This window comes from Elephantulus edwardii, unplaced genomic scaffold (assembly GCF_000299155.1).
Source record: "Elephantulus edwardii isolate Elephantulus edwardi_28Jun2011 unplaced genomic scaffold, EleEdw1.0 scaffold00041, whole genome shotgun sequence".
In the NCBI taxonomy this organism is placed as follows: Eukaryota; Metazoa; Chordata; class Mammalia; order Macroscelidea; family Macroscelididae; genus Elephantulus; species Elephantulus edwardii.
The window spans coordinates 9,049,377-9,119,622 of NW_006399791.1; the positions used below are offsets into that span (position 1 = coordinate 9,049,377).

The 70,246-nt window shown below is 49.5% G+C and overlaps 3 protein-coding genes across 3 annotated transcripts in view; 2 read left to right on the top strand and 1 right to left on the bottom strand.

Annotated features, from left to right (window-relative positions):
• Positions 1 to 4,440: 4,440 nt before the first annotated feature.
• Positions 4,441 to 36,263, top strand: MFGE8 (milk fat globule-EGF factor 8 protein). Its single transcript, XM_006885175.1, has 9 exons — positions 4,441 to 4,522; positions 12,073 to 12,198; positions 21,418 to 21,543; positions 23,706 to 23,887; positions 24,359 to 24,514; positions 25,116 to 25,260; positions 32,321 to 32,505; positions 35,865 to 36,020; positions 36,126 to 36,263. The coding sequence occupies exons 1-9, from the start codon at positions 4,441 to 4,443 to the stop codon at positions 36,261 to 36,263; spliced, it is 1,296 nt and encodes a 431-aa protein (XP_006885237.1).
• Positions 36,264 to 50,671: 14,408 nt separating this feature from the next.
• On the top strand, positions 50,672 to 58,781 carry HAPLN3 (hyaluronan and proteoglycan link protein 3). The gene is made up of 4 exons (XM_006885229.1): positions 50,672 to 50,795; positions 55,393 to 55,761; positions 57,108 to 57,410; positions 58,495 to 58,781. The coding sequence occupies exons 1-4, from the start codon at positions 50,672 to 50,674 to the stop codon at positions 58,779 to 58,781; spliced, it is 1,083 nt and encodes a 360-aa protein (XP_006885291.1).
• Positions 58,782 to 68,688: 9,907 nt separating this feature from the next.
• ACAN (aggrecan) overlaps positions 68,689 to 70,246 on the bottom strand; it is a 43,044-nt gene continuing 41,486 nt past the window's right edge. Inside the window, 2 exon segments of the mRNA XM_006885230.1 lie at positions 68,689 to 68,756; positions 69,236 to 69,418. Coding sequence (XP_006885292.1) covers positions 68,689 to 68,756; positions 69,236 to 69,418 — 251 coding nt within the window.

Below are 70,246 nucleotides of genomic sequence, written 5' to 3' on the forward strand. Positions count from 1 at the left end.
CAGTGTTGACCCCACCCTTAGCCCAGTGCCTTGACCCACTTACTTCCCAGCTCCACCCTTCACCAGGATAACCCTTCACATCTGCCAAGTCCCTTTTGAAGGGACCACACTTATCGATTAGTTAATTGACCGACTTCAGGTTTGGGTACCCCCATGCAATATATGGTTCCACTAGCCTCAGCATGTTAACTGAAGCTTTGTTGAGTTTAACAAAGGTGCCATTGAAGATCTGGCAAAGGCAAAGGAGCTATAACACCTTACAAACCTTTGTGCTCACACTCTTGATACCTCTGATCCTGATGACAAATGCCAGCTTGGGTTCTGTGGGTACATAGAAGTTACCAGCTTTCCTTGCCATCTGAGCCATCTGAATCTCAGTTCTGTACATCTGCCTATATTCTTTGGGGAAGTGCTTAGCCTTTTCATAGATAAACTTCCTTCTTGCCTTTGGCAAACTTCTTTCTCAGGTGCTTGACCCTTAATTCTGTGAAATTCTTTCACTTTTTCTAAAGGGTTTCTGGCACTGCAGGAACCTTCTTTTTCTTTTCCATGGCAGCCTCCGTGATTCCAGGCAGAAAATTTAAAAACAGGTGATTATATATTAATTTAATTACACTAATTCTGCTTCATGGACTGCTAGGAAAACAAACAGATTCATCCTGGAAAGGGTCAAACCGGGCTGCTCCTTGGAGGCAAGGATTCTGAGGCTCCGTCTAACATACTTTGGACATGTTGCAAGGAGGGACAGGTCCTTGGAGAGGGACATCATGCTTGGGAGGGTGGAGGGACAGCGCAGGAGGGGAAGGCCCTCTATGAGGTGGATTGATTCAGTGACTGGGGTAATCGGGATGGGTGTGTCAGAGACAGTGCAATTGGCACAAGACAGAGCAGAGTTTAGGGCTGTTGTACTTAGGGTTGCTATGAGTCGCAAGCGACTTGACAGCACATAACAACAACAATTCTGCTTCAGGGAGCTTTGGTGGCCTAGTGGTAAGAAGCTGCACTGCAATTCCGAAGGTGGTTTAAATCCAAGAGATGTTCTGCGGGAGAAGGATGAGCAATCTCTTTCCTGTGCAATTAACTGGCTCTGAAAACCTACTCTATGGGTCATTTCTACCTTGATGGTGGTACACAACACAACAAAAACAATTCTGCTTCAGTCTGGGTGGCTTAGTTGAAAGAAAATACACTCACTGCAGTCTCAAAGGAATGCAGTTTGAAACCAGCCCTTGCTCTGCTTGAGAAGGATGAAAAATCTCGCGTCCCATGCGTGCTATTCACTGCCTCAGAAACCAACTGGAATAGTGAGACATGGGTTGGTTCTGACTCGAGGGTGCACAGCAACAATCCTGCTTCAATCTGGTGGCTTCATGTGAAAGGAGTTGTGTTGTCAACCCAAAGCAAGCTACTCCTTGGGAGAAATACAAACATTCTCCTCCAGTACAGCCTGCAGCCTCTAAAAACCCCACTGAGGGGTCAACTATGAGTCAGTTCTAACTCAGTGGCACAACAACAGCAATCCAGCTTCATCATCATAGAGATTAGGTTATCAATGTCACACATGGAATCTTTACATTATGATGAATATTATGGCCAAGCTAACTCTTAGTACTCACCATCACACATACCGCCATAATTTCCTTATAGCTAATTGACTGGTCACATTGTGGAACATGGTTACATCACTGCCAACCACTACTGATAACCATACCCCAACCAAGTTGATGAGTATTGGGGGGAGGGGAAGGATGGCCCATGATTCAATCCATGGCATTACCCTTTATTATTATCAGGTACCAATGAGTTAACTCCTATGTTCATAGGAACTCTATGTCCAACAGATCTAAGCCCTGCTCAATCCTATACTATCCTGACAGTCTTTGATCTGTCTAAGTTCATCACTGCAGTTACTGTGTCAATCCATTCTTTTTAGGGTCTTCCTCTCCTTCCCTGACCATTGACCTTTCCACACATGACATGACTTTTCACAGGACTGGCTCCTCCTGACAACATGGTCTTGTGTAACTCAATATTGCAAAGGTTTACATGTCTATTTATACTGTAAGTTGTCTAGATTCAGGTCTTCTCCATTTTTACTTAATCTTTGTGTGTATGTTGTGAAAACCTCATTGCTGAAACTTCTTTCCCAGATAAATGGACGTGGCTACTTCTTTGGTCATAGATGAGGCAGAACAGAGCAAGGAAACACTGCATGGTTCAAAATCAGGAAAAGTGTATGCCAGGGATGCATGCTATTGTCACATCTTTTCAGTCTATATGCAGAACAGATCATCAGGGAGGCTGGTCTTTATGAGAGGAATGTGACATCAGGATTGAAAGAAGATTAATCAACAACCTGCATTGTGCAGATAATACACCTTGCTTGTTGAAACTGAGGACCTGAAGCGCTTGCTGCAGAAGGTCAAGTACTGCAGCCTTCAATATGGATGGAAAATTAACATAAAGAAAACAAAGATTCTCACCATCGGGCCAATTGACATCATCATGATAGACAGTGAAGAGATTATTAACTGCTTCAGCTTGCTTGACTCCACAATCAACACTCTTGGTACCAGCAGCCAGGAAATCAAGTTGAAATTGAGTTGTGGTGCTTGAGAAGAGTGTTGAATATACTGTGGACTGCTAGGAAAACATACAGGTTCATCATGGAGAGGGTGAAATCAGGCTGCTCCTTGGAGGCAAGGATTTTGAAGCTCCATCTGACATAATTTGGGCATGTTGCAAGGAGGTACCAGTGCTTGGAGAAGGACATCATGCTTGGGAGGGCAGAGGAAGAGAGGACAGAGCAGGGGAGAGTAAGACTCTAGATGAGATGGATTGACTCAGTGACTGAGGTTATGAGGGCCAGTGTGTCAGAGACAATGAGACTGGCTCAAGATAGGGCAGGGTTCACAGGGTCGCTGTGAGTCACAAGAGACCTGACAGCATATAACAACAACAACATATGACTTTACTTCTGGGTTCTTTTATGTCTGTCTTGATTTTATTACATTGATCTATATATGTCTATCCTATGCCAGTACCACAACCATCTCCATCAGAGAAACTGTGGTAAGTCTGAATTTTTTTAATGTTTCCCGATTTCCCTTTTTTTGGATAATCACTATGCTAATTCCCCCCCCCCCCCCAGCTATCACTGCTTTCTAGTGACAAGACAGAAGTGAATGAGCATTGAGCATTTAAGCACTGAACCACTGAGGCTCTGGATAGCCAGGAAAGCCTCACATTTCCTTCTCTTTGACAACTTACTGACTTTTTATTTAGTCTTGTATGATTTTAAACAATGCTGTGATATCCATTTGTAAGTGTCATTTTGCACATGTGAGTTTCTGTAGAATGAATTCCTATAAGTGGAATTGTTGGCTTTTAGGGTCTCAACATTTGCATTTTATAGTTATTACAGAGGAGGAGCCCGGGGTGGCATAGTCTGGAGGAAGTCACACTGCTAACCCAAGGGCCTAATCTCTTTGATGGTTCAAATCCACCAGAGGCTCCTCAAGAGAAAGACTGGCAGTCTCCTCCTTTGCGATTTACAGCCTGGGACAATCCAGAATCAGTTGGTTCAGACTCAAGACACTGAGAGCAAGGTATTAAACAGTAGCCCTCAGAGCCATCAATTCAGTAGAGCCAAAGAGAGCTAATTGGAGTTGGTCACTTTTCATTGCTGTGGAGTCGGAACCCACTCATAGCTGACCAGAGACTGGGTTTTCAGAGGCCTTAAGTAGCATGGGAGAGCAGAGTCTGGCTTGCAGGAGAGGGTCATGAGCTTCTGAATCCGTGGGAGTCTGGACTGCCCTAGAATCCCCAGCTCCAGGCGCAGAGCAGTTGGTGGATTCGAACCTCATCCTTTGGGTTGGTAGTGCAACTTCTTAACGCAATATAACCCTGTTACACTAATGCATATGCCCTCTAGCACAGCAAGTTTGGGTGGATTCCCGCACAGCCTCGCATTCACTGTGTGTTCGAATCTTGATGTTACCACTCTGATAATCTTTGATCAAGGAAACCTGGTGCTCCAGGCAGTCTTAATTTGAATTCCTATTACAAAGTTTAATATCTGGTAGGTCTAAAATCCTTTCCCTCTTTTTTTTTTTTTTTTTTAAACAACTTTTAAAACAGCTTCCGGCCTTCCAGTGCACTCTTCCCTGCGCGGTCCGCTCAGGATCCTCGGACGCGGGACCCAAGGTCTGTCTTCCAGTGCGCCACGCGATGCCCGGTGCGTCCCTGCGAATGCCGGGTGCTGGCGTTCTCCCACGACGCACCCCCTTCCCTTGGCGGAGCCCCGTCTAGAGCCCGCCTCCCGCCGGCCTGGGCGGAGCGGGTGGGCGGGACCGCGCCGCCCCATTTATTCCAGTTCGGAGGAGCCGGAGTCAGCGCCTGCCCACCGGATCCCGAGCCGCGCGCCCCTCTTGCTGCAGCATGCTGGGCCCCAGCCTGTTGGTCGCTCTCTGCGGCGCGCTCATCTGCGTCCCGGGCCTCTCCGCCGAGGAGGCCGCCTCCGGTGAGTGCATCGCTGCCCACTTGCCCGCCTGCGCCCCTGCACTCCATGCCGCTGGGAAGTTCGCCCTCCGCTTCCCAAATCAAAACCCGTAGCCGTGGATGTCTCGATAGGGCAGAGGCTAAACTGCCCTCAGTGCTTCTAAGGCTGTGATCTTTACAGAAGCGGACTGCCTAGTTCGAACCGCTGACCTTTCTCCCGTAACTGCCTAGCATTGGCCACTGTGCCACCAGCGGTCCTCCACCTTCTGTGTTTACACACTTCTGTGAAGTGCTGGGGGCTGCGCGGGCGGTACTGGAAGTATGAGCTTGGGCGGGGAAGCGGGACTCGGGGTGACAGCCTGCCGTCCCGTGCACGCAACAAAGGAATCCTCTGTGTCGGGCCTCTCTTTTCCTATCTGTAAAGTGAGGCCATTATTCTGTGTCTTGACTCTAGAAGCTTCTTCCCTCTGAGATTTCAGGAATCTCCAAGTCTTCTCCAGGCAACTCACCCGTCACGTCCCTTCCTGCCCCTTCGCAGCTGCAGGGCTTACACTCTGTTTTGTTTTGCAAGCCCAATTGTAGGTGTCTGGTCAGATAAAGGAGGGCTAGGGCGTCGGTGGAATGGGGTGGAGTGGTGAGGCCCCGGACCTGCTAAGAGCTTGGAGGCCCTGGAGAAAGGACCCTGTGTGCGGGGGAGTCCCACTCCCTCCCTCGGCCTTGGCCAGAGCTTTATCTCCTCTGCTGTCCTCCCTTCCTTCATCCCTCCCTTCCTGCCCAGCCTCCTGCAGGTGCCTGACTTGGAGGGAGGGCCTCCTGCTGCCCCATCCCTTCACTGAGATCCTCGTCCTGCTGGGCTGAGAAAGGGGTAAGGGCAAGAATTCTTCAGCATCCATTGCATCGTCTTTTCATAGACTGAAGTTGAGGGGGCCTCAGAGCTGGGTACTAGGACTGCCTCCTGTGACCAGGGTGACCCCTGGCGCCTGGAGCTGGGGATTCTAGGGCAGTCCAGACTCCCACGGATTCAGAAGCTCCTGACCCTCTCCTGCAAGCCAGACTCAGCCCTCAGACTCTCCTTCCACTCCCCTGCTCAGGTTCCCCAACCTAACCTAGGTGCAGCAAAATGCCCTTGGGGACTTCTTTCCAAAGAGCTCCACCCTGCAATGTTGGTGGAGGACAAGTTGCCTTTGCCGGTTCAGGGGAAATCATCTATCTCCACTGGTGGCCTTACCCTTGGCCAGGTAGGGGATACCTTTCACTTTCCCTTTGTTCTGCTTTGCCTGGGATGGGGAGGACAAGAAGTTGGACTATGTCGGTACAGGACTCTGTGGCCATTCCCAAGCCTCAGTCAGGCGGTGTCCCGCCTCCCAGGTCAGGGGAGGGATTTAACCTGCTATTTAAAGCCAGTGACTAATGGCTCATTGGGAGGGGCCTTAAGCTCCTGAGGCCTGGACTGAGGTGCCTCTCTGAGGCTCTGGAGCCTCATTAAAGGTGTTCCCTTCCCCAGAGCCATGGCCTGAGCTCTTTGGGGCTTCAGGATTTCAGGGGTGCGATTTACAGGCGCCAAAAACTTGCTGGAAGGTCAGCTCTGAGGTTGGTTACAACTCAAAAACAACAAACTGCAACTTGGAAGGAGCCCTAGCGCCGTGGTGACTAAGGAGTTTGACTGCTAGTGAAGGCTTGGCGATTGCCCACTAGCCCACTAGTTGTGTCACCGCTGACTGAGGCAGTAGGCTTGACCATAGGGACCTCACATTTGAGGAGTGAAACCCTGTGTGCCCCTGCACTAGCCTCCCAACCTCTGCTGGAAGGATTTCACCCTCTCTTCTGTCCGGGTGCTGAGCCAGACTGGCAGTGGGTCTCAGAATAGGGTGACTCTGGGGGTAAGGAGAAAAAAAAAAGTGATTCATGCTTTGCCCCAAATGACTGAGGGCACGAGACCTACGACAGCTTTTCCAACAGTGCTAACATCAGCTAGTGGAACCTTCTGGGCCTGGCCTAGCCAGTGGCCTCCAGTTCACTGTTTGGGGCCAGAGTTAAGGTTCTGGGAAACAGGCTAGGACCAAGTGAGCTTCAATCTCAGTCATTATGGGACCTTTTACAAACCCTAAAATGGTTAAATTGAAAGTTTACAGAGCGCATTTGTTTTCCATTCAACATTTTATACACGTGTCATTTCATAACTTTAAAAATTCTTCCCACTTGCTCCCTGGATTCCCTTCATCTCATCTCCACTTAGCCTTTTTTCCTGCCTGTTCTTCTGAGTTTTGTGTTGGAGCAAATATTGGCCTTTTGGTTTTAGAGTTCAGTGTTTCTCACAGCACTCTGGGCTGTGCCTTTTGCTTCACGCCCCCAACTCCAGGTGTCCAGGCCTCTGACTCCTGGGCCGTTCCTATAGTGGGCCCTGATCCTCAGCGCCCTCTCCTGTCATCTGCCAGCATGACCGTGGATACATCCAGGACTCCTGAGAGGGTGGGAGCTTCCCTTGTTTGCATTGATTCACCTGGACTTGACCATTCTTTGCTCGAACTCCCTTTAGGAGATTGGAGTGGAGGGAAGGAGAGGTGGACAGTGGGCTAAGTTTGCTAGGTGGGTCCTTGTGGACCGAGCACATGCACTATCTCTCCATTTCTGTGCCCAGCACCTGCCTGACCACCTTTTTTCTGCCTCATTAGATCTCTTGTGTCCCAAATCCCTGACACCAAAGTGCTGAATGCTTAGTCCCCCCACCAGGAATGTCTTTGCCAGGTACTTCTGCAAGTGTCCCCGGGGCTTCACAAGTGTCCACTGTGAGGCCAAGTGATACAGGGAGGTCTGCTTTTGAGGTGGACCCTAAACCCTTGCCCTGACTTCCTCTCTTACTAATGCCTGTGCCAGTTTCTCTGATGTTTACAGAACTCCCTTCTCACCCCCTCAGATCATATGTCCCCAGCAGTCACAGGCAATCATCCCCAGCCCAGGGGAGCCACAACATTGTTACAGACAGACTTTCCCCCCAATTTCTCCTTTCCAACTTTGGAAGGGGCTTCTTGGCTACTCTCACATCACATTTGAAATCTCTGAGTTTTTTTCCCCTCGGTGGACAGTGGGAGTGAGGATATAGGAAGGTTAGGAACTGCTGGCCTATAGGATGAGAAGTCTAAATTTGTTGTTCTTAATGTCCCTCCTCATCCATCTCCAGCCTTTACCTTTATAGTTGTATCTGTCCGTCCGACACAGCAAGGTCTCTCATGCCCCTTCTAATCTTCTAAATGCTCTCTCCTCAGTCCCGAGCCTGCCCCACCTCACTGGGATTTTGGCTCCCACCTCAGCTGTCCCCTCCTCAGCCAGAACTCCCATCTCCTGGCAGCGGTCACGCCCTGCACAGCTCCACGTACAGGCATCTCCTGCCCCTCTTCACGATGTGCTCACCTGCCCACTTCCCTTGAGGCCTGGACTACAGAGACCCCTTTCTGCCTCAGGGCCCAGCTTGTCCATAGTAACTGACCCCCCACGTGTTTACTGAGTGGACCACTTGCTTTTCCTGAGTGATGGCTGCCATTGCAGGAGATTCCTATGACCCCAACCCATGTCTAAATGGAGAGACCTGTGTGATGGGCCAGGACAGTGCCTCCTTCTGCTGCCTCTGTGCCGAAGGCCACAGGCTTCACATGAGATGTGGCTGTGTCTTCTGTTCCACCCCTCACCAGCTCCAAGTGTCGGCGGCCTCTGACTGCTGGCTCTACTTACCATGGGCCGTGGTCCCCAGCACCCTCTCCTGTTTACATCTAATATGATGCTGGAAAATTCCATGGTTCTTGAGAGGGTAGGGGCTTCCCATGCTTGGGCTGATTCACTTGCACGTGGTCAGTGTGTGCTCCCATCCTGTTAGGAAGGTAAGTGTGGATGGAAAGAGTGGTTGATAGTGGACTGAGTTCACATGGAGGGTATCTTTAAGACTGGGCACAGCTTCTGTCTTCATCTCTGTCCCAGCACCTGCCTGACTACCTCTGTCCTCTTTACCTGCCTTGCTACATCCCTGTGTCCCTAATACCTGCCACCAAAACATTGAATGTGTAGTAGTCCCACCATGAGAGGACATCTTCACCAAGTAGTTTTGCAAGTGCCTTCCCCACCCACCCCCCACCAGGTATCAGAGGTGTTAGCTGTGAGGCCAATGAATACAGGGGTGTCTACTTGTAGGTCAGAGCCTCAGCTTGAACCTCAGCCTTGAAGAGAACCATAAAAAAAGAGTATGATTTAGTTGACAGTTTACAGAGCATATTAGTTTTCCCTTGTGGCCTAGTGGTAAGAAACTGTGCTGCAATTCTAAGGGTATACTGATCAAAACCACCAGCTGCTCCACAGAAGTATGGGCAGTGTCTGGGTGATTAACTGATTTTGAAAACTCACTGGACAATCAACTATGGGTCAGTCCTGACTTGACAGCACATAGCAATGACCAGCAACAGCAAAAACAACATTCAATTTATACCCATTTCGTTTGGTTATGCTAGTTACAATTCCCGCAATGTAAGAGCACTCTTTCCCTTTCTTCCTTGATTCTCCCATCTCCACTCGTCCTTCTTTCCTGCCTCTGCCTATCTTCTGCTCCTTGTTTTGGAGCAAATCCTGCCCTTTGTTCTCATGGTCAACTGCTGTGAGTAGTATATCTCTCAGGCGTGATGCTGTGGTTCACCTTATAGGCCTGTCTGTAGTTTGCAGGTTTTATCTCAGCGTGGGTTCAGCTTCTGGTTTGAGGAGGATAGAAGGACCACAGTGTTGGTGGAAGGGGCTCATTTTTCAGTCTGGGGTTGAGGACTTCACATCTGACCTCCTCATGCCCCGGCTTCTCCTGTGTTCTTCACTGAGGCTCATAGGGCTCATCTGTCACTCAGACCGCAGCCTGAAGCCTCTGTGCCATCCAGACCTCATTTCCTGCCTCAGTCTTTGCTGCGTGCATCTCAAAGTCCAGCCTTCTCCCCATCCCTTTCCTTGACTTCCTCTTTCACCAGATTCTTGTGACAGCTTCCATGTTAATTCCTAGGCCTCCCACCTCATGCCCTCTGATCAGATTCCCACCCAGCAGCCAGAGGGATATTGATGCATCCGCAAGATGCTTCCCAAGCCCAGGGGAGTCAGAGCATCATCCTGCAGAGGGGCTTTATCTGTTTTCTCTTAATACCCCTCCTAGTCTGTCTCCAGCCCACCTTGACAGTGTGTCTTCCTATTCCTCAGTACACACTGTCTCCTGTATAATGTTCTCATTCCCCACCCTGCCCCACCTGGCTTGGATTTTGGCTCCCACCTAAGACGTCCGCTCCTCTGTGGGAACTTCCATCTCCCTGGCAGAAGTCACACCCTGGGCACCTCCGCGTGCAGGCTGCCTCTGCACCTCTTCATGATGTGCTTACCTGCCAATCCCTTTTGAAGTCTGCAGGATAGATACCCGGAGGGTCCCAGTGTGTCCTCAGTCACTGAACCCACGTGTTTATTGAATAAATGACTTGCTGTCCTGAGTGAAGGCTGCCCTTGCAGGGAATACCTGTGACTCCTACTCATGCCTGAATGGAGGGACCTGCATGGTGGGCCAGGCGAGTGCTGATTTCTACTGCCTCTGTCCTGAGGGCTTCATGGGCACCATATGCAATGTGACTGATGAAGGTACCTGCCCAGGGTTATGCCTTCTTCTCCAATCCCCAGCTCCGAGTGCCCCTGGCCTCTGACTGCTGGCTGTCCCTCCCTATAGTGGGGCTGTGGTCCTCAGCCCCCTTTTATGTGGTTGGCTAACATGACTCTAGAAACATCTAGGATGCCTGGGGTGGTGGAGGGGGGACTTCCCTTGTTTAGACTGATTCACCTGCCCATGTTCAATCTTTGCTCCCATCCCATTAGGGAGATTGGAGTGTAGGGGGAGAGGTGGACAGTGGACTGAGTTTGGTTAGATGGTAGTTCAGAACTGATCGCATCTGCTGTCCCCATCTCTGTCCCAGTGCCTGCCTAACCACCTGTTCTCTTTACCTGCCTCACTAGGTCCCTGTGTCCCAAATCCCTGCCAGCACAATGCTGAATGCGTGGTCACCCCACCACTAGGGGACACCTTTGCCACGTTCTTCTGCAAGTGCCCTCCCGGCTTCACAGGCGTCTACTGTGAGGCCAGTGAATACAGGGGGGTTCTGCTTATGGAGTGGACTCTTGAGTTTCAAGCCCAGCCTTTCCAGGGATCCTATTAAAAAAAAATTATGATTTAGCAGAAAGTTTACAGAACACATTGGTTTTTCATTCAGCAGTTCATACACTGTGGTTTGGTTTTTTTTTTTTTTAAATTTTATTGTTATTTTATGTGTGTACCGTCAAATCAGATCCGACTGGTACAGGAAGAGATTGCCCCTCATTCTCCAGCAAAGCATCTGGTGGATTCAAACTGTGTACCTCTGAGATTGTAGTACAGCTTCTTGCCACTAGGCCACCAGGGCTCCCTTATACTGTGGTTTTATAATGTTTGTTGTAGTTCCATCAATGTGACAGCACTCACTCTCCCCAATCCCTCTCTGATTCTCCCGTCTCCTGCCCCTTCCTGGCTTCTGAGCTTTGTTTTGGGTCTTACAGAGAATTGCTCTGAGTAGCATGTTCCTCACAAGACTTGCTATCGTGTATCTTATAGACCTGTATCTGATGGGCCCATCTGTAGTTTGACTGACAGGGACTCCCAGGGATGGGTTCCACTCTGGGTATGAAGGGTGCGGAAGGGCCACAGTCTTGGTTGAAGAGACTGATCCTGAGTGAGAGGAAGGGACTCCCTTGTTCACCTCTGTTTCTTCACTGGGGTTCATCCATCACCCAGACCCCAGTCTGAAGCTTTGTCCTCCAGCCCACCTCTTCCTGCTTCTGCCTTTCCCACAGGAGACTGTCATTTCCAGCCTTCTGTCACATCCCTTTGCCCTGATTCCCAAATCCTGTGACAGCTTCCTTGCTATTTGTTGGGCCTCCTGCTTCACCCTTTCTGAATGGATTCCCATCCAGCAGCCTGAGCGATCTCAGTGCAGCCGCGAGACCCTTCCCCAGCCCAGGGGATCCGCACATCCCTGCTCACAGGCTCTTAGCTGCTTTTCCCTTCCTACTCTCACTTCCCACTTAGTCTCAGTGATTTTTCCCCCCTGTTTTTCTCAGTAGATAGTGGTGGTACCACTGGTGTACAGGATAACAAATCTCAGTTTATCAATTGTTCCCCCTAAATCTGTCATCTGCGTGCCTTTACTGTTAGGTCTTCTGATTTACCAACACACCATGGTCTCCCATAAAATGCTCTCTCCTCGTTCCCCAGCCTGCTCCACCTCACTGGGATTTTTGCCCCACCTCTGCTGTCCCTTCCTTGGCCAGAACTCCTGTCTCCCTGGCAGCGACCACACCCTACACAGCTCCACGTACAGGCTGCTCCTGGCCCCTCTTCACAATGTGCTCACCTGCCCGCTTCCCTTGAGGCCTGGACTATAAAGACCCCTTTCTGCCTCAGGGCCTAGCTTGTGCGAAGTAACTGACCCCCACGTGTTTATTGAATGGACCACTTGCTCTCCTGAGTGAAGGCTGCCCTTGCAGGTAACTTCTGTGACCCCAGCTTGTGCCTGAATGGAGGGACCTGCATGGTGGGCCAGTTCAGTGTCCCCTTCTACTGCCTCTGTCCTGAGGGCTTCACGGGTGCCATATGCAATGTGACTGATGAAGGTACCTGCCCTGGGCTGCGCCTTCTGGTCCACATTCCCAGCTTCAAGTGTCCCCGGCCTCTGACTGCTGGGCTGTCCCTATAGTCGGCCATGGTCCTCAGTCCCCTCTCGTGTGGTCAGCTAGCATTATGCTGGGAATATGCAGGCTGCCTGAGAGGGTGGGGGCTTTCCTCATTAGGACTGATTCACCTGTACTTGCTCATCCTTTGCTTGCACCCTGTTAGGGACCTGAGTGTGGAGATTAGAGTAGAGGGAGAGGTGGACAGTGGACTGAGTTTGGTTAGAGGGTAGTTCAGAACTGATCGCATCTGCTGTCCCGATCTCTGTCCCAGCACCTGCCTGACCACCTGTTCTCTTTACGTGCCTCACTAGGTCTCTGTGTCCCAAATCCCTGCCAGCACAATGCTAAATGCATGGTCATCCCTCCACGAGGGGACACCTTTGCCAAGTACCTCTGTGAGTGCCCTCAGGGCTTCACAGGCATCAACTGTGAGGCCAGTGAGTACAGGGCAGGGGGGTCCTGTTTGTGGGGTGCACCCTGAGCTTCAAGCCCATCCCTTAAGGGGACCCCTTTAAAAAAGAAATAAGATTTAATTGAAAGATTATGGAGCCTATTAGTTCAAAATTCATTCAAAAATTTAGACATGTTTGGTTTCCTAATGTGAGTTGCAGTTCCCTCTCCCCACTCCTCCCTGGTCTTCCCAGCTCCACTTGTCCTTTCCCGCCCTCCACTGGCTGCTGAATTTTGTTTTGGAGCCAGTGCCGCCTTTTGGTCTCACGGTGAATGGCTCTGAGTAGTCTGCCCCTCAAGAGTGTTGCTCTTGTGTTGCTCCATTGACAGGCCTGTACTCTGTATACAGGTGACCCCAGGGGTGGTTTGAAGATTGTCTACAGGCCAACATCTTGGTGGAGGGGATACATTTATGATGTAGATGAGCTTGAGGACTCCCTTGACCATCCTACGTAGTCATTCACATCAGACTCCTCGTCCCCCTGCTTGTCCTGTGCTCTTGACGGAGATATACAGCTCACTGGGCACATCTGTCCCCCAGACCCTGGCCTTGAAGCCTCTGTATCCCCCCGCCCTTTTCTTCCTGCTTCAGTCTTTGCCCCACCAGATGCCTGTGACAGCTTCCTTGATGTTTCCTGGGTCTCCATCTTCACACTTTCTGATCAGCTTCCCATCCAGCAGCCAGAGGGGTCTCGGTGAAGCTACGAGACGCTTGCCCTGCCCAGGGGTGCTGCAGAGTGACTGCCCATTTCCCCTTTCTGGTGGTGGAAGTGGTGTCTTTGCTATTCTCACCTCACACTGGAGTGTCTCCCTGATTGTTTGTCTCTAGTTTCCTCTGGGGACAGTGGGTTTGAGCCTTAACGAAGGTTGGGAACCACAGGCTTGAAGGATGGGAAGTTTCCATTTGTCATTCTTAATGCTTCCCCTAATCTGTCACCTTCCTACCATTACTGCTGTGTCTCTCCCCAACACACCATGGTCTCCTGTAAAATGCTCTCTCCTCGTTCTCCAGCCTGCCCCATCTCACTCGGATTTTGGCTCCCACCTCAACTGTCCCCTCCTCGGCCAGAACTCCCGTCTCCCTTGGAGCAGTCACACCGTGGGCAGCTACACGTTCAGGAAACTCCTGCCCCTCTTCATGATGTGCTCACCTACCCGCTTCTCTTGAGGCCTAGACTATAGAGACCCCTTTCTGCCTCAGGGCCTAGCTTGTGCATAGTAACTGACCCCCACATGTTCATTGACTGGACCACTTGCTGTCCCTGAGTGAAAGCTGCCCCTGCAGGGGACTACTGTGACCCCAACCAGTGCCTGAATGGAGGGGCCTGCGTGATGGGCCAGTTCAGTGTCCCCTTCTACTGCCTCTGTCCTGAAGGCTTCACGGGCACCACATGCAATGTGTCTCTTCAAGGTACCTTCTCTGGGTTGTGCCTTCTCCTCTTACCCCCACCTCCAAGTGTCCCTATTGTGGGCTGTGGTCCCCAGCGCCCTTGCCTGTTGTCATCCAGCAGGACCCTGGAAACATCCAGGATGTATGAGGGGGTGGGGGCTTCTGTTGTTTGGAGTGAATCATCTGCAGGTGATCGTCCTTTGCTGGCACCCAGTTGGGGAGATTGGAGGGCAGGGAGAGGTGGACAGTAAACTGAGTTCACTTGGAGATTCTTTCAGGACAGGACACATCTCCTGTCCACATCTCTTGTCCCTAGCACGTGCCTGACCACCTGTTCTCTTTACCTGCCTTACTAGGTCCTTGTGTCCCAAATCCCTGCCAGCACAACGCTGAATGCATGGCCGTCCCACCACAAGGGGACGCCTTCGCCAATTACCTCTGCCAGTGCCCCCTGGGCTTCACAGGCTTCCACTGTGAGGCCAGTGAGTATGGGGGTGGTGGTCTGCTCATGGGGTGGACTCTGATCTTCTAAGCTCAATCTTTAAGGAACCCATCTTCAAAATTATTACTGTAGAGTTGAAAGTTTGTATAACACATTGATTTTCCATTCAGCAGCTTATACACATTTCATTTTATAATGTTAGTTTTAATAATGTTAGTTATAATTCCCTTAATCCAGCAACCCTCTACCCACTTCCCCCATGATCTTCCCAACTCCACTAGCCACTCTTTCCTGCTAGTTCCTGTTTTCGGAGCTTGGTTCCCTAGCAAATACTGCCCCTGTGGTCTCCGAGTGTATCCCTCTGAGTCGTATGCCCCTCGAGAGTGTTCCTGTTGTTCATCTTATAGGCCTGGCTAACAGATGACCGCTGGAGTGTGTTCAGCTCTAGGATTAAAGGGTGTCTAAGGGCCACAGTCTTGGTGGAAGGGACATAGTTTTGAGTTGTGAGGATAAGGACTCCCTTGAGCATCCAATGTCATCATTCACATCTGACCTCCAGAATGCCCATGGTTTTCCTGTGTTCTTCCAGGGCTCTAGGGCGCATCTGTCCCCCAGGTCCCAGCCTGGAGCCTCTGTATCCTCCAGCCCCCCTTTTACAGCTCTAGAGTTTGTTGTACACATGTGTCAAATCCAGCCTCCCTACCCTTCCCCTTTCCTGACTTCCACCATCACCAGAGACCTGTTAGAGCTTCGTCAATATTTCCTCTTCTTCCCACCTCACTCACTCTCCTCAGATTTCCACCCAGCATCTGGAGGGTTCTTGTGCAGCTTGGAGATGCTTCCCCAGCCCAGGGGAGCCACAGCATCAATGCATAGGGGCTTCTATCCATTTTCTCCTTTCCAGTGTTAGAAATGGCTTCTTGACTACTCTAACCTCTCTCTTGAGAATCTCACTGATTGTTTTTCCCTCTTTTCTTGGTGGACAGTGATGGTGAGGCTGCAGGAGGCTTAGGAGCCGCCAGTCTGCACGATGAGAATCTATTTTTGTCATTCTAAATGCCCCCCTCCTAGTCTGTCTACAGCCTTACCCATACAGCATGTCTCCCTGTTCTCCAACACAGATGATCTCCTGTCCTCCTTCTAGTCTCCAGCCTGCCCCACCTCACTGGGATTTTTGCCCCACCTCTGCTGTCCCTTCCTCGGCTGGAACTCCCATCTCCCTGGCCAGAGTCACACCCTGCACAGCTCCATGTACAGGCTGCTCCTGGCCCCTCTTCATGATGTGCTCACCTGCCTGCTTCCCTTGAGGCCTGGACTATAGAGACCCCTTTCTGCCTCAGGGCCCAGTTTGTGCATAGTAACTGACCCCCACGTGTTTACTGAATGGACCACTTGCTCTACTGAGTGAAGGCTGCCATTGTAGGAATCTACTGTGACCCCAGGCATTGCTGGGATGGAGGGACCTGCATGGTGGGCCAGGACAGTGCCTCCTATTGCCTCTGTCCTGAAGGCTTCACGGGCACCATGTGCAATGTGACTGAGGAAGGTACCTGCCCAGGGCTGTGCCTTCTGCTCCTTGCCACCAGCTCCAAGTGTCCTGGGCTCAGCGCCCTCTCCCGTTTACAACTACCATGCCCCTGAAAATAGCCAGGATGCATGAGAGGGTGTGATTGGGCTGTGTCACCTGCAGGTGGTCATCCTTTATTGCACCCACTTAGGGAGATTGGAGTGGAGGGAGAGGTGGACCAAGGACTGAATTCATTTGGAAGATCCTTCTGCTGGATCTGCTGTCCCCATTTCTGTGCCAGTGCCTGCCTAACCACCTGTTCTCTTTGCCTGCCTCACTAGGTCCCTGTGTCCCAAATCCCTGCCAGCACAATGCTGAGTGCGTGGTCGTCTCACCACGAGGGGACACCTTTGCTAAGTACTTCTGCAGGTGCCCTCCCGGCTTCACAGGCTTCCACTGTGAGGCCAGTGAGTACTGGGGGGGTCTGCTTATGGAGGGGGGATGCTGAGCTTCAAGGTCAATGTTTAAGGAACATATTTTCAAAAATATGACTGTATAGTCCATAGAGCACATTTATTTTCCTTTCAGCAATGTATGCACATTCCCCTTTACAATGTTACAGTTCCTTTAATGGCCCTGCACTCTTCCACCTCCTTCCTGATCCTTCTACCTCCACTCGTCCTTTCCTGCCTCTTCCTGTCTTCTGACCTTTGTTCTGTAACAAATGAGGGAAGCCCTGTCAATTTCACAGCTCACTGTTCTGAGCACTGTGCCCCTTGGGAGGGTTGCTGTTGTTCATCTTATGCGTCTGCCCATGTTTGGCTGACAGGTGATCCCCAGAGGAGGGTTCAGCTCTGGGTTTCAAGGGTGTCTAAGAGCCACCATCTTGGTAGAGGGGATGCATTTTGGGTGTGAGCTTGGCACTCTACCAACCTATATTCACATCTGATCCCTCGTACCCCTGTTTCTCCTGTGTTCTTCCCCAAGAGGTATACCCCACAGAACACATCTGTTCCCCAGACCCTAGCCTGAAACCTCTGTTCTCCAGCCTCCCGCTTCAGTCCTCACAGGCCTCTCAAATCCAGCATCTTTCTCACATTCTCTTCTGACTCCATTACCAGTTGCTTGTCACAGTTTTCTTGGTGTTTCCTGGGCCTCCCACCTCAGCTCCTCTGATTAGATCTCCACTCAGCAGCCAGAGAGGTCTTGGTGCTGCCCAGGGGAGCCAACGCCTCATTGCAGATAAACTTTTCCCTTCTTTTACGGCCCCTTCTAGTCTGTCTCCAGCCTGTCTTAAACCTGTGCCCCAAACACACCATGGTCTCCTGTAAAATGTTCTTCCCTCTTTCTCCAGCTTCCTCCACCTCACATGGATTTCGGCCCCCATCTCAGAAGGCCCCTCCTCTGCCAGAACTCTCGTCTTCCAGTGAGAAATCATTCCCTCAGCAGCTCCAAGTGCAGCCTGATTCTGCACCTCTTCGTACTGTGCTCACCAGACCGCCTCCTCTCGTGACCTTGATTATAGGTACCCTTTCCATCTCAGGGCCCAGCTTGTCCATAGCAAGTGACCCCCATATGTTTATTGAATGGACGACTTGCTGTCCCTGAGTAAAGGCTGCCGTTGCAGAAAACATCTGTGACTCCAACCCATGTCTAAATGAAGGGACCTGCGTGGTGGGCAAGGACGGTGCCTTCTTCTACTGCCTCTGTCCTAAAGGCTTCATGGGCGCCGTATGCAATATCACTGATGAAGGTACCTGCCCTGGGCTGTGCCTTCAGCTCCACCCTTTTCCCCCAGCTCCAAGTGTCTGGGCCTCTGACTGCTGGCTGTCCACAGTGGGCTGTGGTCCTCAGCACCCACGCCTGTTGTTGGACAGCATGACCCTAGAAACACCCAGGATGCCTGAGAGAGTGGGTGTTTCCCTCATTTCAGCTGGTTCACCTGCTCCTGATTATTTTTTCCTCACACCTCATTAGGGAGATTGGCGTGGAGGGAGAGGGAGATGGACAGGGGACTGAGTTCAAGAGGCGCACCTTTCATGACTGGGCACATCTGCTCTTCTGATATGTGTCCTCGGCACCTGCTTGACCACCTGTTCTCTTTACCTGCTTCGCTAGATCCCTGTCTCTCAAATCCTTGTCTACAAAATGCTGAATGTGTGGTACTCCTACCAGAAGGGAACTCCTCCTCCAAGTACTATTGCAAGTGCCCTCGGGGCTTTAGAGGTGTTCACTGTGAGACCAGTGAGTACAAGGGGGTCTGCTCGTGGGGTGGACCCTGACCTTCAAGCCCAATGTTTAAGGAACACATTTAAAAGATAATTACAATGAGGTTGCACATTTACAGAGCATGTTAGGTTACAGTTCAGCAATTTAGACACATTTCGTTTTGTAATGTCAGTTATAATTCCCTTAATGCATCCACACTCTTCCCACTTCCTCGCTGATTCTCCCATTTTTACTCATCTTTCTTTCCTGTCTCTTCCTGTTTTCTGAACATTGTTTGGAGCAAATACTTCAGTTTTAGCCTCAAGGTCAATTTCTGAGTAATAATGTCTCTCAGGAGGGTTGTTATTATTTATCTTAGGCCTGTACTTAGGCTAACAGGGGATTCCCATCTTTGAGATCATTAGCTATTAAATTTTCATTGCTCTCAAGTTAGACTTCACCATCCACTGATGTTTGAGGCTGTAAACTGCATGTAGGGAGATTGCCTTTCTTTGTCCCATGGAATTGCTGGTGGACCCAATCTGCTGGAAGGGCCTGGCTTTGGGTATGGCTTCCTGTGGACCATGCCTCCTTCATTATCTATTCTGAAATTCTCATTGCCGTTGAGTTAAAATTGACTCATAACTTACCTTCTAGTGAGTTTTCAGAGGTTGTGAGTCGTATGGGAGGAGATTGCCTGTTTTTCTCCAGTGGAGCAGCTGGTGAATTTGAATCTACCATTCAAATGGAGTGGGTTCAGCTCTGTGTTTGAAGGGTCTTTAAGGACCACAGTCTCAGTCAAAGGGGACCCAGTTTTGAATGTGGAGTTGGGGGCTTCCTTGACCATCCTACGTAGTCATTCACATCTGACCCGCTCAAGCCCCTGCTGCTTTTGTGTTTTTCCAAGACTGATAGGTCACATCTGTCCCCCAGACCCTAGCTTGAAACCCCCGGGGGCCTCCCTTTCTCCTCTTGCCTTAGCCCCCTGAGACTCAGATCCAGGCTTCCTCCTCACCCCCGCCTGTCCACCCCTTGCCCTGACTCCCTCTCCCTGTGACAGCTTCTTTGATGTTTCCTGGGCCTCCCACCTCAAATCCCCATCCAGCAGCCAGAGAGATCTTAATTCAGATACAAGACACTTCCTCAGCCTAGTGGAGCCACAGCATCCCTGCAGATGAGCTTTTTTTTATCCTTTCCCCCCCCTTACCACTGCATGGTTCAAAATTGGGAAGGGTGTACGCCAGGGATGTGTCCTATCTCCATACCTTTTCAACCTGTACGCAGAGCAGATTCTCCGGGAGGCTGGGCTCTATGAGGAGAAGCATGGCGTTAGGGTTGGTGGACGATCTATCAACAATCTGCGTTATGCAGATGACACAACCCTGCTTGCTGAAACTGAGGAGGGCCTCATGCACTTACTGCAGAGGGTCAAGGACTGCAGCCCTCAATATGAACTGAGGCTCAATGTCAAGAAGACAAAAATTCTCACCACTGGACCAATCGGTAGCATCAGGATGGATGGCGAAGAGATTGAGATTGTTCATAGCTTCAGTTTGCTTGGCTCCACAGTCAACACTCTTGGCACTAGTAGCCAGGAAATCAAAAAACGTACTGCGATGGGAAAGTTTGCTGTTAGGGACCTCTCTAAAGTACTCAAGAGCAACAGTGTCTCTTTGGAGACGAAGGTGCGCCTGATACAGGCTATGGTTTTTGCAATCACTTGTTATGCATCAGAGAGTTGGACAATGACTAGGGAGGATAGAAGGAGAATTGATGCCTTTGAGCTGTGGTGCTGGAGAAGAGTATTGAATGCACCATGGACTGCCAAGAAAACAAACAGATCCATCCTAGAGAGGGTTAAACCAGGCTACTCCTTGGAGGCAAGGATTCTGGGGCTTCGTCTGACATACTTTGGACATGTTGTAAGGAGAGATCTTTAGAGAGGGACATCATTCTGGGTAGATTAGAGGGACAGCGCAGGAGGGGAAGACCCTCTATGAGGTGGATTGATTCAGTGACTGGGGTAATCGGGATGGGTGTGTCAGAGGCAATGAGATTGGCACAGGACAGAGCACGGTTTAGGGCTGTTGTACATAGGGTCGCTATGAGTCGCGATCGACTCGATGGCACATAACAACAACAAAAACCATTTGTAGCATTGAAAGTGGCTTCTTTGCTATTCTCATCTCATACTGGAGAATCTCATGGAATTCCCCCACTCCCTGCTGTTTTACTTGATGGACAGTGATTATGAGGCAGCTCGAAGCTTAGGAATCCCCGGTTTGCAGGATGTGAGGTCTAAATTTGTTGTCAATAATGCCCTCTTATCTTCATCCAACCTCTACAGCGTGTCTCCTGTTCTCCAACACAGATTGTTTCTCATGCTCCTGCTAGACCTCCACATGTTCTCTCCTCGGTCCCCAGCCTACCCCGCCTCACCTGAGTTCTGGCTCCCACCTCAGCTGTCCCCTGCTTGGCCAGAACTCCCATTTCCTGGCAGCGGTCATGCCCTGCACAGCTCCACGTACAGGCATCTCCTGCCCCTCTTCACGATGTGCTCACCTGCTCGCTTCCCTTGAGGCCTGGACTATAGAGACCCCTTTCTGCCTCAGGGCCTAGCTTGTGCATAGTAACTGACCTCCACATGTTTATTGAATGGACGACTTGCTGTCCCTAAGTGAAGGCTGCCCTTGCAGGGGACTACTGTGACCCCAACCAGTGCCTGAATGGAGGGACCTGCATGATGGGCCCGGACAGTGTCTCCTTCTACTGCCTCTGTCCTGAAGGCTTCGTAGGCACCACATGCAATGCGACTCTTAAAGGTACCTGCCCTGGGCTGTTCCTACTTCTCCACACCCCAGCTTTCAAGCTGCTCAGGCCTCTGGCTGCTGGCTGTCCCTATCGTGGGCCTCGGCCCTCAGCATCCTCTCCTGTTTGTGGCCAGCATGACCCTGGAAACATCATGGATGCCTGAGAGGGTGGGGAGCTTCCCTTGTTTGGACGGGTTCACCTGGACGTGATCTTCCTTTGCTCCCACCTTGTTTAGGAAAGTTATGGTGGAGAGGTGACCGAGTTCACTTGGTGGGCCCTTTAGGACCGGTGCATCTGCTGTCCTGATGTCTGTCCCCAGCACTTGCCTGACCCCTTAACCTGCCTCCCTAGGTCCCTGTATGCCAAATCCGTGCCACCATAATGCTGAATGCATCGTAGTCCCACAACGAGGGGACGTCTTCACTGAGTTCTTCTGCAAGTGTCCACGAGGCTTCGCAGGCATCCACTGTGAGGCCAGTGAGTACGGGGGTCCTGCTTGGTGCGGGGTGGGGGGTGTGGGTGGACTCTGAGGTGTAGGCCTGGTGCCTCAGGCTATGACTGGCCTTACTTCCTGGATAGAGGCCTCCTCTGGGGAGGCCGAGGCAGAGCCTCCCTGAGGCCCTGAGGAGTGGCGAGGGGTAGGGGTGGGGGTGTCAGGATCCTGTTGACCCTCCCCAGGCTTTCCTCTTCTCCCTCTTTCCTGGAATTTTGAAGTAGCCCCGAAGTGCCTCCAGATCATGGTAACTGACCCTAGAGGTCATGGGAGCAAGCCTGAGGTTTACTACCAGGAGGGGAAGATAAACACATTGCGATCGGTGAAGGTCTGGAAGGGCAGTAAATCAGGCTTGGGTCTTTGAATTGTGCACTCCTGGCCCAGATCTGACCTCCGACCTTCCGGGACTTGGGAAGGGCCTTGGGGACGGCTGTGTGCTCACAGGTGGCCTGTCAGAGGCCCAGTGAGTAAAGGAGTTGACTCTGCCTGCTTGCATTACCACTCAGCCATGTAATGGCTTGACTCGGTGCCCAGTGACAAGACCGGTTATCCGTCAGCAGTGGCTCTCCATGCTAGCCTCTCTGGGTCCCTTTCATTCTCTGGCTCCTCCAGACAGGGTTGTGCCTACTGTGAGCTGGGCCAGTCTCTCGCTGGGTACAGGGACGGGTGGAATGGGGAGGTGGGATTCCAAGTTCCCAGAGTCCAGCAGGGCCGACTTTAGCATCTCAGGCAGTGGACCAGGCAGCTGTATGAGGAGGGACCCTATGGTTTGCTGAGATCCAAGGGGAAGAGAGAAGACTAGGCTACCTGGTAGGAAGTGGGACCCTTGGGCAGAGAAGGTACGGAGCAGGGAGGCCCTTTCCCTCAGAAGAGCTGCCACCGAAGGCCCATTCCTTGGTCTCTCAGCTGAGGCTGTTTGAGATCTTGGGTGAAGGATGTGTGTGGGAGCAGTGCGAGTCCTGCCGTGACAGGCCAGGACCAGGGTGGGGCCAGGGGTTGGTCTAATTACTGTGCTGGAAGCCAGGTAACTGTGGATACGACGGAGCTGGAATTATCCACCAAGCCTTCTTCAGGCTCCTTGGCTCCAGGTCTGTCCAGACTGGGTTTGGTGGCACCTGCTCAGAAAGGCAGGGAACAGCCACACAGGTAGGGGATCCCCCAAAAGGACCTTTGATTGTTGCTTGGAGTGCTTCCTGGAACCCACAAGGACACACACACATACAAATACATGTTTGGACCCTTCTGTGGACCCAGGAAAGAAGTCTGCAAATGTAGTGTATTACGTGTTGTTTTGCTAACCAAAAGGTTAGTGGTCTGAATCCACCTCTGAGGGAAGGAACTGGGCAGCCACCTCCTGTAAAGACGTACAGCCTTGGAAGCCCAGGCAGGGGCGTCAGGAGTTGGAATCCGCTGTCAGACCCCGGGGTGTGTGATTACTCTCTGCTCAGCCCTGTGTGCTCTGATGCCGACTTGACCTCGGAGCCTGGGCTGAGGGATGGGTGCTCTGTCTGGAAGGGAGTTTCTGGGGGCTGAGCCTGCAGCTCCCCCCCCCCCGTGGGAGAGGTGAGGGTGACAGTCAGAGACAAAGGTAGGTGATGGGGCAGGAGGTATAGGGATGTCAGAGGGGTGTTCATGCCACATCTTAAAACCCCTGCCAGGGGGATTCTAGCAGAGTTTGGGCAGATTTTTCTTGTTGGTTTGTGTGCCATGCATATACTGCCCTGCCCACTGTCCCTTCTGAAACCCCTCTTCCTGGGAAGCCAGGGGCCGGGTGTAGTAGGGAAGGGCAAGAAGGGAGCTCCCATGGGCATTTTCTTTTCCGTCCTGTACCTCCCACGCCATAATAATGCTGCCCTGAATGAGGGAGACTGTGCTGACCGGTCATGTGATCCTGGGGAATTTTTGCTTGACCTCTGCCACTTTCTCACCCTCACATCCCCACCCAAGGCTGGCTGTGCCCCTCTCACTGGGCACGCCCCCCTTTTGTGCCTAAATCCCTTTAGTCCCTGCTCTGAATGGAGGCTCTGAGGTTCTCTCTGGCTCTGGATACAGGGAGAGGTCACACCACCTTCCTTTCTTGCCTTCTGGGTCCCCACTAGCCCCGGCCCCTCCTGGGGGCCGCCTGATGACCATCTCCCTCTTCCAGACTGCCTCACACCACTGGGCATGGAAGGGGGCGCCATTGCCAACTCTCAGATCTCGGCCTCCTCTGTCCACATGGGCTTCATGGGTATGCAGCGCTGGGCCCCCGAGTTGGCCCGCCTGCACCAAAGCGGCATCGTCAACGCCTGGGCAGCCAGCAACTACGACAAGCACCCCTGGATCCAGGTGTGGACAACTGACCTCCAACTCTTCAAGGGTTGGCTCTGGGCTGGGCAGTGGCGGGCATGGCCACAGCAGGGGAGAAGGTGGGATGAATAGTTCTGTATTTGAGCCACCAGGAAAGGAGGAATAACTGGGGCCAGGTAGCAAAGTAGCAGGTGCCCACAGGTGAGGGAGAAGGCTGTGCATGTCCATAATGACAGCCACTTTGGTGGCCCAGATGCACGGAGAGCAGACTCTAGGCTGTGGTGGGGCTGCGCTTAGGGGACTACTTTGACCCTCTTTGTGTGCCTCCGTGAGCACGGTGCCCTATGCTCTTCGTCAATCAATATGTCACTTGTTAGGTCCTGCCCCTCTCCAGGCATATACACAGCCACCTTGCTGTTTTCCTACTTGCCTTGGAGTGATGGTTGGGTTTCTGGATCCTGGACAAAAACCTGGGAAATGAAGGCCCCAGTCTTTCTGCTACCTGCCCAGGTTAACCTGCTTCGGAGGATGTGGGTGACAGGAGTGGTGACACAAGGTGCCAGCCGTGTGGCCAGTGCTGAATACGTGAAGCGCTTCAAGGTTGCTCACAGCCTTGATGGGCACACATTCCAGTTCATCCAGGATCCAGAGAGCCTTGGAGATAAGGTGAGTCTTGTTGGGCCCCTACAGAAGGGCATCCTTGGGCTATCTTGAGGGCCCCAGTGAAGGGAGGGTGCCCTGAGGTCCCCTCAACTGTGTCTTGGTTCCTGGAAACCGAGATTGTACCCGTATGCTCTGGTTTCAAGTAACAGCTCTGCTTTTTAGATAAAAATAAGGAGACTCAAAAAGTGACATGGTTCATCAAGGGTGGTAGTAGAGTTGAGATGTAGTCTGAGCCCCCAGGACCACCATGTACAGTTGTGTAGGGTGTATACTAGTCAAGGATTTCATTATCAACTGGGCACTATTCAAAGGCAGACCTCATGTGTTTACAAATTTAAATCTGTCAGAAAATTGTCATCATACTGGATGTTGAATGAAGTACCTTTTTCTGATATACATAGAGGCATTCTGTAGGTAGCTCTGTGTAAAAGATAGGATCCCATGATGACCGAAGAGGGTAAATGAATGGGAATCTATGTTTAGGGGCATGGGGAGGTCAAAGGAAGGGTAAAGGATCCCCAAGTTCAAAGAGGAAGATGAGATGACTCCAGAAAGCAGGACCGCCCTCAATAACTGATTCTTATGAAATGCCCTTCCCTTTCAGCTGTTTGAGGGCAACAAGGATAAAAACAGCATAAAGATGAACCTGTTTGACCTCCCCGTGGAGACGCAGTATCTGAGACTGGTCCCTGTGACCTGCCACCAGCGCTGTACCCTCCGCTTTGAGCTGCTTGGCTGTGAGCTGTCTGGTGAGTGTCCATTTCTAGGAGATGACCCTTCTCTCCTCTTTGGCTTCTCAGCCAGGTAGAACTGTGTGGACAGTGACCAGGCCCAGAACCTCGGGCTAAGCCACAGGCTGGAGACGCACACTCCAGGGCTCACCTGACCATTGGCACTCAGCCGTTGTGCTAGGCATTGTATTTCTTAGAGGAACAAAACCATGATGGATTATGCCCTAGATTATTAACAGCTTCCTTTCCCAAGGCCCTCCTTTCCTTTCAATTTATGCACAAGTTGAAACAGTAAGCTACCATTCGTATCTAAATGACTAGCCAAATGGCTTACCTTAATATGTGGTGTAACTTTCTAGGCATAAAAAATATTAAAGAGACACATCTATATGCAGCACAACATCTTTCACATACAGTATTGATAATGTTTTCATGCCCGTCACAAAGTAGTGCCTGTTTGTTGCAATAAAGCTGTTGTTTGTGCCTCAGATTTTCTTGGAGGCTTTACCAGACTTGGTTTGTAATCTGAGTTGTATGGAACTGTTAATAACCCAGGGCCTGCCTGCCCCTCAGTGGGATGGCCTGCAGTTTCCAAAGTATTTTCCACCTATTTTAGGTCATTCTTTGTGCACCTAGAGGATGTAGCATGAGTTCTGTTCAGCACACATCAGCTCTGTGAAGGGAAGGAGCCTGGCTTATAGGAATTTGCTGCATTTCCTGTGTGTCCTGTTCCTAGATCAGTGTCTGTGTGCACTCTTGTTGCGGTCACTTGATATCAGGGCAAGTTTTGGAGGTGCCTCTGGGCGAGCTCGAACCACTAGTCGTTGGAGTGCTTAACCATTTGTATTATCCAGTACTCCTTTAATACCTATATAAAAAACCCAAAAATCTAAAAATCTATGGCTATCTTGTCACCTCTGCCTACTGGAGAGGGCAGGACTGCCCCATGGGCTTTCGAAGGCTGCGTTCTGCGTGGGAGCAGACTGCCTCATCCTTCTCTTGTTGGAAGAGCTCACAGGTTCAAGGCCACTGCTCCACCAGGGGTCCTTTAACATCTAGTCCCATTGTCAAGGAGTCCATTCCAATTGACAGCAACCTTTAGGACAGTACTGCTGCCCCTTAGGGTTTCCATGCTGTATATTTTTACAGAAGCCAACAACCACAGCTTTCTCAGTTGGACAGAGTGGCTGGGAGCTGCCAACTGACATGTGAAGGAGGCCTCTAGGACAAATAGGGTTGGAATTGATGCTTGCTGTTGCTTATTCCAGGGAGATCCTCCAGTGGAGCGATGAGAAAGGCAGAAACAGATTTCTATTGAGTCAAGATCTCCACCTTGGAAAAGCCTGAAGCTAAGGCGCCCGGGGAGGCCTTAGCTCACCCGAATGGCATGCTGCTTGAAGGCTGTGCAGCTCCTTTTTGTTGTCGTTGTTGTTGTCACAGTGCCATCTGCTGGCCACAGGTGGAACCTCGGGGCTCACTGGCCACAACTGGGGTGCTGAGGTTTTGCTTGTCTTATCTGAGACCTGCCCTCCAGGGCACTCTTGACTCTGTTTTCCCATTTCAAAGAACACCAGGACTGCTCAGAGCAGAGTGCTTTGCCTAGCTGGGCTTTGTCTGTGTATGTGTGTGTGAGAGATGTTAAATCAGTGTTTTTATATGTTTGTTTTCAGTGCCTTTTGAGTGGTAAGAAACTGCAATGCAATCTAAGGGATGTCATTCAAATTCCCCGGATGCCTTGTGAGAGAAGCCTGGACATTCTCCCCCCATGCAATTTACTGCCTCAGAAAGCCCGCTGGAGAGTCAGTTAGGGGTCGGTTCTGACTCGATGGTACACAACAACAATGAAAAGATGTTTCGTGATCTGTTGGTTAAACATTCAACTGCTAACAGAGTGGTTGGCAGTTTTAACTCACCAGCCACTCTGTGAGAGAAAAGTGTGGCAGTCTTCCTCTGGGAAGATTCGAACCCAAGCCAGCTCGGGTTTCCGAGGCGGTAAATCACATGAGAAGAGATTACCCGTCTTACTCGTGCACAGCCATTGGTGGATTTGAGCCACCAAAGAGTCTAGGCCTTTGTGTTAGGAGCTGTGGACACCCAGTGAGCAGTTCTGCTCTGTCCTGTAGCGTCACTGTGAGTTGAAATTCCCTCGACAATTATGCGTAGTAGAGATCCATGAGAAGCATATCCAGTTGGCTCTCAGATCCTACCATAAAGGGTGAGGGTTTAAATTCACTCAGGAAAAAGGCCTGGCTGAGCTGTGGTGTTAGAGATTACTGAATATCCCAGGGATTGTCAAAAGGATAAACAGATCTTAGAAAAAGTGCGGCTAGAGTGCTCCCCGGAGGCAAAGATGATGAAGCTTTGTCTCATATACTTTGAACATTTTGCTAGGAGAGACTGACTGGCTATTCCTTGGAAAGAGATATCATGCTTGGAAAGGTGAAAAATAAAGGGGAGAAAAGGAAAAGTGAAGGAGAGGGAGGCCCTCAACGAGCTGGATTGACAAGGTGACATCAGCAATGGGCTCACATATGTCAGAGATGACGAGGATGACACAGGATAGGACAGGATTCGGATCTCAGAGTCACGTTGAGTTGTACTTGACTCAATGACACCTCATGACAGCTGCATCCATAAAACATTCTAGCCAAGACAGCCTGGTGGAATTGTTCTACTCTAGCACCTGGAGTGGTGATCAGTCAGAACTGGCTTGGTGACACCCTAGATGACAGGTTTGATAAAGGACAGAGCCAAGTTTGTGGGCGCCCACCCCGGCTTTCACTGGCCGGCACAGTGGTTGGCTGGTCTGGAGGTTGCTCTCTGACTGTTGCGTCCCTGACTGTTTGGAAGCTGGCACCCTCTTAAGGCCAAGAGTGGGCAAACTTCAGAAAAAGGAGGAAAATGGAGCCAAACGCCCTGACTACTTCCCTCTGGGGACCCAGCTGCCTCCTTTCCCGAGAAGGCTGACAGCTGATTGGAGAAAGAGATTAAGAGAGAGAGATAGAGACAGAGAGAGAGAGAGACAGAGAGAGTGAGTGTAACTGTGTGTGTGTGTTAGTTTTGTGAATCCACAAAGGCACTGGTGGCCCGCACCAGGATTCTTCTCCCCAGGCATGGTGTCCTTGGTGAATTGATGAGTTACTTAGTTTAGTGGGTATATATTAAGATACTTGATAAGCTCCTACTGTGTTTCCAGCTTTAGGGAGCAGCAGTGGAGACATCCTTGACCTCCTTGGTAGTCTAGTGAGGGAGAATGAATTGAAATGTGAATTCATTAAGGGGACTCTGAGATAGTTGTTAGGAGCTCAGAGAGCTCTGGTGGCCTCGTCTGTAGGGAGTTGCACTGCTGATCTGAAGGTGGTGCCTCTCTGGCTATTTGAATGAACTAGCTGTTCCTCAGTAGAAAGACAGGCAATCTCTTCCCATGCAGTTAACAGCTTCAGGAATCCCCAGCCCCCGAGGGTCCATCATGAGTCCATTCCAATTTGACAGCTATGTATTGGGGTTTCTTTTTGTTATGAGATATAAAGAGAAAAGTGGAGGAAGACTGGGAGTTGAGTCGCAGAAGTGCCTCAGGGACAACTCTGCTGGGATGGCCTTTGAGTGGAGGCTGATTGATGGGGAACCAGCCACGACAGAAGCTGGAAGGAATGTTCTGGCAGAGGAAGCAAAGAGTGCAAAGGCCAGGGGGTGTGTTGAAGGATAGAAATCAGGCCAGCGAGGCCGCAGCTTGGAGAGTGAGGGGAGCTTGATGGTGAAAAGGCAGGAAAGGTGGTTGGGGCCGGCCCAGGCAGTCTTGTGGATCATGTTAAGATTTCAGTCTTTATTCTGATGAAAGGGTGGCTGTGATTTCAGCACTTGCTGTTGCATGGGCATGCTAACAGGATGTGGTTTAGTGGTACGGAGCTGCACTGCCAGCCCTTAGGCACTCTGTTCAAACCCACTAGCTGCTCTGTGAGAGAAAGAGGGGCAGTCTCCTCCCACTGATTTAAAGCCTCTGAAAACCTGCTGGCGGGTCAGCCACTAGTCAGTTCCAAGTCGATGGCACCCCCCCCCCCCCATAGGATATGAGGGAGCTCTGCTGGTGTAGCCTGTAGGGAGTTAAGCTCATAAGTCAAAGGCCACACCTCTCTGGGAGTTCAAATCCTCCAGTAGCTTCATGGGAAAGAGAGACCATCTCTTTCCAGGTGATTTGCAGCCTTGGACACCTGTTGGAGGGTCATCAAGAGTCAGTTCTGATTCTGACTCGATGGCAGTGAGTAAGCGACTAAGACTTGATTAGGAACTCCACTGGTGGTCTGTTTTCGCTGCTAGCCACAAGGCTGAGGGTCTCCAACGGTTCTAATCCATGCGCTTCTCCACTGGAGAAAGGCGTTTCCTGCTCCCGTTAAGATATACAGCCTCGGACACCTGGTGAGAAATCGACTCAGTGGTAGTAATTTTGGACTAGGATTTGATTAGCTTTTTGTCTAGAAGAGTTCCTTGAAGTGGCGTCAGTACTGGAGCTGTGAGCTGAGGGGGACCCTGTGGGATGTTACCTAGGCAATTCCTCTCAGAGGTGAAGCTGGCTTGGATCAGAGTGAGTGGGTTCGTTTAACTGAGTGGACAGCAGTCCTATACTCAGCGTGAGATCCATGATAAGTACTTCCGGCATCACCCAGCCCTGTCCCAGACCTGCTGAGACAGAGTCATTGTTTTCACACCACCTCCGAGTGTGTGGTGTGTGGGTGTAGGGGAAGCAGTGCCATGGTACCTCCAAATTTTACAGCTGGAGAAACTGAGGCTTACTGAGGAGAAAGTCTCTTAGGAGCCAGCCTGGAGGTGAGAGTCCAGACCTTTGCCCCATTACCTCAGAGCTGTGCACCTGTCACCAAAAGATGCACCTTGGACACAGAGTGCAGGCTGTGGCAGCGGAAGGTTTCACGTAGGTGTATTGGTATATTGGAGACAGGGAGTCTGAGGTTCTCAAATCTGTCTCATGTCTTGAAGACCGTGGGCTTACACAGAGGGGCAACAGGGCAGCAGGTCTGGGGAATTTTTATCTTCTCTTGCCCAGGAGTTCTGGCCAGTGTTTGAGTCCCAGACTTATCAATCAGTGTGACCGAGATAGTCGGCGCCATCAGTGTGTCACGGGGGAGAGGTGACTGCTGGCCACAGCTGACAGGGACGGAGTGGAGAGGGCAGCAAGAAGGACCTTTGTTAAATAAAGAAACTGTCGCTGATTTCTCTTCTAGACCAAGAGAAAGCACTTAAAAAAAAAACATTTATAGAAAAAAATGTTAGTTTTCTATCTGAGCAGGGTGCTAAGAGAAGCCAGTCTCCTTAGGAGTTAGTTTCCCACTGTTATGAGTATTCATAGGTTAGATTTTTGTCTGTTGTCAGTTGCATTTCACGTGTCCAGCAATACCCGCTACCAGGGGAGCCAGGAATAAATGGGGAGCAAGTAGTCTCTAGAAGGGCCCCCCTGGAACAAGTGCTGCAGAATGGACACATAACTGACTGCATCCCCGACAAAGCTCTTTCAGGCTTTAGGCTGCTGTCGGCCTCCCCACCTCTGGAGCCCAGAAACAATTCACCTCTCAACCTTTGTGGGAGGAAGGTGCCAGCTACCAGGCCCTGTCAGCACCATGGAGGCAGATGCCTTTTTTTTTTGATGGCAAAGGTGCAAGCGGAAACAGAGAAATCAACAAGTTGAAATATCTTAAAATGAAACCCATGGCCTCAAGTCACTTATGACTCGTGTAGGACAGAGGCTCTAAGTCCTTCTGGCAGCCGACTGCCTTGTGTTTCTTTCAAGGAGTGACTGGTGGCTTCAAACCACTGATCTTTCAGTTAACTCGCTTTACCACCAGGACTCCTTACGCACCATCTAGTAATGTCTAATCCCAGGATCCACAACCCCCCACCCCCAGTTCCCCAGAGGGACGTGGAGCTGTGGAGTAGGGAGAGGCCAGATGTGAAGCCCGCCGTGCCCTCAGTCTCATGGAAGTGTACCCACCCATCCACGCTCCCACTTTCCAGATGCATATGTTAGTGAAGATGACAGACACAGTCCTGAGTGTCGGGTGGGCCCCGTGAAAGGAGAGTTAGACCCTCAGGAGTGCACATGGGGCGGCACACCCTAGGAAAATCGTGTGTGTGTGTGTGTGTGTGTCTGTATGGATGGCTGGGGTTGGACATATTCCCAAGTCCCAGCAGTTCTTTGGACTGGAGCATGTGTGTCGTGGCGATACCATGAGGTGGGGTGTGGTGTCCTGGGCTGAAGTTTGTGTAACGTGACCACAGTGCATAACGTGTTCTGTGAATGGGGTTAGGAACATCTACTTGGAAGTGTCCTCACGGCAAATGAAATGACCTGAGTAAGCACCGAAGCCACAGGGGTCGGGGTTTGCTGTGAACTAGTGTCCATGCCCTAGCAATGGGTTTGGTTTTAGGCCTCTGGGAGGCACGAGTGGTTTGTTCTTGGCTGGAGGTTTGAACCTGCCCAGTGTCTCTGTTGGAGAAAGGCCTGGTGATAGGCTTCAGGTTACAGCCTGAGAATATGGGACACAAGGGTCTGTTCTGTGACACAGGGGTTGCCAGGAACTAGAATCCCTCGATGATGGAGTTTGGCCTTGGCTTGTTTCTGCTGACACTCCCAGGCCACAGTATAGATACAGCTGCACCATAAGGGGTGGAGTGGGGTGCCTGCCGAGGAGGGAGAAGTCTGCTCAGGTGAGGGGCCAGGCAGTGGATTCCCCAAGCACATCTTGCAGGTCAGGCCTTGAAGGAGCTTGGGACCTGGTGGAGCAGGGAGAAGCTGGCCTGGTGCTGATGGCGAGAGTGGTGGGTGGGTGGTCTTAAATGACCTACGAGGGGCCACTCAGGGGTGTACGTGGGAGCTGAGGTGAGGGGAGGACAGAGGGAGGTGGTGGGACAGGCAGTGGGAATGGTTAGTTCAGAGAGGCAGAAGGAGCCTGTTGTCCCAGAGCTTGCCGGGGCCTAAAAGGACACACAGCTGCTTCCCTCTTGTGCCCCTTGCTCATGCTGTGGGGATCCTGTGGGTTCCAAGGTCCTGTTACAGCCTCCTTGCCGGTAGGATGCTCTGAACCGCTGGGCATGAAGGACAACACCATCCCTGACAAGCAGATCACGGCCTCCAGCTTCTACAACTCATGGGGGGTGAGCGCCTGGGGCTGGCTCCCCTCCTTCGCACGCCTGGACAGGCAGGGCATATTAAACGCTTGGACCGCCAAGACCAACAACCCCTCCGAGTGGCTGCAGGTGAGGCTGGGCTTCTGGGCTTCGGGGCTGGGGGTCTGTTGGGGCTGGGGTCCATTGAGGCTGGGGTCCCCTGGGACTGGAGTCCACTGGGTCTGGGGCCCCCTGGGACTGGGGTCCACTGGGGCTGGGGTCCGCTGGGGCTGGGGTCCCATGGGACTGGGCTCCACTGAGGCTGGGGTCCATTACGGCTGGGCTCCACTGGGGCTCCCCATCTTTGAACTCTGCCCAGTTGTGGCACCTGGTTCCTAAGAAGGTTTGGAGAAGCCTTGTTTTTCTCGGGCTTTCCTCTTTCTTCTTCCCACGTGCCCCACCTCTCACCTCCTTGCTCTGACCCTGTAACTCCAGATGGAGCCCAGTGCTCTTTCCAGTGGGGCTCCGAGGTCGAGGAAGACAGAAAGTGGGTGTGTCTGTGTGTGGTTTGGGCTACAGCCACCTCTTTAACTGCCCTAAGGTTGAGAAAGCTCAGCCCAAGGCCAGCAGGTGGTGGTGGAGGAGGGACCCTTGACCCAGGCATCCCGGCACCTCCGCCTAAGGAAGGAGCGAGTGTTTTGACACTGAGAACACACAAAGAGTGCTGAAAAACTTGTTTTATAAATGGGGAAACTGAGTCCTGGCAGTACGAGGCTCGGCCTGGGACTTATCTGTGGGTTGGGAGGGTTGCATTTGGAAGCCCGGTCTTGGGACTGCCCGTCCTTTGCCAGCAGGTAGGTTTCCCATGATGGTGAGGGATGGGCAGAGCTGAAGCTGGGGTGGGAGGTCTGAACCCAGGATTCGGGTTCCCTGAGCAGTTCCCTGTCCTTGGCCCCCTCGGCACTAACGTAAGGCTTTAGACAGTCCTCCTGGGAGCTACTAAGGCGCCTTGGCGGCATAGTACAAAACTAGCCATGGTGGGCTGTTATTGAAAAGGCCGTTGGTGTGAATCTACCTGCCACTGTGCATGAGAAATCCTGTGAAGATTTATGGAACCCGGGGAGGCTTGATGTGCACTGGCGTTGACTTGGTAGCAGTGGCTTTGACCTCTGGGGTGAGGAGTCTTCTCGAGAAGTCAGTTCCCCCATGATTCTGTTCCCTTCATATCCTTTGTTGCGGTGTGCTGTCAAGTCAGAACCGACCCAAGCTGACCCTCCAGCAAATTTTCAGAGGCAGTTAATCGCACGGAAGGGGATTGCCCATCCTTCTCCTGCAGAGCAGCTCGGGGATTCAAATCACGTGCCTTCAGGATTGCAGTGTAGGTTGTGACCACTCGTGCAGGTTTAAGGCAGCAGTGGGCCAGGGCTTGGCTAGGGCCCTGGCTCTGACATCTAAGCTTCATCTAGCATGAACTAGCCTCCGTGACTAGCAAATTTTTTATCAGGTTGTTAATAGAGTCAACTGAGACTCATAGGGACTGTATGAATACAGATCTGGACCTATCCTGCGCCATCCTCACAATCTGATATGCTTGGCTCTGTTAATCCAGTCGAGTCACTGTGTCAGTCCGTCAGTCCATCTTGTCGAGGATCTTCCTCTCTTTCTCTGACCCTCCGCCTTTCCCAGCTTGATGTCTTTTTCTACGGACTAACTGGTCCCTTCTGACAACATACTCCAAGTAAGTGAGATAACGTTTCACCATCTTTTCCTTTAAGGAGCACTCTGGTTGAATTTCCTCCAAGACAGGCCGGCTTGTTCTTTTGTCAGTTCATGAGATATTCAGTACTCTTCTTCAGCACCACAATTCAAAGGCATAAATTCTTCTGTTATCCTTATTCATTGTCCAGTTGTCAAAAACATAGGAAGCAATTAGAAAGACCATAGCTTGGATCAGGTGCACCTTAGTCTTTAAACTGGTGTCTTTGCTCTTTAGCACTTTGGAGAGGTCCTTGACAGAAAATTTTCCCAGGGCAAGCACAACTTTTGATTTCTTGACTGCCAGAAGCATGGATGCTGATTGTGGATCCAAGCAAAATGAAATTGTTGACGACTTTGTTCTTTTCTTCATCTGTCATAGTATCTATTTGCTGTATAGAAGTAATTTGTTGTTTCTGTGATGCTAAACACTGTGACACTGATGCATCAAATGCGAGAATGGTTACCTATGGTGGACAGTGTTTGGTGGAGCTCCCCGATTAAAATAACTTGGAAGCTGGAGTGGCATTCACTTCTGCAATAGCTTGCCTCTGGAAACTCTATGAACTTGGAAAAACGATGAAAGTTATACAGGTGTTTAGGTCTTTTGTTCATAAGGTTGCTATGAGTTGTCTACGATTCCACAGCACTTAACAACAACGACAACAACAACAACAACAACAACAACAACAACAACATCATGGTGCTACCTGTTGATGCAGTGATGAAGATGTTTCCCCCTAATGTTAAGATGTAACCCATATTGAAGGGTATAGTCTTTGATCTTCTGCAGCAAATGCTTCAAGTCCTTTTCACTTTTTGCAAGCAAGGTTGTGCCACTTGCATAACACAGAGTGATGAGTGTTCCTCCAACCCTGTTGCCACATTCTTCTTCACAAAGACCAACTTCTTGAATTCTTTGCTCAGCATATAGATTAATAGGTATGGTGAAAGGATTCAGCCTGGATGTAAACCTTTCCTAATTTTAAACCATGTAGTGTTCCCTTAACTCTTGGTACTAGCAGCCAAGAAATCAAAAGACAGATTGCATTGGGAAAGTCTGTTGTCAGGGACCTCTCTAGAGTACTGAAGAGCAATGATGTCATTCTGGAGACTAAGGTACACCTGATCCAGGCCATAGTTGTCACAGTTACTTGCTATGCATCAGAAAGCTGGATAATGACTAGGGATGATAGAGAATTGATGCCTTTGAGCTGTGGTACTGGAGAATAGTATTGAATATATGATTCATCCTAAAGAGGGTGAAACCAGGCTGCTCCTTGGAGGCAAGGATTCTGAAGCTTGCTTTGACATATTTTGGGCATGTTGCAAGGAGGGACCTGTCCTTGGAGAGGGATATCATGCTTGGAAAGGTAGAGGGACAGCGCAAGAGAGGAAGACCCTGGATGAGATGGATTGATTCAGTGACTGAGGTAATGGGAGTAATGGGATGTGTCAGAGATAATAAGGTTGGCACAGGACAGAGCAGGGTTCTGAGCTGTTGTACATATAATTGCAAGCAATTCAGTGGCCCATAACAGCAACAACAACAACAACGTTCCCTTTGGACAGTGGTGTTCTGGGATTCTCACTCTTTTCAATGGTGGTATTTCTTTATGCCCACTTTTCAAGGATGAGAAGCCCGAGGCTCAAGGCAAGTGAAGGAGCTGGGGTTTGAGCCCCGTTGAGATTTGAGCCTGACTCTTTCTCCCCTTGTGGAGATGGTCCAAAGAAAAGAAACTGGTTTCTTACAGGTCGACCTGGGTACCAAGAAGCGCCTGTCGGGCATCATCACCCAGGGGGCTCGTGACTTTGGCACCGTCCAGTACGTGGCAGCCTTCAAGGTGGCCTACAGCAACGACGGTAAGAACTGGACCGAGTACAGGGAACGCGGGAGTACCGAGAGCAAGGTGAGTGTCCCGCTGTGCTCCCCTTTCCTCACCCCGACACCCCAGGGCCTGACCTGGGGCCCCAGGTGAGGGGATCTAATTCATGGAGCCTCCTTCTGTTTCCAGATCTTCCATGGCAACTTTGACAACAACTCGCACAAGAAGAACATATTTGAGACACCCTTCGAGGCTCGCTACGTCCGCGTGTTGCCTGTTTCCTGGCATAACCACATCACCCTGCGTTTGGAGCTGCTGGGCTGCTAATGATGGCCCGCCGTGCTGTTCCGTGGATGTGGGGAGGGTCGTCCCCCTCTCCTCCCCTTCAGTGAGCCACTGTCCCTCTTCCGCCTTCTGATAGTAGCCACCGCAGGGGTTGGCAGGGGCTGCAGGTCCCCGGGGGAGGCAGGTTGACCTTGTGTGACCTGTTTTCTTAGACACAAAGCTGAGTGGGTCTGGGATAGGGGAGTATGGGGTTACCCATACATTTCCAAAGTCCTAGTCCACCCGACCCTGGTGGATCTTCCCTGGCTCCTTCCCCATGTCCAGAAGAAGGCCCCACTCACCATGCTAAAATAGCCTTTCTACTCACTAGAGACAAGGACCCCCTGTTCCGAGACACTCCCCCCTATCTTCCCAGAGCCCTCTCTCTCTCTCTCTCGACCCTTGTCCTGAAGTTCACAAAGAGACAGGAGGGTGGGGCTCTCTGTAGAGAGCTGCAAGCAGAGTTGATGGGGGGTAGGGGGACTGGTGGGCCCCTCTGTGCTGACTCTTCACCTAAGAACACAGGCAGCTTCCAAAATATATTTATATTATCCACTGGGTGTCCTCTGTGGTTTGGCTCATCATTACTTGTGCTAAGGGGTGCGGTATTTGGGCTCCTGGAGGACCCTCCACCCTCGGATCCACCTGAGCCTCAGGCTTGGGTCATGCTACCAAGAGCTAAACAGCAGGGGCCAGAGGAGACCATTTTGGGGTCCTCCTGGAAGGTCAGGAGTTGCTGGGTGGTGCAACCAATTACCCTCCCTAGACACACTTTGCTCTAGTGCAGAGGCTGGGAGTTCAGCTACACCCAAAGGGGCCTTGGAGGCCTTGGGAAAAAGGCGTGATCATCTAGTTGTGAAGAATCAACCACTGAAAAGGAGAGCAGACTTCTGTCTGACACACATTGCTGTGAGCAGGAGTCGGCTAGCCGCAAACGGTGCATTTTTATCGGAAGGACTGGATTTCCAGGTCCCGGAGGCCTGTTCGCCCCTCAGTGTGTCTTGTACCTGGGTCACGCTTGAGGCTGCTGCCCTGGTTGTTGGTGGTGAGGGGCCAAGAGTGTGCCTGGCACAGACGGGACCGCCTTCACCAGTGCCACATCATTTGCCTCCTTCCCATGCCATGAAATTCTATATTCTCCATCCCTGGAGCAGTGGGCTGGAGAAACTATTAGAAACCAGGAGGCTGGTCTGTCCCCAGGAGGCCCTGGGCAGGGTGGGGGACTGTGGCAGGAGGCACTATGTGATGGGAAGGAGGGGCTCACTCAAGGGAGCACAGTGGGGCCCTGGAGGACAGCACCATCCTCCCCGGGAAGTAGCCAATAGGTTGACAGAGTAGGACGGAGCCCTAGCAGGGCTGGTCAATAAAGAAGGGACTACCTGGGAAAGGGGCTTATGAAGCCACATTAGCATTCCAGGCTTGGGCTACTGGCTACATTTTCTGGACCAGACTTTGTGAGCCATGATGGATACACCTCCAGGCAGCAGGGGGTCTGGGTGTGCCTGCTGGAGTAAGGGCGCCAGGCAGGCTGGAACTTCTTCAGAGAGACCCGTCTGGAATCGGGCTGCTTCCTGAGGACTGCCGTTTGCCTGGGTTCTCAGGCACAGAACAAAAGGCTCAGGCCTTTGAAGTAGAAGCATAAGGGTCCCTGGCCCATGGGGTCCCTTGGCTTCTCAGTCTTGTCTGGTTCTCTCTGGAGCTGTGTGGACTGGGTTTGGCATTACTCGGGTGGCTGCTAGCTTCCAAACTCGCTAATGGAACATTCCCTATTCCTAACCCCAATTCTGTTCTCCTCTGGGGCTAGCAGACAGCAGGAGAAGTATCTCTTTCTCAGGTTCTGGGAGGGTTCTCCTAGAACTCTCCCAGTAACTAGTTTGGTCTTAACAGAGCCCCAGAGTTGTCTGAGCAGAAGGGGCAGCTGAGAGCCAGGCCGAGGCTTCATTCTTTCCAGGGACCTCCTCAGACTTGCTGCGCTGATTTTCTGTGGACTAATCTCATCAGACCAGTGACTGAAGGTGAACTGTGGTCACCAGGACCCCACCTGGCCAAGTTGAGCTACAATCACTAAAGCTGCCTCTCCCAGTTTGATCATCCTCTCACATTTTGGAACATTGGAAGTGTTGTTGACATACAGCTTTTGAGGAAGTTTCACTCCTGGGACCCTGTGGTGCTTTCTGGGGGCCCTTCACCACTTTCTCCTACAAACACTCATCACCTATCTTTCCTGGAGGACTGTTTTGCTGGGCGGGAGCCCTGGGGGAGCGGACAGTTGGAATCTACCAATCGCTCCAGGGGAGATAGATTTACAGCCTGTGACACTTGGCAGTGGCTCCTCATGGCTTGGAATTCACTTGGTGGCAGTGGTCTTCTCTCCCTGCACAATCACCTCTGCATTCAGGGCGTGGATGTATTCACTTTGTATTCTGACTGCGGCTCGGATGGTCCTGAGAGCCATATGCATTCTAATCAGCGAACTCTACCTGGACTGTGCCGTCATCACTGGGCCTGTCCACCCTGTCTTTCCGTTTTGGCTTAAATGTAGTGCAGTGATTAGGAGCTCAAACACTGACAACTTTCTTGGGCCTCAGCTCTTTCATCTATAAAATGGGAACAATAGACCCAACTCGATGGCATTGTGGGTACCAGAGGAGCTAACACGTGCACTGACAGAATCCTAGCCCAGGGGAAGTTGACCGAACCTAGCCATCCTTGTTAGAGAAGTTTGCAGCTTCCTGACTGGCCCTGGTGTCTTGTTTACTGTCCAGTTGGAACTGTAAGGTAAAAAGGGTGCAGAGAATCGGATAAAGTGGAACAAAGGCACTCTCGCAGCGGGTTTGCTGTTTGAGACCAGAGAGGGCAGGGTAAGGCAGCAAAGTGCAAATGAGGAAATTATAGGCCAAATTTTATAGGTAGGGCTTGGGGGAATAGAGTAGTCAGCTTGGTGTGGTCAGTTTTCCATGGAGGAGGATGTTGATTGGGTGCCCTTTGTTAGTTCCCAAAACTGAGTCATTCAGTCCCTTTAGGTGAATTAGGTCATTGCTGATGGTTCAGCAAGGTGTGGTTGGTGGTCGTGCTCTTTTCTGACTGGCCATAGCCATCTTACACCAGGCAGACTGGAATGTCTCCCAGAAGGTGTGATGAGCATGAAATATTGCCCAACTCCCAGATGGCCTTTCAGCAACCTCACTCATAGTTGACCCTCCAGCAAGTTTTCAGAGGCAGTAAATTGCATGGGAGGAGAGAACTCATTTTTCTTCCATGAGGCAGTTAGTGGATTTGAACCCTATGCTTTTGGGTTGATATTACCACGAAGCCACCAGAACACCCTGCTATCTGCCTCAAGACACCCTCACTCCCTCCTTTTCCTCCTCCTCTCTCTGCCATCTCTGTCTTGAAGTGTGTTTGTAAATAGATTCTGTGCTTACAGACCCCATAGCCCATCTCCCAGTCAAAACTGAAGGATCCCAGGTTTTTCTTGTGAAGAACAAACACTGTGTCAATGAGGGCAGGCCCCTTTGGTCTGAACAGGCAAGAAAACAACCATTCTGGAAGGGGGCCTGCACTTCCTGCAAGCGACTCATTCAAGGTACTTAACTGGTGACAGCATGGGATATGCTTGGTCCTGTTATTTGGCTGATGATTTTTACAGAAGAGGTGGCTTCTAGACCTTTCACTTGGCCTCCCCTGAAGGGGAAGTCATAACCACCTGCAGAAGGGATTCCACTTTAGCGCACAATTTCTGGTAAACCAGGGTGTTCTAATGCCCGCCCTCCCCTGCTCCTCCTTATTCCCACTTCATTACTCCCCTCAAGATGTGACAACTCAGGGTACTACTTTCACAGATCATTCAACAACAGCTCGGGTGGTCCCCAGCCTAGTCTGGGGCCTGCGTGTCTGCAGCGACTCCTCCCTGCAGGCCCAGCCCCTGGGAGGGAAAGGGGCGTGTGTTTCTTTAAGGGGCTGGCCGGGCGGCAGCGCGGGGTTTGTCCCGGGCATTCTGGATTTCCTTTCTGTCCATTCTGGATTTCCAAGTCCGCCTGTTACCTCGAACCCGTGCAACGAGAGGCCACGTTGCTCGAGCCGTCGAGCAGCCACCAGGGACGGTAGGTGGCTCCGGGCTAGTCAGATTCCTGGGATTCTCTGCAGCTCAGTTCGCTGCACCCCATTTTGACTCTTCTGCGGGATCCCCCACCTCCCAGACAAGAGTCAGGGGAAGGGGTGCAGTGAGCTTGGCAGTAAAGTGCCTGGAGGAGCTGGCCATGCTCACCGGCGTGGGTGCCCCAGCGTGGGGGGCGCAGACGGGTGGGGAGCCGCTTGCCTGCTGCAAGGAGGCACACCCCTCGAACCTGGGGGCCGCGCAGTCCAGCTCCAGTCCCTCTCCCGCCCCGTTCCGTCTGATTTCCAGGCGGTCCTGCCGTCGCCAGCTTTGAGTCCTTGCGCATCTCCTTGGGGGGGGGGGGGGGGGCAGAGGGCACACCCGCACCACCTCCCCGCCTGCCCCCCAGCCTCGCCCGGGCCTGCTCTCTGCATAGATGCAACAGGTCCCGGGCCTCGGCTCACTGGGATGGGCCCCAGGGATCCGGAGCCTCACCAGTGTCAGGGCGAGAAAAGCCCTAGGTGGGAGGCGGGGTCGCTCAGGGAGAAATGATGAGCGGCCACGAAGGGACAGCCCAGACCCTGGACCTAGCCCTGCCACCTCCTCCCTGGGTGGCCCTGGGGCAGCCTCTGACCCTGTCTGTGCACTGCAGGATGCAGCGCGAACCCTCGACAATGCCTCTGCCGGTAACTGGAAGGCGCCTGCCCCCCCACCCCCCACCCCTCGCCCCTGCAGGCTGCACGGGTCAACGGGCGGGGAATGCAGGTCGGAAACACCTCCGGCTTCAACTTTCCGGGGGCTGGCTGCCGTTTTTCAAAGGCGATCCTAAGCCCTGTCTGAACAGGGGGCACCGATGTCAAATTCCTGGTCGGTGGAGACCTGGAAAGCAATGCTGTCCTCTGCAGGTGACTGAGGGACTTGCACTCGCAGGCTCAGCCAAGAAGGATGAGAAAGCCGGTGGGGAGGTGAGAAGGCTGAGAAAAGGGTAGCTGGCAGGGTGGGATACCCACCTCCCCTTCGAATCAGACCTCAGAGAATTGTTCTGGTGTGTGGAGAGGGTCTCAAGAAAAGTGGTGCCTGGGAGGGAGAGGGAGGAGTAGCTGCAGATCCTTCTGGAGACCACCCAGCCTGTGGAGCAGCTGGATGGTGGGTGAGGGGGGCGCCCTGGAGTTAAAGCTGCATGTCCTGGTGTGAAAGTGAAGGATGGATGGGAGTGGGGCGTTTAGAAAAGATAAAAGGTGTTGTTCTGTGCTGTAGAGTCGAGTGTGAAACAATCCGATCTACGGATCTTAACCTTGCCCTATCTTGTTTATAAAAGAGGGGGAAGGGTCCATTAGAAAGCCCTAATTCACCAACAGCCCTGAGATGAACAGGGAGAATACAATTTGGGAACCCTGAATTTTCATTCATTTTCACCTAGTTACCAAAGAGGAATCCTTGAGGGGAGCAAATGGTTAAACAATTGGTTACTTGCTGAAAAGCTGGCTGTGTGCATCCACCTTCTGATGGCACATGGGGAGAAAGCCGACCCGGGCTAGTTTTTAAAAAAAATTGGCCTTTGAAAACCTGTGGAGCACAGCTCTCCCCTGATGCACGTGGCTTAGAGTTGACTCAATAGTGGGCAACAGGCTTAGTTTTTATCTATTAAAGATAAAACACAAACACCCCAACACCTTACTGTGGAGTCAACTCTCATGGCCACCCTTCGACCTTTGGTTTAGCAGCTGACACTCACATCTGCATGGCTCACTTTCTCAAACTGAGAAGAAGGGTGGGACCTCTCTCTGAGGCAAAGAGAGAAGCTAGGTCCATTGAGATCAGGCGAGACTTCACTGTGTAAAAGTGGTGAACAGAATCATAGCTAATATTTTCTGAGTTCTTGTTTCCTACAAGGCATTGTTCTCAAAGTTCTTTTGAAAATTCTGACCCTTAATGGTCACAAAAATGTGTTCCAATTGGTGTTGTGACTTCCATTTTACAGATGAGGTAAGTGAGAGGCACTCAGAAATTGACTTGCCTAGTAGTAGTTGGCGTTGGAGTTGAATCCAGGCAGCCAGTGTAACCCCAGGGCCTGAAGTTCTATTATAATAGCTCAGTAGCTATTATCTATTGAGCACCTGCTGTGTGACAGGGACTGGGTGTAATTCATCCTTACTCCATCCCTCTGGGGAGGTACAGATACGAGATCCTTGTCTTTCAGATGAGAAATGGGGGCACAGAGAGGTTGAGTAACTTGTCCCAAGGGCACTCAGCAGGAAGCATCCATCTCTAATGCCAGGCCGCCTTCTAGAAGGTGCCCAGCAAGGCTCAAACTCACAGCTGAAGTGACTGGCTGGACGCTGCCCTGGGTTATCCAGTGAGGAGCTCTGCGATGGTCCTGAGTGGTGGCTGGAGTGGCCAGGGTGAGGGAGGATGGCTGTCCGTCATTCCACTGGTGAGAGTGGTCATGCAGAGGGCAGAGGTAAGGCAACAGTTAAGCAGTATTTGTCACTCCTGACTGCTGCTCAGGACTATTAAGTGCTTTAACCTTAGCACGCAAGGATGTCCTTGTCCCCAGCTCCTGAGAGTCCCCCTTAGTCTTTTCTGGACATAAGGAAATTTCAGCTCAGAGTGCTCAAATGATTTGCCAGGGGGTACCTGGTTAGCAGATGGTAGAGCCCTGCTGGATCCAAGCAGTGAGTCTGACTGGAAACCTCGTTTTCTGTCCACGCCCTCTCAGGCAGGGCTGGGGAATGCTCAGCCGCCAGCCAACCTGCATACAAGTCTAATCGGTCTTCCAGAGTCTCGGCTGTTTTTCTTGGCATCCCCTGCCCATTCCAAGGCTATGTGACTGCAACAGGAAGAAGGGTTGACTGGACCACTCCCCTGTATCTGAGATGGCTTTATCCTCAGAAGGGAGACCAAAGTGGGTGCCCAGATTAGTTCAGAAAGTGGTGGTGGGAACTAAGGTTCTTCTTAGCTTGGAAATAAATAGCCAGGGTAAAGATGTCCATTTGCTTTGAAGTTGCAAGAAGCCAGAATGATGCTTTTAGAATATGAAGCAGATTCGTGTGACACCTTGACTGAAAATAGTTTAGTGTCTTATTTCTCAGAATGAAGTCCAGGATACTCCCTGTGGGGACATCTGGTCGCCTACTTGGACTTCCTCTTCCTTTTAAGGCCTCTGAGCTTCCCTCTCTTTAGAATGCTCTTCCATGGCATACACCTTCCAGCTTGTCTAGAGTAGCACTTGTCCCCTGTTCTGTCTTTCTTAGTCACTTACATCTCTTAAATCACACTTACCAATTATACACCCTTCTCTAGAGTACTGTCTCCACTAGGATGTCTGTTTTGTGCCTCTAGTGCCTAGAACCTTGCCTGTCATGTGGTACGAGCAGGGAATATTTGCTGAATGAATGAGGTTCAGGCCCAGCTCCTTCATCTATTACCTGGAGAACCTTAGGCACTTTGCATTTCTGAGCCTCTGTTTTTAGCAGCCTAAGAGCTTTCTACAACCCTAGCTGTCCTGATGAACTCAGGACTCCAGGTGAAGAAGCTGCAAAGAGTTAAAAAAAAAAGTAATGAAGATATGCGGATCACAGCCACCTGGGTGGAGCAAACCTGGGCGATATGGCCATCTGTCTCCTCCCTCCTCTTCTCCCTTTTGGGCTTGAAGCTGCTCTGCCTTCAACCCAAGGCCAAGCGTGGCTTCCCTGGCTCCTGGAGGCAGAGTCGCCTTTCTCCAGAGACCGCCACAACACAACACAACACAACTCCCACATACACAGCACCTCACTGACCATGGGGCCCAGCACTTGCCGCCTGGCCTAGGCTAGGGGACCCGTGGGCCCTGGCCACAGTGGCTGCATGGGGTCACGGCAGCGCAGGCTTAGTGGCAGGCTGAGGGAGGAAGCAGGACCCACGCATGCTCACCTGAGAATCCCTGTCTTCCTGATGTTGAGCTCCAGTCCACACTGATGACCAGCAGTCAACTGTTTGGCTGTTTGGGCACATTTAAATTGTGTTGTCTGCTTCAATACGGTCTGCCAGGCCTCCTGCTCATCACACCGCATCTCCTGCCACCACCATCTTGGTTCCGAGAAATCTTCACAGAACAAGTCTATTTTGCGATAATTTGGAGGCTCCACTGCACCAGCCTTGGGGCCTGGAGCCGGCCGTCCATCCCAGGAGAGGGTAACCCTGGGGTCTGACTGCAGGAGCCTCATGGAGCTGCGGCAGCAGTGTGGGCTCTGCAGGGAGGAGTGGGAGCTGTGGGACTCACCCATTTTCTTTGGGAATCTTTGATCTCTTGATGTTGAGCCTTGATCCATATTGAAGACCAGTAATCAACTGTTTAATTGTTCAATTATCAATAAACAGAGGACTGTAGAGAGCTATGGTGGCCTGTTTCTATGTGGCTTGCTGCTATCTTGGTTCTCCAACAACGACGATCATGCTTGGGAGGGTGGAGGGACAGCGTAGGAGGGGAAGGCCCTCTAGCAGGTGGATTGACTTAGTGACTAGGGTCATCAGGATGCATGTGTTGGAGGCAGTGCCATTGGCACAAGACAGAGCAGAGTTTAAGGCTGTTGTACACAGGGTCGCTATGAATTGCAAATGCCTTAATGGCACATAACAACAACTTTAAAGAAGAATTTTTTTGTGGTTTTTTTGCTGGGAAAACAGTTACTGCTGTGGTAGACAGACTTACTTTTGCTCATCTCAGGAGGGATATCTGTTCGGGATGAACGACTATGAGAGGCTAGGGCTGTGGCAGACAGGGGCCAGGGTGCCCTGGGTGTCACGCTGTTCAGGCTCAGGGATGAAGTGGACCCAAACATCCAGTTCAGCCTTGACACACTGCTCAGTTCTCTGTCCACTTCCCTCTGGGATCTAAATGTGGAGCCTCGTACAAAAGCCAGCCTGCCTGCATGCCTTTTTCTTTCTTAGCCTTTCTCTCTCTCTTTAATTTTTTTGTTGTGATCTGGGTGAATGTTTTAAGAGTAAATTGGTCTTCCAGTGGGCAGGGCAGGCACATTTTGTTTCGCTCCAATTGATTGCAGTCCTGGCAATGTAGCAGCAACTTTCCGCTCCTTCTCTGTGTGTGCTGTTTCCATTGATCCTTCCTTTCTCTGCCTTCTTGACCTCTGAGCTTTATCCCTGAGTGGATGCTGACTTTTGGTCTTGTCTAGTTGATTGTTATAAGGAATTTTTTTCTTCCTGACCTTATCCTTTACCTTATAGGCCTGTTTGTTATTTGACAGGAAGTTGAGCCCTGGAGGTGTCTTTGACTCCAGACTTGAATGATGACACAGGCCATAATTTTGAGGTTCCTTTCTCTTTCTTTCTGTCTTCCTCCTCCTTTTCTTTCTTCTAGCTCTCTTTTTCATAAGGCCACACACTAGCAATCATAGCAAAGGGGAAATTTTGTGTTCTGCTGTGTCCATTTTAAAATTACACCCTAAGCATTCTTCTGTGCTGCTCTGTATAATCATTGCTTGCATTGCAAATGACTGCTTGCACTCTCTTGATGCTGCCTCACGACCTAATTCCAGCAGCCTCCCAGCGGCCTCTGGAGGGATGTTTCCCCGATGTGGGTCTGATTGGTGACCCTCTGCTTAAAGCCATCATTGGATCTTTGGGACAGAGGATGGACCTGATACCCACAGGGAACCCGAACTTGGACCCTTGTGACCCATCTCCCTGGTTCCAGTGAGGGTCCTGCAGGCAAGCTTAATTCACGCCAGCTAGATATCAATTCTATACAAGAATCTTGATCAAAGAGGGGGAGGGGGAGAATATGTGAGCCATAACATCTGATTTTTCTGGAGCCCTTATTCACTGTTGGTGGGAGTGTAAAATGGTGCAACCACTATGAAAGGCTGTCTGGCACTTTCTCAAAAAGTTGCAAATAGAAATACCATTTGACTCGACAATCCCACTACTGGAAATTTAGCCTCAAGAAACCATAACTGCCACCCAAGCAGATATATGCACGCGCATGTTTATTGTGTCTTTGTTCACAATAGCAAAAAATTGGAAACAACCTAAGTGCCCATCAACAAACAAACGGATAGAGAAGCTGTGATATATTCACACAATGGAAAACTACACTGCATTGAGAAACGAAGGAATTAATGAAATATTATACAAAATGGGTGACCCTGAAGGACATTATGCTGAGTGAACTATCTCAGTCACAAAAGGACAAATACTGCATAGTGACACTGTTGTAAAATGGGACTGACATTGGGGTTGGAGGGAGACTGAAAAAGATGGGATAAATTATGTATACTGCATTGAAACAGATGAGAGAGAGAACTGTTTAAAAAGGATATATGATTGGGTATTATTGTCATGACAGGAATCCAGAACGAAGGTTGCATAGTGGAGTGGACTTGGGGAGAGTGATTGTATAAGAATGAAAGAGTTTTTCTTTTACTTTTCAAAGAGAAGAGTGAACTGGTGGGGAGGGATGGGCAGGGAGAAAAGTGCAACAATGAATGAATGGAAATCTAGTCTCTCTAAATGTTCATTAAAATTAATAATAAAAATTTTTTTTCATGGAATTAAGATATGTATATTATTGTGTTTTCGGTTAAGGTTTGTTTACATAGCAGTTTAGATTCCCTTTCAACCACTTCTACACAACTTGCTTAGTGACATCAGTTGCATCCTTCATAGTATGTGGACATTCTCATTTATTTCTCTTCTGGTTCTTCTGTTTCCATTAATCTAGTTTCCCCACCCTCTTATACTTCATCTTTGTTTTAAAATAATTGTTGACCTTTGGTCTCACATAACTAGTTTTTAAAGTTGCATAGTACTAACATGTTAGTCATTCTTTTTTGAGACAATATGTTATTTAAACACTTGGTGACCTTAGGTAAGCTTCTGTCAGAGGTTTGAAAGTTTGAAAAGTGTTTCAGGACAGCAGTTATTTTTAAAGTCCTCTAATCTCAGCCAGGTAAGTGGGTATGGCTTTTTTATATTTTTAAGTAGTGTGGCATCAGGATTGGAGGAAGACTCATCAACAACCCATGTTATGCAGATGACACAACTTTGCTTGCAAAAACTGAGGAGGACCTGACGTGTTTGCTGCAGAAAGTCAAGGAATGCAGTTTTTAGTTTGGATGGAAGCTAAACATCAAGAATATGAAGATTCTCACCACTGGGCCAACTGGCAGCACTATGATAGATGGAGAAGAGATTGAGGTGATAACAATTACAGCTTGCTCAGCTCTACAATCAATACTATTGGCTCCAGCAGTCTAGAAATAAAAAGATTTTTTTTATATGAAACCCTTGTCTGAAATGACATTGCAAAATGTGTTTTTTTTTCCAGTCAATAGGATTTTTTTTTTTACTGTTGGAAAAAGCTTTTGATGTACACAGAGCTTTAATCTTTAAAAGGTCCAATTCATCAATTTTATCTTCTCCAGATTGAGTATTTCTGGCTATATTTGGCAGTCTCTTTATACCATAGACTAGGCCGTCTAAGTTTACAGAATCCTACAGGGTCTCAAAAAGAAAAAGACTGACCACACAGTTAGAAAACGGGAAAAAGACATACAAAGAATTTTCACAGAGGAGGATATTCGGATGGCCAACAGACACATGAAGAAATGCTCCAAATCACTGGCAATAAGAGAGATGCAAATCAAAACCACAGTGAGGTACCATCTCACTCCAATAGCAGTGGCAAGGTTTAACAGGGCAGTAAGTATCAAATAGTGGAGAGGATAGGGTGAGACAGAAACTCTTACACAGTGTTGATAGGATTGTAAAATGGTACAGCTACCCTGGAAGGTAGTTTGATGTTTCCTTAAAAGGCTGAACATAGAAATTCCACAAGACAGTTATTACACTTCTTGGAATATACCCTGAGAAAATGAGAACTGAGGCCCAAACGGAGATTTGTAAACCAGTTTTCATAGTAACATTATTCACCATTGCAAGAACATGGAAATATCCCAGATGTCCAAACACAATCGAGTGAATTGAGAAATTATGGTACATTCACACAATGAAATACTATGCCGCATGCAGGAGAAATGATTTGTAAATTACTACCTAACTTTAGAGGGACTGGACAGCATTATGCTAAGTGAACTAACTCAGTCCCATAAGGACAAATATTGTATTAGACCATTATTGTAGAATGAGTATGAGGGTCCAAAGGGGAGTAGGAGTGGGAGAAGAGGGCTGAGGATGGAGGCCTGATAATCATAGGGTCGCACAATTTGATGGGTGGAGGGAGGTGGGGGAAGGAAATGAGAAAGATCTGGTGTGAAAAACAATGTGTACAAACTTTGCAAATAAACTTGTATCAAATAAAGAAATCAAAAGATTAATTGCTCTGGGGAAGGCTGCTGTCAGGGACCTCTCAAAAGTGCTGTGAAGACTAAGGTACACCCCTTCAGGCCATGGTCTTCGCAGTCACTTGCTATACATCACAGAGCTGGACAATGACCAAAGATGACAGAAAAAGAATTGATACATTGAGCTGTGGTGCTGGAGAAGAGTATTGAAATACCATGGACTGCCAAGAGAACAAACAGGATTATCCTGGAGAGGGTGAATCCAGGCTGTTCCTTGGAGGCAAGGATTTTGAAGCTCTGTCTCACATAGTAGTAGCTCTGTCTCCTGGCACGTGGCCAGGAGAGACCAGCCCCTGAAGAAGAACATCATGTTTGGATGAGTGGAGGGACAGCACAGGAGAGGAAGACCCCAGATGAGATGGATTGACACAGTTATTGGGATAATGGGGGTAGGTGTGTTGGAGTCAATGAGACTGGCTCAAGATAAACCAAAGTTCAGAGCTGTTGTACATAGGGTCACTGTGAGTGGCAGGCAACTTGATGGAACGTAACAACAACAACAACAACATTCATTTGCAGTCTTTCCCCAGTTTCCTTCCCATTCTGTCAGGGACTAGCTCTTGTATCTCTGATCACAATGGTCAATAGTAGTAGCTGGGCACCGTCTAGTTCTCCTGTCCTGGCGACTATTTGTCCTACACAGTGTATCTGCTCTGAGTCTGTGGTTTCCTTCTTTCTCCTTTGCTCCAGTTAAGTAGAAAGCGACAGTTGTGTTTTCAATGACTACTCTCAAGTTCACCAAACTAGGATGCAGAAGGCATAGGAGTTTAAAATCAGATCAACAAACTGTGGTCTGTAGGCCGGCTGCCTCGTTGATTTGACTGTCTGTCAAAACTTGGAGTGGATCCCAGACATCCTTTAACATGATGTTCTTCTTCCTTGTTTAAAAACCTTGACCCAGAGCAAGAAATGAATTCCACATTGTGTTCCACTCAACCCCGCCCAGAAATTTCTGGACTGAAACAAAAGCTTCACCACGCATGACCTGCTGTCACCATGGGTAGTGCACTCTGATAGGGTCTATTTGAGTCTCATTTTGGTTTCATTAAATAAAAGCTAGTCAGACAGAACCTTCCAAATTCAAACCTGTGGTGTGGAGATTATTGGAACTCTCATATCATCGTACCTTATTTTCTTCCTGATGTTTGTGCTCCCTGTTCAGCCGTTAGGGAGCTTTGGTGGCCTCCTAGGTAAGAAGTTGTGCTGCCAACCCAAAGGCACCTGGTTCAAATCTACATGCCACTCCGAGGGTTAGCTATGAGTTGGTGCTGACTTAATGGCATGTAACAACAACATCACATCCATTATTATAGTTTGTTTCCCTGCTTATGGGCCATCTTCCCTGTGAGGTGTAACCTTTGAGAGCAGGACTTCCCTCATCTTGGCTCTGAAATCAATGCCTGGTAGATAGTGAAAATGCAAAGCCAAATCCATTACCATGGAGTTATTTCCTCCGCAAGTCAACCTTGGGAGTAGAACTGCTCTAGAATGCTTTCTAATAATCTCCAGGGAAGCAGAACACCAGGCCTTTCACTGCTCACACTGCTGCTGTTGACTGTATTTGAACTATGGCTTAGCGGTAAGGAATTGTGCTACCAATCCAATGATACATGGTTCTAATCCACCATCTGCTGTGTGGGAAAAAGATGGGCAGTGTCTCCTCCTGCCCATGAAAACCCACTGGAGGGTTAGTTTTGACTTGATGGTACACAAACACAACCACAATCTTTTGATTAGGAGTTGAGTGCAAAGTAGTTTGCACCACCTCAGGACCTGGTCTGGTATGTAGAAAGCCTCTGGAAATGACGGTTGAGTGGTGAATGACTGGGTACTGGGCCCGAGTGCCCTAAGCCCTCAGCAGGCTGCTTTAATGAGCTTGTCTTTCTTCTTGTTCCAGCTTGCCCTGCCCGCTGCCTTGCCCGGGGCCGCCTGGTGCTGCAGCCGTCCATGACACGATGAGTTGGCCACTCCTGGTGCTGCTGCTCCTGCTGCCCTGCGCTTCTGGACTGCCCTTCTACAACGGCTTCTACTATGCCAACAGTCCCGATGGCTGGGGTGTTGGCCACGGCCATGGCGAAGGTGGGACGCCCCCCAGCTTGGTTCTTTGCTGCTCAGGGCCCCCGTGGCCCCCCTGGTTTGTTTAGGGCCCGGGCTGGGGCGGGGGCAGGGTGCAAAAGCAGCAGCCCCTCTGCTGTCTGAGCCTGCGCAGTGCCCCCGCCTGGTTCCTAAGACAAGAGGAAGGGATGGTCTGTATGTGTCAGCCCCTCAGGCCCAGAGCCAAATTTATTTAAACTATTGCATGTACTTTTTATACTTTCTCAAAGTTCTGGCGGTTTCCCAGGACTTCAGTGTGAGCTTTTTTGAGTGCAACCAGAGTGTTTCTTTGAAGCCAGGCTGGCCGCGCTTGTCTCACATACTTTGTAACGATGTTAGGAGAGCCGATTTCTTGGAAAGGGAGATCATGCTTGGAAAGGTGTGGATAGTCAATGAGGGAGAGGAAGACCCTCTACAAGGTGGATTCATATAGTGTCTGTGGTGACGAGTTCAAGTGTGTGGAGAATGATAAGAATGACATAGAGTAGGACAGAGTTCAGGTCTGTTGTTGACAAGGCTGTTGTTGATGGCTCCTAATAACGACAGTAGAAAGAGTTCTTGGAGATTATCTTGGTCGGGGTTCATTGGAGAAGCAGATCTAATATGTAAATATACACATTTTTGTATCTGCATGTATAGATATACATGTAAAAATATAAAAAGTACATGCAAATAGACATGCTTATGTATATGTTCATATTAACATATATACAATTGATTTTAAGGAGTTGTCTCACACAATTGTGGGAACTGGCAAATCTGAAATCTGTAGGGCAGAGCAGCAGGTCATGCAGAAGCTGCTGTCTTGGAACACAACGACTTCTTCAAGGAAACTTAAGTTTTGTTTTTAAGGCTTTTCACCTGATTGGATAAGGCTCACCACAATATCAAGGATAATCTTCTTTAAAAAGACAGCCGCATGTCATTGTTAAGCATGCTTACAAAACAGCTTCATACCAACACCTAGATTAGTGTTTGATTGAATAACAAGGTGCTGTTTCCCGTGGTCTGACAAAAGGACAAAGAATGTCTTAGCAAAAGTGTAGCCAGGGTGCTCCTCAGAGGCAAGGATTGTGAAATGTCCTCTCATGGACTGTGGTCATGTCAGGAGGGCCTGTTCCTTGGAAAGGGACATCATGATTGGCAAAATGCAGGGTCAGTGAAGGAGAGGACGACCCCTCAACAAGATGGATTGATGTCAATGGGCTCGAGTATGTTCAGATCCATTCATAGGGTTACTGTGGGTCATAGTCAACTTGATGGCACTTAACCACCACCACAACAACATAGCTGAACTGAGCCCTGGTGGCGTGCTGGTTTAAATGCATGTCTAATCACTGAAAGGTCAGTGGTGTGAACTCACTCGCTGCTCTGTGGGAGAAAGCTGGCCATCCGCCCTGTGGAGAAGCCTTGGAAAGCTGGCAGAGCAGCTCCACTTTGTCCCATGTGGTCGTTAGGAGCAAGATTTGTTGACTCAACCGCAGTGGGATTTTTATTTATAGCTGAGCTGCCCTAGTTACCCGGTGCTTCGGTAGCAATAACAAAAATATACCACAATTGGATGACTGAAGAACAGATTTATTTTCTCACAGCACCTCAGATGCAGAGAAGCAGAGCCAGCTGTAAAATACATGCATTTGTGTATCTGTGTGTGTAGATACAGATTTGTATATGTTGTTATCTGTGAGGCTGAAAATTAAATGCTGACCCATGGCAATCTCATGGGTGGACCTGCCCCGGAGGTCTTTGCTGGTTGTCACTTTTATGGAAACAGAAGGCCACTCTTCCACAGCACTGCTCAGTGTGTTCACACCTCCGTGACCAGGGTGTCCTCCTTCATCTGTTTTGTTGTTTGTTGTTGTTAGGTGCCATCGAGTTGAGTACGACTCATAGTGACCCTATGAACAAAAGATCGAACCCTGTTCTATACTGCGTATCCTCACACTTCCTGACACACAAGAGCCCATTGCAGCAGTTACCGTGTCAGTCCTAGTTGAGAGTCCACCTCTCCTTTGCTGGCCCTCCTGTTACTGTTGTTATGTGCTGTCGAGTCAACTATGACGCACAGCGACCCTGAATCCTGTCCTATCCTGTGCTATCCTCACACTTCCTGACACAAAAGAGCCCATTGCAGCAGTTACCATGTCAGTCCTTCTAGTTGGGGGTCTACCTCTCCTTTGATGACCCTCCTATTGTTGCTGTTATGTCAACTATGTTATATCAACTATGACTCACAGCAACCCTGAATCCTGTCCTATCCTGTGCCATCCTCACCATCTCCAGCACACCATATTCCAATCTAAGGTCTCTATCTCCAGTGCTATGTCTAACAGTTTTCCTCTATTGTTTATAGAGCTTTCAAAGGCCCACTGTTTCAGAAGTGGGTGGCTAAACTTTCCTCCTAGCCTGTCTTACTCTGGAAGATCTGCTTTAGTACAGCATCCAACAGACAAACGCTGTCCACATGAGATCAGGTGATAGACAAGCACCAACAAACCTTGTAGAGGCATCTACTGCTCGTGTCTGCCTCACATCTTCCTTGTGTGTGCGTCCTGTGCATTTTCTCTTTTTATAACTAAAAAAGCCCAAATCCTCAAGCTTGTTGCTTCCAACTTAATGTTATATAACAACAACAACAACAATAATGTTACAGAAGGAGCTCACCAAACCTTTCTTCCACAGCACCGCTGGAAGGATTTGAACTGTCCACTTTTCAGTAGTAGCCAAGCACAAATGCATTGTGTCCCTACCTGTTGCTACTGAATTTGTTTAATCCTGTAGAGCCTTACAGGACAGAGTAGAACTCCACCATGAGGCTTCCAAGGCTCTACTCTTGAAAGAAGCAGACTATGATATCTTTCTTTGTTGAAGCAGTTGGCAGATTTGAACCATTGACATTTTGGTTAGAAGCTGAGGCCACTAGGCCTTCTTTCGAGACCCTCTAACAAAAACCAAACTCACTGCTGTTGTGTGTATGCCAACTCATAGCAACACTCCACTGGGTCACACACTGTAGTGGGACGAGACTGCCCCTCCTTCTCCTGAAGAGCTGCTGGTGGAGTCAAGTCACTGGTGCATCAGCGTAGAGAGAGTTCATGGTGAGTCTGTCTTGGTCTGGAAACTTGGTTCGTTTATTGTATCAGAAACTCTGTGTTTGTTTCCCTGAGCCCTTAGTGCAGTCTCCTCTGGAAGTTCTGTCTCCACCTCACCAGGTCTCCTAGGGCTGGGGGACAGTCACGTGGACTGAAGAATGAAGAGAAAGCTTCCCTGGATCAGGGTGTCGGGCAAGGAGACTCCAGGAATGTCAGTCGTGGTTACAAGACCCACCTCATGGGGAGATGCTCATGTTGTTGCCTGCTACCTCATTAGCTTCTTAAAGGAGTTGTTTTTCCATTGAGATAACATGCATGTGACTTAAAATGAGCCATTTTAAAACACATAACTCAGTGGTTATTTACATTTATGTTATCGTGCAACCACTATCTCTATCTAGTCCCAGAACACTTTTGTTTACCCCAAAAGAAAAACCCATGCCCAAAATGAATAAACAAGCAAACATTCATTTCCCATGTTCTCCTGCCATGGGAGCTGACAACAAATTTACTGTCTCTGTAGATTTACCTATTCTGTATATTTCTTATGAATGGAATATTTTTCCTTGTATTTCACTTAGAATGTTTTCAAGGTTTATCCATGTTGTAGCAGGTACCAGTACTTTTTATGGCTGAGTCATAGTCCATTGTATGAATTGAGCACACACAAACACATTTTGTTTGTTTGTTTGTTGCTGGACATTTGGGTTGTTTCTACGTTTGGCAGTCATGAATAATTAATGTTACTGTAAATGGTTATAACATATCTCATCTCTTGAGTCCCTACTTTCAAATCTCTTGAGTGTATCCTTAGGAGTAGAATTGTTAGTTCAGTAGAAATCAACTTGATGGCATCTAACAACAACATGGTAATTCTATGTCAAGTTTTTGAGGAGCCACCAAATTATCACTTGGCTTCTAATGCATTACAAGCCATCCCAAAATGTAGCGGCTTAAGATAATAGCCATTTACTTAGTTCATGATTCTGTAGGTCAGCACTTTGGGCTAGAGTTAGTCGATGCATTTTTCAACCTTGGCTGTGCTCATTGATGCTGGGGAGATGGCTAGTCTAGGTTGACGTCAGCTGGGACAGCTGCGTCTGCTCCTCTGGTCCCTTACTCTCCAGCAGGCTAGTGCTGGCTTGTTGTCATAGTGGTTGCCAAGCTTCCAAGAGGGAGAGTGGAAATGGCTAGGCTTCCTGAGGCGTAAGCATAGGTATAGCACTTTTAGCATAGTTACTTAGTCAAAGCAAATAGCAAGGCCAGTACAGATTCAAGGGGCAAAGGAAATAAAGTTGATCTCTTGGCAGCAGGTTCTGCAAAGTCATACTGGAGAATGGATGTATCCCAGGAGGGCGGACAATTGTAGCCATTTTTGCACACTGGAACCTGGAGAGAGCTGGGAGTGAGGGTGGGTGGTCACCACATGAGTTTAGTTGTACTCCGGCTCTTCTCCATCTGCACCCTATTTCTTCCCACCTACCCACCAGGCCTCTTCAATGGAGTGAAGCTGGTGGTGGAGACGCCAGAGGAGACCCTGTTCACCCACCGTGGGGCCAATGTGACGCTGCCCTGTCACTATCATTACGAACCAGCTCTGGCCTCCCCGAGGCCCGTGCGCATCAAGTGGTGGAAGCTATCGGAGAATGGGGCCCCAGAGAAGGATGTGCTGGTGGCCATTGGGCTGAGGCACCGCTCCTTTGGGGACTACCAAGGCCGGGTGCACCTGCGGCAGGACAGGCCGCGTGAGGTCTCACTGGAGATCCGGGACCTGCAGCTGGAGGACTATGGACGTTACCGCTGTGAAGTCATTGATGGGCTAGAGGATGAGAGCGGCCTGGTGGAGTTGGAGCTTCGAGGTGAGATCCTAACTGGGGCTGGGTAGTGCAGGAGCCTGGAGTAGGTAACAAAGACCCTGGGAAAGCATTCAGCCTTCGGAGCGATAGAAAGGAGCACATGTAATCTCCAGAACAGCTCTATGGATGAAGCCATTGTCATTACCCACATTTTACAGTTGTGGAAATGGAGCCACAGAGAGTGACTTACTTGACCACAAAACTTGTAAATGGCACAGATGGGGCTTGAAGCAGTCTGGCTTAAGAATCCACTATTCTCTACTCCTTCTCACTGACCTCCCTTTCAAAGATGTGGCTGGTCACAAGCTAGCTGGAGACAGGGCAGATTCATGCACACTTCTCAGGCAATACAAATGCATGAGGCCGACCCAGTGTGAGGCAATAGGGAGCAGTGAGGACTGGGGCACACCACGAAGTTCACAAACACACCTGTTGATACTTCTGCAGAGTTCAGGCCCAGTGTGGCCAGATCTTCTGATTAACGAGAGAAACTTTTATTTTTGTGTGAAATCTCTGGGTATTTTTTTTTAAACCCTAGTTTTAGAAAACATGATATTGTCCAAATCAGCGAGACCCTGAAAGCCAGATCTTGCCTGTGTGATCGCTAAGCTGCTTTTACCTTCTTTGCCTCCAGGTGGCGCTGTGTGTTCCCCTTTCTAATACCTGCCTGAAAGACAGCTCGGGTGTGGGTCAAAGCCTCTGGGTTCAGATGACTTGGGATTGAATTCATTTTCTCCTGTCCTAGTGATCCCTGGTAGTGTAGTCCACAGGGCTTTGCGCTGCTAACTCAAGCCCTCCTCGGGAGAAAGTTAGCCTCAGGTCCCAGTTGGGAGAGGGCCCTGCTGAGAGCCAGCGCTGGCAGACAGCACCTTCTCCCTGGGCCCTTGAAACAGCCTGGAAATCAGGATGGGGTCCAAGTCTGGAGCTGGGACATTGGCATGCTGATGAACTAATTAGAAAGTAAAAAAAACCACAACACTTTCTTTCTGAGAATGTGCCAGCCTACATCAAGGAGGTGTGGATGTGTCTTAGATTTGTGAACTCTTGAGAGTGGACGACAGGAAATGGCACGTTTTCTGAGGAGTGGTGTGTGGGTGCGTGAGCATGTGCGTGCGTGTGCATTTGTATATGTGTGTGCCTATGTGCGCATGTTGCTACGTAACATGTGCATGCCACATTTTTGTGTATATGGGCATACACATGTGCATACACGTATACATATACATACATTTGTGTGTGTGCACTTGTGTGTGCAAGAAAGACATGTCCCATTGAAGATGGAGACTCCGGAGTGTCCCACTCGCTCGGCACCATCCGCCCTTCGACGTTTCTCTTGCCTCTCTCCTTAGGCGTGGTCTTTCCCTACCAGCCCTCCGAGGGGCGTTACCAGCTCAATTTCCACGAGGCGCAGCAGGCTTGTGAGGAGCAGGACGCGGTTCTGGCCTCCTTCGAGCAGCTCTTCCGGGCCTGGGAGGAGGGCCTGGACTGGTGCAATGCGGGCTGGCTGCAGGACGCGTCCGTGCAGTACCCCATCACGCTGCCCCGCCAGCCATGCGGCGGCCTGGGCTTGGCGCCCGGCGTGCGCAGCTATGGGCAGCTGCACCGCCGCCTGCACCGCTACGACGCCTTCTGCTTTGCCGCTGCCCTCAAGGGTGAGTGGAGTGGGCACACCCAGTCCCAGGGCTTGGTGGGGGGGTCTGAGGCCCACACCTCACAAGCCTGCCCAAACCAGCCCATAGTAGTGGCTACTGCCTTAATTCACCTGTCAGACATTTCCTGATGCCTCCTGGGTTTGAACTGTCAGAGAGCCCTAGTGACCTAGTGGTAAGGAGCTGTGCTGCTAATCCAAAGGCAAGGGGTTCAAATCCACCAGTTACTCTGTGGGAGAAAGATGAGCAATTTCTTCTGTGTGATTCACAGCCTCTGAAAGTTCTAACTCCTTACATAGTAACAGTGACTCCCTGGGGCCTAGATTAGGCTCTGGGCCATCTAAACTAAGGAAAACAGTCTGTTCTCAAAAGGTGACCAGTTTCTCGGGAAGATGGTTATCATTGTTTTGTGTACCTTCGAGTCAGAACTGAATTATAGCTGACCTTCCAGCAGGTTTGCAGAGGAAGTATATTACACACGAGGATATTGCCTATCTTACTCCCATGAAGCAGCTAGCAGATTAGAATCGTGGACCTTTGTCTTAGCAGAGCAATTATTATTTACCTTCATCACCACCTCGCAAGCTCTTTTAAAGAGCACCTGGAATACAGTAGTCATTTGTAGCTCCAACCTATGGTGCCCCATGTGTGCAGGGTGTAATTGCCAGCGTGTCCTCTCCGCTGTGGCCTGGCTCATTCTTCTAGGGCTTTTCTGGTGTGTTCAAATCAGCAGGCTTCTGGTTAGTAGTAGAGAACTTAACCATTTGTACCCCAGGGATGCCTGGTACCTAGTAAGTGACCCATCAGTGACTGTTGGGTGAGGCTGGTGAGCGCCCACCAGGGTGCAGTTAGAGAGGGGTGATAGAGGAGGACAGACCTGTGGGCCCCAGCCCTGTGGCAGGTGGGGTGAAGCTCTAGGAGCAGGGTAGTGCCTGGGAAGGCACCCCAGTGTCACTGCGTGTGCCCAGATCGTGGCGGCTCGCTGGGCTCAGACAGCTGTCAGCTGGGTGATATCTGGACTAGGTGACATTACCGTAGGCCCCTGAGCCCTCTGGCTGCCCGGTCCTCATGCCTCCTTACTCCACAGGGCAGGTGTACTACCTAGAGCATCCCGAGAAGCTGACACTGACAGAGGCCAAGGCTGCCTGCCAGGAGGACGGTGCCCAGATTGCCAAGGTGGGCCAGCTCTTCGCTGCCTGGAAGTTCTGGGGCCTGGACCGCTGCGATGCCGGCTGGCTGGCGGATGGCAGCGTCCGCTACCCAGTGGCGCACCCCCGTCCCAACTGCGGGCCCCCTGAGCCTGGCATCCGGAGCTTCGGCTTCCCAGACCCACAGAACCACAAGTACGGGGTCTACTGCTACCGCCAGCGCTAGGACCCGGGTGCAGCCTGGTGCCTGCCGGCTCTTGCCACAGCTGGGTGCTGATTCACTCTCCTTTGAGGGCTAGGGCAATCTTAGTGTTGTTTTTATACTTTGGAATTTTAAAAATGTTTAAGTATTACTATTTTTAAAAACTTAACGGGATCCAAATCCTCCATTTGCTCAGTGGAAACCCTCCGCCAAAGACTCATTCCTCTAGGAACCCTTTAGCCCCTTCGCTAGGACACTGGGGGAGAGGCCCTGTGCCCTCCCTGCTCTGGGGATGCTGTTTGCACAGAGGATCCTGTGCGTGTCCAGGGGTCTCTGAGGGGCATAGCTGGGCTGGGGCAAACCTTGGCCTTCCCCAGCGTGTGGCTTCAGCCTCAGTGTGGGGGAATGAGAGGGCTTCTCTCCTCTGCTGAGCTGCTGCCCATGTGAGTCCCTCAGAGAAGTTGTGGCTGGAAGAGCTCCCTAGACGTCTACTTAAAATTGAGACACTTCCCTCCCCTTCCTGCCCTTCTTTATCCTTTTTTTTGGTTCCGAAGAGCCTGTCTTTTGTTCTGATTTTTTCCCCATTTGGGGAGCTGCTCTCAGGTGTGTGTACTTTCTCTGGACAATAAATGGTGCTGTGACCCTGTCCTCAGTCCCAGCCTGCCTCTCTGTCTCCTTCTGTCTCTGACCCAGGGGTATGGGGGGGCAGCCCTTACAAGGTGGTTGGATGGTGTCACCTAGGATATGTGTTGGAATCCCTATACCTAAGGGTTCATGCCTTTGAGTTGTGGTGTTGGAGGACTGAACATCCCATGGACTGGCAGAAGAACAGCAATTTCGTATAAGTGCCACCAGGGTGTTCCTTAGAGGCAAGGATGGTGAAATTTGGTCTCACTTACTTTGGGCGTGTTCTCAGGAGGACTTGAAAGAAGACATCCTGCTAGGAAGGATGGAGGATCAGCAGAAGAGAGGGAGACTCTCAATCAGATGGATTGACACAGTGACGTAACATTGGGCGTAGCCATATCAGAGATCATGAGGCGGCTGGGCGTAGAGCAAGGTTTAGGTCTGTTCATCGGGTGTCTGTGAGTCATAGTTAACTCAGTGGGATCTGACACCACTACAACACTCCTGTGGCGATGATCTTACGTGGTTCTAGGATTTTCTTATGATAAGAGGTCCTATCAGTGGAGGGGAGGACTTAAACCTGGTCTTTGTTTATTTTTTAATTGTAGTTTGAGTCACAGTTTACAAAATCAATTGCTTTTTCCTTCAGGCATCCATATACATATTTTTATGACATCAATTACCACATATGCAACATAACTCCATTTCTTTGCACATTTCATTATAATATTTTGCCTTGTCTTCCCGAGCTGCTCATTGAAGTCTTCTACGGCTCCCTAACCTCTTGATTTCTTCCCTTTGCTTTGGGTTCTCAGTGCCCTACTGTAATATTCAGATTCTCTGCTGATATCCATTTTGGTCTTTTCTTCTTCCTCTGTCTTTTTGCATTCTTCGTGAATGATATTCTTTATATCCTCCCATAGCTCATCTGGTCTTTGTTCATTATTATTCAAGGCCTCAAATCTGTTCCTGAGATGGTTTTTAAATTCAGGTGGGAAAGACTCAAGATCAAATTTTTATTCCTGTGGATTTGATTGAACCCTCTTTTTTAATTTTAATTTAATGAAAGTTTACAGAGACTTTGGATTACATTCATTCATTGTTGCATACTTTCCTCCCTGCCCACCCCTCCCCAGTTTACTTTTCTCTTGGAAAAGTAAAAAAAAAATCTTTCATGGTATACAACCCCCGCCCCTCAGTCCATTCCACTATGCAGCTTTTATTCTGGACTCTTGTCATGACAATAATACCTAATCATATGTTCCTCCTAAGTAGTTTTCTCCCACGTTTATTTTCAGTAAGTCTATGCAGTATACATTATTTATACCCTCTTAGTTTCCCCCCTAACCCTGATGTCTGTCCTGCTTTACAACAGTGGCACTATGCAATATTTGTCCTTTTGTGACTGAGATATTTCACTCAGAATAATGTCCTCCACAGTCACCCATTTTTTATATTTCATTAGTTCCTTGTTTTTCAGTGCAGTATAGTATTCCATTGTGTGAATATACTACAGCTTCTCCATTCGTTTGTTGAAACACTTGGGTTGTTTCCAACTCTTTGCTATTGTGAACAAAGCTGCAGTAAATATGGGTGTTCATATATCTGCTTGGATGGCAGTTCGAGTTTCTTTAGGGTATATTCCCAGTAGTGGAATTGCTGGGTCATGATAGAACCTTCTTTAGCTTTATTTTGAACTTGCATATGAGTAGTGATGGTCTGCACTACAATCAGAACCTGGCCTGGTTTTCACTGCTGATATTGAACTTCTTCAGCGATTCTTTGCACCGATATAAGTGATCTGATTCCTGTGCATACCATCAGGTGAAATTCATGTGTATAGTCTGTGTTTATGTTTCTTATAAAAGGTATTTGCAGAAATAATCATTGTGTTGAATTCTATCCTTCTATACCTAGTCTCATTTCTGTCACCAAGTCCGTGTTTTCCAACTAATGATCCTTCTTCCCTTTTCCCAACGTTTGCATTCTAGACACCCATAATGACTAATACATCTTTGTTGCATGTTTGATCAATTCTGACTGCAAAGATTGGTAGAAATCATCTACTTTCTCATCTTTGGCTTTGGTGTTGGAGCATCTCGCTCAGTATTTCTTAAGCTAAAGGAACTAAGGAACAAATTCAAGCCTCGAGGTGCAGTATTTAAAGATACTATGGGCAGAATATAGAATTATCTAGGAAGCATTAAAAGAATACAGAACGACTGCAATCCCAGAGGTATGTGGTTCAAGTCTACCAGGTTCTCTGCTGGAGAAGGAGGAGCAATCTCCTCCTGTACCAGTCAGATCTGATCTGTCGGTACACATATATACACACACACAAAATAATAATAAAAAAAGGTGGAAGGAGTATACTCAGAGTCACTGTACCAAAAAGAATTGGCTGACTCAGAAGAACTTCATAAAACAACATATGATTAAGAAGCATTGGTGATGAAAGAGGAAGTTCAGGCGTCTCTGAAGAATTAGCAAAAAACAAGGCCCCAGGAATTGATAGAATACTAATTGACATATTTCAACAAACAGATGCTGCCCTGGATGTGCTTATTAGGTTATGCAAAAAAATCTGGAAGACAACTGCCTGGCCAAGTGACCGGAAAAGATCCATATTTATTCCCATTTCAAAAAAAAGATGACCCAACAGAGTTTGGAAATTATTGAATAATATCACTGTAATAAAATGCAAGCAAAATCCTGCTAAAGATTGTCCAAAAACAACTGGAACAGTACATTGACAGAGAACTACCAGAAATATAAGCTGGGTTTAGAAAAAGGTCCTGACACTAGAGACATTATTGCCAACGTCAGATGGATCTTGGCAGAAAGTAAAGAGTACTAGAGGAATGTCTATCTGTGTTTCATTGACTATGCAAAGGCATTTGACTGTGTGGATCACAACAAATTGTGGCTATTGAGGAAAATGGGAATCCCAGAACACTTGATTGTGTTCATGTGAAACCTATCCTGGCAGGAAGCAGTCCTCAGAACAGAGCAAGGAAGTTCAAAATCATGAAAGGAGTGTGTCAGGGACGTATCCTGTTTCCATACCTTTTCAATCTATATGTGGAGCAGATCTTTGGGAAGCTGGGCTTAATGAAAAAGAATGTGTCATCAGGATCGGAGGGAGACTTATCCACAACCTGCATTATGCAGATGACACAACCCTGCTTGCTGAAACAAGAGGACCTGAAGCTCTTGCTGCAAAAGGTCAAGGAGTGTAGTCTTCAATATGATTGAAGCTCAACAACAAGAAGACAAAGATTCTCACTAGTGGACCAATTGGCAGCATCATGATAGAGAAGAGAATTAGACTGTTAACAATTTCAGCTTGCTTGGCTCCACAATCAACACTGTTGGCTCTGGCAGTCAGGAAATTAAAAGACAAATTGCACTAGGAAAATCTTCTGTCAGGGATTTCTCCAGAGTACTGAGAAGCAACAATGCCAGTCTAGAGACTATAGTGCTCCTGGTCCAGGCTATGGTCTTCACAATTAATTTGCTATGCTTCAGAGAGCTGGACAATGACTAAGGATGACAGAAGAAGAATTGATGCCTTTGAGTTGTGGTGCTGCAGAAAAGTATTGAACATACCATGGACTGTCAAGAGAACAAACAGGTCTGTCTTGGAGAGGATGAAACCAAGTTTCTCTGTGGAGACAAGGATTTTGACGCTCAGTCTCACATATTTTGGGCACGTGGCCAGGAGAGACTGGTCCTTGGAGAAGGAAGGACATCATGCTTGGAAGGGTGGAGGGACAGCAAAGGAGAGGAAGACCCTGGATGAGATGGATTGACAGAGTAACTGGAGTAATGGTGGTAGGTGTGTTGCAGTCAGTGAGACTGGCTCAGGGTAGAGCAGAATTCAGAGCTGTTGTACATGGGACCACTATGAGTTGCAGGCGACTTGACGGCACATAACAACAACAAACAACGTAACTACTTTCTTTTCTCTATTATTCTAGTTTGTCAATCCTTCTAGCCTACCCCTTCTTGCCTTCTGACTTTAATCTCTGGTGTTATCCTTAATCTTATTGGCCTACCTATTATTTGGCTGTAAGTTGATCCACAAATTTGAAGGGTGACTAAAGGCTGTATAGTCTTAGGAGGTTCTATCAGTCCTTATAAGTCTTATAAGTCAGTCTATTTAAGTGTTCCTGGCTATTTTTGTGTTTTGTTCCATCATTTTGCCCATTTTGTGCAGGACCTTCTACTGTGTCCTCCTTGTAGAGTGGTCACCAATGGTAGCTGGGCACCATCTAGTTCTTCGGGTCTCAAAGTCAAAAAGCTCGAGGTTCATTAGCCCTTTGGACTCGTTGTTTCCATGCATTTTCATTTCTCTTCCTCTTCTTTGTTCTGGACAGATAGAGACTAATAGTTGCATCTTACATGACTGCTTGTAATCTTTTAAGACCCCAGTCACTTCTCACCCAACTAGGATGTTGAATATTGTCTTTATCTATGTTGTGCTAATTGACCTTGATGTTCCCCAACTACAGTCCTGAGACCTTTGGACCAACAGTTCATTTCCTCATGCGTTTAAGTTGCTTAATCATAAGGTAATTATGATTAAGACTTTATATAACTTTGCCTTGGTTGGCTCTGCTATATGTGCACATGGATATATTCACAGTATTTTCTGATATGAATATAGAAAAAACAACTCCAAATCTATGTATGATCATAGGCAGGTCGGTTCCTTTCACCTGTCCATATAGAATTATCTTGCTTGTCAGCCTGAATATTTGCTGATAAATTGTTGTTATTGTTGTTAGGTGCTATCAAGTGGAGCACGACCCATAGTGACCCTATAAATAACAGATTTGAACCTTGTTTATCCTGTACCATCCTCACACTTCCTAACACAGGAGAGGCCATTGCTGAAATCACTTTGTCAATCCACCTGGTTGATGGTCTTCCTCTCTTTCGCTGTTCCTCTACCCTTCCAAGTATGATGTCTCTCTCTAAGGAATAGCTTCTCCTAGTAACATGCCACAGTATGTGAGATGAAGTTTTATCATCTTTGTCTACAAGGAGCACTCTGGCCACATTTTCTCCAAGAAAATGTTTGTGTTTTGGCAGTCCATGGGATATTAGGTGCTCTTCTCCAACACTACACTTCAAAGGCATCTCTTCTTCTCTCATCCTTGTTCATTATCCAGCTCTCAGATGTGATCAGAAAGATCATAACCTGAATCAGATGCACTTTAGTCCTCAAAGTGCTATCATTTCTCCTCAGTAATTTGGAGAGGTCCCTGACTGCAGACTTTCCCAGTGCATTACGTCTCCTGATTTCCTGACTGCTTGTATCAAGGGTGCTGATGGTGGATCCAAGTAAGATGAAGTTGTTGATAACTTCAGTCTCTTCTCCATCCATCATGATTGCTTATTGGTCCGGTAGTAAGAATTTTTGTTTTTTCTGACCTTGAAGTGTAATCCTTATTGAAGAGGCTATATTCATTGATCTTCTGCAACAAGTGCTCCTTCTCACTTTCAGCAAGCAACAAGGACAAACAGGATTACATACACAATCCCACAGTATCAGCAACAGTAAACATTAATCTAATCTCATAGGATGTAGAGGAGATAGTGTCCCCTAGAAGATCTGGGAGGCCAGAGATCTCAGGGAGCAGACCTGTATGCCCTGCCCTCAGCGCCGCTGCCAGCCTCTTGAAACCAGAGCTACTGCTTCCCTGCGTGCATATCTCTGCCACTCACCAGTCTGTCTTTCACTAAGTCCCTGCTTCTCAGTGTGAACCTGGAACCAGCAGTGTGGGATCCACCCTAGAACTTGTTAGAACTGCAAATTCTGACAGATGCTCAAACTTGAAAACCACTAACAGAAAATTGTGTTATTAGGTAAGCAGTTAATCAGTTAATTGCTGTTTTTGTTATTGTGTGCCATCGAATCAGAAGGCACACTACCCATCTTTCTCCTGAAGAGCAGCCGGTGATTTTGAACCACGTACCTTCAGGTTGGCAGAGCAGCTCCTTACCACTAGGCTACCAGAGCAATTACGTTGTTCTTAATCTCCTACTATGTGACCAGGAGTCCCTGATTGGCACAGTTAATGCACTCAGTTGCTGACTAAATGGTTGATAGTTTAGATTGATTTAAAGATGTCTTAGAAGAAAGGCCTGGCAAGCTGCTGCTGAAAGATCACAGCCATTGGAGAGGTCCCATGAAGGACAGTTCTGCCCTGACACTTATCGCGTCACCATGAGACAAGTCCATGGCAACCTCTTTTTTTTTTTTAATACTATGTGACTTGATACTATGTGAAGAGATTGAGATTGTACACAGCTTTAGTTTGATTGGCTCTGTAGTCAACAGTCTTGGAACCAGCAGCCAGGAAATTAAAAGGTGCATTGCCATGGGAAAGTCTGCTGTTAGGGACCTCTCCAAAGTACTGAAGAGCAATGGTGTCTCTCTGGAGACTAAGGTGCATCTGATACAGGCCATGGTCTTCGCAATCACTTGTTATGCATCAGAGAGTTGGACAATGACCAAGGAGGATAGAAGGAGAATTGATGCCTTTGAGCATGGACTGCCAGGAAAACAAACAGATTCATCTTGGAGAGGATTAAACCAAGCTACTCCTTGGAGGCAAGAATTCTGAGGCTTTGTCTAACATACTTTGGATATGTTGTGAGGAGAGACCAGTCCTTGGAGAAGGACATCATGCTTGGGAGGGTGGAGGGACAGCGCAGGAGGGGAAGGCCCTCTTTGAGGTGGATTGATTCAGTGACTGGGATAATTGGGATGGGAGTGTCAGAGACAGTGCGATTGGCACAGGACAGAGCGGAGTTTAGGGCTGTTGTACATAGGGTCGCTATGAGTCGCAAGCGACTCGACGGCACATAACAACAACAACAACATGTGACTTGATGTTTCCAGTCACTTCACATGAATGTGAAAGTTGGACAATGAATAAGGAAGACTGAGGAAGAGTCAATGCCCTTGAATTGTGTTGGTGCATAATATTAATTATACTGTGAATTACCAAAATAACTGGAAAGAGCTCTCTAGTGGTGTAATCTGTAGGGAGCTGAGCAGTTAACCTACGCTTGGTTCAGACTCTGTGGTAATAGGTTTGAGTTTGACCAAAAGAACAAATAAGCGTGTCTTAGAAGAAGTGCAACCAGAATGTTCCTTACGGGTGAAGCTAGTTAAGACTTCATCGCACACATGTGGACCAGACTGGAGAAGCAGGTCATGCTTGGGTAAGTAGAGGGTCAGAGAGAGGAAGACGCTCAAGGAGATGGATTGACAGAGTGGTTGCGTCTGCTACCCTGTGACTCACCTGACCCTCAGAGCTCTAAGCTGTAAGAGAACAGGTGGACATGTGCGCACTGGGTTGCTCTCAGACTGTCTGCAAAGCTGTTAAAGGCCTGTTATCCCAGCAGTGCACCTGGTGATGATCAGCTCTGGTCTCAGATAAGGCTGAGGCCACCAGAGACAATCAGCTTCAAGTTCAGAGTGGACAGACCCTCAGGAACAGAGATAGCAGTGCTGGAAATCACCTTTGATCTCCACACCCCACCTGAGGGGAAGCCATGGCCAGGAGGTCAGCCTTGGAAATAGCATGGACAAGTGCTTTTAGGGCTCAAGTTGAGTCAGTGTGGCTGGGGTCCTTCAATGTCAGTTTAGTTGGTGAGTATCTTTGTGACCTTGGACACATTATTTAACCAGCTGACTCAAGCATATGCATATGCACACCCCAAAAGATGGCAGCATGTATGTACAACACAGGAACACAAGCGTCAGTAAAAATCACCAGGCCTGGTGAGGAACAGCTTAGGCGTGCAAACCAGGCTGCTGATAAAGTGGGGCTGCTGGGATAGACTGCATGTCCCACAGCCCCACTCAGTTTGCTGGAGACGAAAAGAACAATTGAAGCCCTTTTGATGACATCCTACGGCCTATGTAGGGGAGGAGTGCCCAGGACTCTGCTAACAGCCAATTACTGGTTTCTGTTTGTGAAGCTCTGATTTTGCCTCTGTTCTTCGGACCAGTGTGCCGTGTACATCCTCAGGTGTGAGGACACCGTGTGCAGAGCTGTTGGACTTGAACTGCTCTTGGACAGTGTTTCCACTTGCAAACGCACACACAACTCACACACAGCACAGGCCACTCATGTGACAAGTCACATCCGGGCATGCACGCACATGCCGCACGTACGTGTGCACACACCTGAACCACATGCTTTATAAATGGACACGTTGGTAGAGAAGGCATCAGATATGATCGCACTTTTTAGAAAGAAAGGGCAATAGACACAGAACCCCAAGGGTCTCCTAAGAGATGGGGTTCACACCAACGTGGGACCATTGGATCAAGACGTGTTTTCATTGCTGCCGTTCCTAAGAGCCCCTTTAGGGGCTCATGGCTGTCTTATCTTAAATAAAAATTTTAAAAAAGGGAAAAGAAAAGAAAGAAATAGATCTCTTCCAATGTCTTTATTATTATTATAATTATAATCTTCAGTTTTCAAAAATATAAATAGGTGCACGGAACCCTGGTGCCAGCACGGTCCTGGGGGAGGGGGAGGTTGGGAGCATTGGAGGGGTGGGGTCAGGATACTCCCACCGGGGATGGAGTGTCCCCAACCCAGCCCTGCTGAGAGAGACACCTACTAGGGTGACAGATGAAAAGAGAGGACCCTGGAAGAGGGACCCTGGAGGGAACCTGACTCCCCCGCGCTCACCCTTGAGGGACCCCACCCCACTGCCCCAGGCGACAGATGGCCACAGCCCTCGTGGCTCTGGCTCTGTCTTGTCCAGTACATTCAGCTGAGGCTTTGGCTCCTTCGTCTCTTCTCGTCCCGGGGCCTCTGCCAGCAACGTTCAGCCCTCCGCCCCTCCGCCCTCCTCCTTAGCTCTCCCTGGAGAAGAAATAATCAATTGCACTGCTCTTGGGTAAAGTCAGGAAACAAAAAATAATCTTCTTTATTTAACTTAACCCCTCCCCTTCTTCCCCTGTCCCTGCACTGGTCCCCGGAAAGGCACAAGAGACTGAAGAAACGTCTCTAAATTCAGTCCATGGGTTACATGGGTTTGCTTATGCTTTGGTATGTTTTTTTGAGGAAATAAAAATTAGATGCAATTCTGGCATTTTGGGGCTGGGTGGGTGGGTGCACACACAATGTGGGATTTCATTTTTCCTTCTTTAATGGAATTCCTTATATGACAAAAAGCGACAAGAAGAAGACACCATCTGTGTGGAATGCACTGTCAGCTGGGCAGGGCTGCTGGGCTCAGTGTCCTGGGCACATCCCAGAAGCGTCTCTCAGTGGGTGGAGCTGGGGCGGCTTCTCTTGGGGGACCGAGAGCTCCTTTGTCGTTTGTAGGTGGCAGCTGGGGGAAACAAAGGGGTCAGAAGAGTATCGTGAACCATTCTGGGAAGAAAGTGGGGCCAACCCTAATCCAATCCCCACTTTGCCTCATGCACGGGGCTGCCCTCCCAGCAGAAGCCCTGGTCAAGGGCTTGGGCAGGCAGCCTGCAGCTTTCTTGTCTTGCCTGCCTTGGGTTTATTTTGAACCTCCTTGACCTGAGGGGATTCTGGCTGGTGTAGGAAAGGACATCTGGTCACCCATTTTCTTCATCCCATCTGTGAAAGGGACTGTTTCTCTGCCTAGGCACCCATCCTCCCTGGGGCCCAGGGACTCCCACTGCCCCCTTGGTCTCACAGCCCTCTCTCAACTCTGGATGGTGCAGACAGCTGACCAATGGGGTCCCCAGGTGGGTGAGTACTGCTGTGTTCCCAGCAGAGAGAAAGTAATTTTGGCAGAACTGAACCTTAAGCCCAGCAAAGGGTAGGAGGGGAGATGCTCACGGTCCGTGCAGGTGATCCGAGGCTCCTCCCAGTGCCCACTGGGCTGGCACCGGACGGTGGGCACATGGCGCTGTATGAAGCCCTCGGTGCACTGGTACCGCACCAGGGAGTTGATTTCATACCGGTCCTTCTTCTGTCCCAAGGTTCTGGCGTGCTCCACCACGGGCGGCTCTCCGCAGGCCACTAGGGGACAAGCACTCTTTAGAAAGGACTCTCCTCCGGTCTTCGTGGTGACCTGCCCTGGTGATGTGCTGGTGCAGTGTAGAGACTGACTCTGAGGAGACAGCCCAAGCCAGGACTCCAGAGTTGGAGGTGACCTTCCGAAGCCCAAGGAGGTCCTGTAGAAGGGGCATTGCATCCCCAGCCTACAGGGAGTCCTGGCTCTTGGGTGTAGAGCATGTTCATGCATCACTAAGTATTGACTCCCACATCTTGGTGCATCAGCGACAGAGCAGCAAGCAGGCCATAATGAAGGTCTTTGCAGCCCCTACGTGGCTCAAAGGGAGCCCTGGTGGTGCAGCCCATAGGCAGGTGCACTGCCAACCCAAAGGGAGCAGCTCAAATCCAGAGGCTCTTAGAGAAAAAGATGGGCAACCTCTTCCTGGGCATTTTACAGCTTCTAGAAACCTGCTGGAGGGTCAGATGGGAATCAGTTCCATATTGGCAGCAGTGAGTTTGAATCTTGTTTGAGGTGGTATAAATGGTTAATATGCTCAGCTGTGAACTAAAAAGGAGGAAGTTCAAGTCCACCCCAAGGTGCCTCATGAGAAAGGCCTGGCACCTGACTTCCAAAAAAATCAGCCCCCTAAAACTTCTGTCACTGTGAGTCAGTGTCAACTTGATTAAATTGGTCTTGGTAACAAATTGTGACGCATCCACACAGACGTAAAACAAAAGCCAAACCCCCTCTCATTGAGTCAATCCCAATTTATGCCAACCCTGTGCATGGTGTGAGTAGATCTCCGCCCCACCAGGTTTCCAACGGCTGTGGTTCCACAGAGGTAGACCCCC

What these genes read in the sequence shown, in the direction of transcription:
- MFGE8 (XM_006885175.1), top strand. Translation starts at nt 4,441, where the DNA reads ATGCTGGGCCCCAGCCTGTTGGTCGCTCTCTGCGGCGCGCTCATCTGC. An exon ending in CAGAGAGCCTTGGAGATAAG is followed by an intron (nt 24,515 to 25,115) that starts GTGAGTCTTGTT and finishes CTTCCCTTTCAG; the next exon opens with CTGTTTGAGGGCAACAAGGA. An exon ending in GCGGGAGTACCGAGAGCAAG is followed by an intron (nt 36,021 to 36,125) that starts GTGAGTGTCCCG and finishes TTCTGTTTCCAG; the next exon opens with ATCTTCCATGGCAACTTTGA.
- HAPLN3 (XM_006885229.1), top strand. Translation starts at nt 50,672, where the DNA reads ATGAGTTGGCCACTCCTGGTGCTGCTGCTCCTGCTGCCCTGCGCTTCT. An exon ending in TGGCCACGGCCATGGCGAAG is followed by an intron (nt 50,796 to 55,392) that starts GTGGGACGCCCC and finishes CCTACCCACCAG; the next exon opens with GCCTCTTCAATGGAGTGAAG. An exon ending in GGTGGAGTTGGAGCTTCGAG is followed by an intron (nt 55,762 to 57,107) that starts GTGAGATCCTAA and finishes CTCTCTCCTTAG; the next exon opens with GCGTGGTCTTTCCCTACCAG.